The sequence below is a fragment of the Hydra vulgaris genome, chromosome 05 (genome assembly GCF_038396675.1).
Source record: "Hydra vulgaris chromosome 05, alternate assembly HydraT2T_AEP".
NCBI lineage: Eukaryota > Metazoa > Cnidaria > Hydrozoa > Anthoathecata > Hydridae > Hydra > Hydra vulgaris.
In genome coordinates this window covers 12,826,212-12,898,300 of record NC_088924.1, presented here as the reverse complement: position 1 = coordinate 12,898,300, position 72,089 = coordinate 12,826,212, and the positions used below count along the sequence as shown (strand labels likewise).

Genomic DNA, 72,089 nt, shown 5'->3' with positions numbered 1-72,089 from the left:
TGAAATTAAAGAAATTTAAATCCACGTTTTTAAAGTTTTATAAAGTTTGTTAAATAACTTTTTAGTATCGGCAACTATTTAACTAAAATTTATAATAAAAGTAAATATATCTTAATAAAAAGTGATTCTTTGGACATATAAAGGGTTTTAGTAAAAAAAAAAGATCAAAATAATTTTGTCCACCATATGTCTAATATCCGGCCCACTGTGCAGTGGCTGGTCAACTTCAATTCAGATAAAATTCAATTTTATTCAACCAATCGTTATCGCAATAATTTAGATCTTCCTATATTTATGAACGGTAATGTACTCAATGAGTCATATACTCTTCATCTTTTAGGATTATATATGATGCCCTTTCTCTTTTAGACAAGGTGCAGAAACGCCATGTAAACATAGTTGGACCTGCTCTTGCAGCTGGCCTGCAACCATTATCACATCGTCGTTATGTTGCTTCTCTTTCTCTTTTCTAAAAATACTATAATGGGCACTGCTCTAAAGAGCTAGCGTCTCTTGTACCATCTACTAAAGTTCATTCTCGTGTTACTCGTCATTCAATTAAGTCTCATCCTTTTTCTGTGACTGTTCCTAAGTGCTCCAAAAACTCTTATTCGTCTAGTTTTTTTCCTCAAACATCAGTTTTTTTGAATTCGCTTCCTTCATCTTGCTTTCCTAATTCATACAATTTGCAATCCTTTAAGTTGTCTGTCAATTGTTATCTTGCTCTACAATCTTCGTTTTTTCCCTTCCAGTAACTTCCAACTTTAACTAATCGTTGCTTGCAGCCTTGTTGGAAGCGATGTTTAAAAAAAAAATGATATCGAATGACTTTTATTATTTTGACATTATTTAGTGAGAAGCATAAAAACTACACCAAAAACATATTCAGAGATGCGGCTAATAATATTTGTACCTAAAAACCCTACGGCGGATCAATTGATGCACCCTATAGAAAACGTGCGTATGCATAAAAATTTTTGTTAAATAAATAAGGTTATTTGTAATGTTTATATATATTTGACAAGCAATTTCCACAAACATATTTCTTACAATTTGCACATTCTGTTGATGTCAGATTACGTTTGCAGTCTGTTTTTATCTGCCACCTCGGGTTGAAAATTGTGTATTACTGTTGGTAGCTAGTGTGGTAATACAGTTGGCAACAACTAGAGATTTTCGGTGAATATTTTTTGCTTCTGTTAACTGTTCAGATTAAGTGTAAAGAAACTTTCGTCTCGAAATTTTTTTTTGTGTAACTATTTTAAAAATTATCCCAACGTTTACACCGGTCAAGTCCAAAAATTGAAAAAAACAGCAAGCGGTCAGCTCTGCACCCAGATTTTGTTGACATTTGTCGTCACATTGAATCTAACATATCATCTCCACATTTATTTGCATTGTAATAAAGTGTTCCCTCTCGTTTTTTCTTCCCATCAATTTGCTTAGTTGCCCCTTCATGAAGGGTTGATAAAAAAATTACAATTTTCTTTTTCTTTGGAGAGGACTTCTTTTTCTTTGCCTTGGAGACAATCAAGTTCAATGGTCTGTTTATGTAGAAAGTTGAATCGTAAAGTGGTAGTGAATCAAATGCTGGAATTTTCTTTCTAATATTAACTATTTTCTTTCTATTATTAACTATTTTCTAATATTAACTATATTCTTTCTAATATTAACTGTTTAACTATTTCAACAGTTGACGTTTTCTTTTTCAAAAGTTTTTTTGCAAAATCAACACTTGTAAAAAAGTTATCTGTTACCCGCGGCCTAAATAAGGTTCCATTAGTGGCATGACCACATGAGTACTCAAATTTTCTTCTCGACTTTCATTTTTACCAAGATACGGTTTGATACTGAGACAAGATTTCGTCTTTAGATCACCTAAAATTCAGAATTTAATTCCAAACTTGTCCAGTTTATTGGGCATATACTGTGTAATGCAACACCGAGCTTAGTTGGGAACAAGTGCTGACCAGTTGTTAAAGATTCCTCAGGTATATTGCACTTTTGACTGTTTTCTACAAATCTTGTCAGCACCCATGACATAAGAGCAATTTTATCATTTTGAAGGAGCTCTCTACGTTCTGAATGCATATCAAGTCTAATTTTTTTCATGATGTCTTCAAATCGAGCATGCAACATCGTTTCTATAAAAGCTTTGTTTCCATATTTTACAGACAATAGGAATTTAACTGGAAAATTTTTTGCGTTCATTATCCGCAAAGATATATTAGGCCTATGAAAGCATCAAGTTCAATGTCGCTTATATTTTATCCTTCATTTGATAAATCGGCAGGTAAAACAGTACATTTTTTGATAAAGCGTGTGAATCTCTCATTAATAATTAGTCTACATGCATCAATAAGTGTCAAAATACTACAGCAATAAGAAGTTGTTAGTAAGTTGTTTGCAGTAAGTACATTCTGAGTTTGAAATCTTCTAGTAACCTCAACTTTTGACACAATAATCCATTTTACATAATTTCTACGAGTTTTAACAGTTAAATCATTACTCTCACCGCATGAATTTTCTTAAACGTCATCACCTTTCTGAATTGTAAATAAAAGCATTACTTTCATCGTCATCAGAAAGATTATCTTCAACAACATCTGCCTTGTCATTTTCTTTTGTTGATTCATCACCACTGTCAATTTCCGCGAGTTCTTGAAATATGAACAAACACTGTTGTGTTGACACTCGTTTTGGACGTTGATACATAACTGATTAGTCAATTGATAGAGGATGTGCTGAAACAGAGGTTTTTGTTGATGAAGCACCATCGGCGTCTGCTGAACTTAAGCGTTTCATTTTAATTTCAATTGCTGTTATGATATTTTTTCTACAGATTAATATAGTAGTAAGTTTCATACTGTAAAGCAGTAATATTAGTGTACTTGTGGTGGCAGCATATTTATTACAAATATGCGGAAACAATATTTTGTTTTATTCTCTAATATTTTTTTTTTATTTCATTTTTTATTTGGGTTTAAATAATCTGTATAATTATGCTAGTAATTCAGCTTTAGGCAAATCATGCCACTAAACTTTTACTTAGAGTAAAAAGCGCCGTAATTTGGGCATATATCATATGTATATATATGTAGGATAAAAAAAATTTATATTTTTTATATAATTTACATCAAAATTAACAGTTTTAACTGTTAGTTTCATAAATTTAAGCAAAAAAATAAGACTAAATGCATATAAATATTAAGTTGGATCAATTCCACTTTACTTCAAATATAGGTTGGATCAATTCAAATCCACTTTGGGGTTTCTAGGTATATAAAAAATCTGGGGGTTCTAGTGTTAACAAACGTGTACAAATACGGCGCATACAATTTAAAATTTTCTCCGATTTACAAACTCACGAGCGGAACTGTATTTTTAATTTTCGTTGGTGTTTTTGGACCCCTCCCTCCTTGCGTTGGTATTTTTTTAATAGGAGTTTAAATCCCAAAAAATTTTAACATAATTCCTTTGATCATTAAATGTTTAAAGGCAGGGCTATTCAACAAAATTTGATTGGGCCAAAAAGCTACAAAAAATGGGTTTTGGGGTCAGAGGGGTGGACAATCGATATCCATTATGGTGACAGCGTCATAAGTTCCCCTGCAGGATTTGTGACTGAGCCCCATTTGCCAATCCATTTTAGGCATTTAATATCAAATAGAGCTCACTTTAAATCTCTATAAAATGTTATTTATTAAACAATAAAAAAACAAATCAAACAAAAAATATGCTATTTTAAATTACTTAAACAAAAATTCTAAATGTTTTGTTATTGCAAATTAATTAGAAAAATAAAATTTAACTATAAATTAATTCGTGTTTCATTTAAAATAAATGTAATGTAAAATTTATAATCAAATCAATCAGAAAAATTTCTGTTTTTTGCAGCTACTTTATTAAAGTTTTCAATTAAAATATCAAAACAGTTCTCATGCAATCTTGCAACCTCTCTATGCGTAATGAACTTCGAGTGTTTGTCTTGATGGCATTCATGTGCAAAAAACCTTATATACAACTGTCGAACCAAACATTGTGAGTATATACATATATATATATATATATATATATATATATATATATATATATATATATATATATATATATATATATAAATATATATATATATATTTATTAAATATATATAAATATATACTCACAATATGTGTATATATATATATGTGTGTGTGTGTGTGTGTGTGTGTGTGTGTGTGTGTGTGTGTGTGTGTATATATATATACATATATATATATATATATATATATATATATACATATATATATATATATATATATATATATATACAGGGTCGGACTGGCGAGGAGAGATGGGGTTTCTCCCTCCCCCTCCCAGGCCCCTGCTATGTCTAATAGTCCTGGGCCCCTCTTAAAATTAAGATACACAAGTAATTATTATTTTTCGCTACATTTTAAGAAAAAACTATGTGGTTATATATAAATATATATATATATATATATATATATATATATATATATCAATATATCATTATATATGTATATATATATATATATATATATATATATATATATATATATATATATATATATATATATATATATATATATATGTAAATAAACACAGGGGCGGATCCAGCATTTTTTGATCTTTGGTAAAGCTAACTTTTTGACTTGGAGCAAACTCCAAACATTTATATATTTATACTTATGTCAAATAAAGATGCTTTGTAAAAATTGCAATATTGGAGCCTGGGAACTGAAAAAAACAAAACTTTTACCCCCTGCCCTTAGCGTGAAAGCATCAAGTTGATGAAATATATTTTGCACTATTTTCAATTGGATTTATATCCACCAATAAATTTTAAATTTCATTGAAGAATATTTTAGCGTTCAAAATTTATCGCTATATAAAGTTTAAACCCCCCTCAATATAAAATGATTGAAAATTTTATATGGTCATAATTTTTGAACGCTAAAAAATTACAGTATTGGACAAAACATTTGCAACCAACATCGAACAATGCTAAAAAGTGTTCCTAATTTTACATGTCTTAAAAACGAAACGAACTATACTACCACAGCAAACAGTTCAGGAGTCTGGAGTCATAGCATGCCGTGACATGAGCAATTAGCTGACAGGTGACAGCAGACAGGCAGAATTTCGTTGACAAGTGCCATTTTGCAGTGGACAAAACAAGTGCAACTTTTTTGGTTTGTTTCATTTTCTTAAGTCTGGTCCGTGTCAACGTCACGGAAGTTTTTTAATAATTAAAGGAAGTTTCCAGAAGTTTCCAGAAGCATGCAGAAGCTTCCAGAAGTTTCCAGAAGAAGCATCTGGAAGCATCCAGTAGCATCCAGAAATATCCAGAAACATTCAGAAGCATCCAGACGCATCCAGAAGCTTCCAGAAGCATCGAAAAGAAGCATCTAGAATCTTCCAGAACAGGTTCACACAGCTTCATTTTACTATATAAGAGACATGTAAATCGACATGTAATTCAGTCAGTATATGGAAGTCAATCAGTCAGTATTATCAAGACAGTTTATCGAAGTGAGTTTTATCAAAGTGTTTTATCGAAGAACATCAATACAAGAAGTGAAATACAACAAGTGTTTCATTACATCAATACAGTCCACATCCAATCAAGGCGTTGTGTTCCACAGAGCATTATTGTATCATCACAAAGTAAATGTAACACGGTAAGCCTTGAGAAGCGTGATTATTAATTTTTATTATTTTTATGACTTTAAGTGCAAAAATGGCTCCCGACAGTCTTGGATTGGAACTTAGAAAGAAAATTATTGGCGATTACGTAAGTGGAATGTCACAAAAAAGTATTTGTGATAAATATCGCGTGAAAAAATGGACCGTATCAAGACTATGTACCAAATATCGTTCTACGGGGAAGTTGGCAGCAGATAGCAAAGGTGGAAGACCGCGTTCCACCACTTCTAAAGAGGATTCTATGATCTTCAGATCCGTCAAGAAGGGTCCCTGGATATCATCAGTTGAGATACAAAAGATATTAGAGCTGCCTGTATCGGACCGAACAATCAGACGGCGTGCTCTTAAAGCCGGATTGTTTTCTTGACGCCCTGCAAAGAAACCGCTGATTTCACTAAAAAACCAGAAGAAAAGACTCCTGTTTGCTACATCTCATATTGACTGGAATGTGCAGAAATAGCGAACTGTCCTGTTTAGTGATGAATCGAAGTTCAACATCATTGGGAGCGATGGCATTTGCAGTGTAGTCAAGCAGTGGTTTCAAGACAACCACCTATCGATGATGGATTAGCCGCCTCAATCTCTGGATTTTAACCCTATTGAGAACCTGTGGGAGATCGTCAACCGCAGATTTAATCGTGAAGGTGTTCGTAATAAGGATCAACTGTTTGAACAAATCCAAAAGGCCTGGGCAACGATTCCACAAAGTTTCATTGATCACCTGATCGAATCTATGCCTCGAAGATGCAAGGCTGTGATCGGCAACAAAGGATTTGCCACGAAATATTGATAGCGAAATAGAGCTTGGTCAACATTATGTCGAGTTGTACTTGTTTCGTCCAGAAGGAAATCAACTTTTTTTTAATACTTTTGATTAATTTATTAATTTTCGTGTTCAAATAATGAACTTTGTGATGAATAAAACTTGAAGAACGTTGTCTCTAAACAGTTACATAGTTATTTCTCTAAATTGAAAAAATGCAGCCATTTTATATAAAGAAACTAAATTAGTATAATTTGGTTGCACTCGTTTTGTCCGATACTGTATATATATATTTATAAATATATATATATAAATATATATATATATATATATATATATATATATATATATATATAATATATATACATATATGTATATATATATATATATATATATTTATATATATATATATATATATATATATATATATATATATATATATATATATATATATATATATATGTTGATACAAATAGTTAAGAAGAAAATATAATATTAATAGATACTAATAGTCACAAAAGGTCATAAAAAGAAGATATTTAAATACAAATTTACAATTAAATATATGATATCATATTCAACAAATAATATATTAAGATTACATATAATATTTAAAAATACAAGCAGTTAAATAATCAGATATAATGCTTAAAAAGCAATTTTTGTAAACACAAATAAAAATTAATCCGTAAGATTTAAAACGTAAATTTTTGTTTGACACTGAAATGAATTTAAAGATTTTATCATATTTAAATTGCCTTTCAGAAAAGAGTTCCATAGCTTGGGACCTCTATAAGTTATACTATATTCTGTGTATTGGTTTACTTTTTTAGGTAATTTATATGTGTTACTTTGATTTATTCTTAAGAAATACTTCTCATTCAGATTTTCATTAAATTTACTTACAAAGATTTCAGACGTTAGATTATTGGTATATTTATATATAAAGATCAGGTAATGGTAAATATTTATCTGATATATGTTCATCATTTTCATATCCATCATTAAAGGTTTAGTGTGGTCCCCCCTTTTTTTGTTGTATATAATTCTACAAGCATGTTTTTGTAAGGAAAGAATTTTTTTAAGTTTTGTTGGTTGACAACTTGCCCACGTAATATTTGCATAAGCAATGTAACAATCGATTAAGTTGAAGTATATGAGCTTTAGACATGTGAATTTATGTATGGGCGAGTTCGATACATAATACTAATGGTTCTACTAACTTTTGACTGTATATATTTTACATGTGGGAGCCATGATAAATGATTATCCACCATAACTCCTAAAAACTTTATAGTTTCTTGTTTTTTAGTTTGTTTATAATTTATAATAAGTTTTGGCAGTTTTAGAGGAACGTTTTCTTCTTGTGTTTTTTATGAAACATGGTATGTTGTGTTTTTTCAACGTTAAGAGAAAGTTTATTTGACCTGAACCAATCATTTACTTTTTCTAATTCAATGTTCATGTCAGCATAAAGTTGATTAATATTGCAGTTAGATAAAAATAGATTTGTATCGTCTGCAAACATGATAGCATTTAGTTTTACTGATGCATTATTAAAATCATTAACATAAATTAAAAATAAGAGCGGTCCTAGAATCGATCCTTGAGGCACTCCACACAGAATATTCAGTATTCCGGATTTCTTGTTTTGAACATGTTGTTTTCTATTAGATAGATAACCTTTTATTTAATGATATAGTTTATTGTATACCCCGTACCATTTTAGTTTTTCTAACAGAATAAAGTGATCAGCGGTATCGAATGCCTTGGATAAATCTATGAATAGTCCGAGAGTGAACTTATCATTTTGAAAACCATCAGTTATTTTGTCGACTAATTCAATAATGGCATGTTCTGGTGAATGTTTTTTTTTTGAAATCCGAATTGTTTTGGATTAAAAAGATAATTTTTTGTAAAATAATCAAATATTCTATTATAAACTACACGTTCGAAGATTTTTGAGAAAACAGAAAGTACCGATATGGGTCTATAATTTGATACGTTGGCACGATCATTATTTTTATAAATTGGGTATACTCTTGCAAGCTTAAGTATATCAGGAAATACTCCTTGATCTAAAGATTGTTTGACTATGTGGAACAAAGGTTTTGTGACGCTTTTTTTTGTTAGATATAAGGATATTACTGGGAATTTCATCAAATCCTGGAGATTTATTTTTTTTAAAGAAAAATAAGCTGCGTCAAGTTCAAGAAAAGTTGAAGCACTATCATACATTGCTTCATCTGTTGATTTTTTTAGATATGTCTTAAATGACGAAGAAGTTGGTATAATTTTGTTTGCGAGACTAATCCCAACATTTGTAAAGTATTTATTAAACTCGTTAGATATTTTATAAGGACACAATATATCTGATTTAATAATATAAATTCTTTGAGGTAATACTGAACTTTTTGTTTGACTTCGGCCCATTATGTCGTTAATAAATGACCATGTTTTTTTAACATCAAACTTGGAATTGCTAATCTGTTTACTCTTATACATTTTTTTTTGTATTTTTAAGAAGATGTTCATAAAAACTCTTATAATTTTTTTATATTTTCTCATTCTCTGGACTTTTATTTTTTAAGAGTTTGTTCTATAGTTTTTTGTTTTTTTTAAAACACTTTAAAAGTGTTTTATTCATCGAAGGGTTATTAAGTGCTTTTGTTTTAATTTGTATTTCTTCATATGGACTTCGTCGAATATCGCTAAAAATTTAGCTAAAAAAATACTAAAAGCTTCGTTTGTATTATGATAATTATAGACATCATTTCAATTTTCTAAATTTAATTTATTCGATAGTTTATTTGTATTATTGATGGTTAAGTTACGTTTTTTTAAGTTTGTAAACTTTGTCTGAGTATCAATAAATTTTTTTTAATAATAATGTAGATCGAGAAATGATCGCTTATATCTGGTTTTAAAAATGCCTGACTGAAATGATGTTTCTAAGTAATTGTTAATAAATATATTATCAATTGCTGTTTTTGAGGTTTTATTCACTCGAGTAGGTTTATTGATTACTGGCAAGACATTGTATCTAAACAACATTTCAAAAAACGATTTTCTTTTTGGAAAGTTGTGGTAATTCAGAGCGTTTAAATTTATATCACCGGTTATACATAATTGTTTTTTTTCTTTATTTATTTTCAGAACACAATTTTCAATAAAATTTTGAAACAATCTGATTTCTCCACATGGTGGACGGTAAACACATCCAATTATAGTATTTTTATTTTTGTTATTAATTATTTCAATAAAAAGACTTTCATACTTTTCTTTTACTAAGCATAATTGTTTTTTTATCTTGAATATATATTTTTCAAGTATGTAAAATCCTAGTCCTCCACCTTTTTTATGATTTCCTCGTGGTTGGCTAATTAATTTGTAATTTGGCAATCTATAATTAAAATTTGATTCAATCGGGCTATCTGTTTCATACCATGTCTCTGACAGAGCTATGACGTCGAACGTGTAGTTTACAATATTTAAAAATTCTTTAAATTTTTGAAAGTTTTGACTCATGCTTTTTATGTTTAAATGTAATATAGAAAAAGAATTAATATCTTTTTTTATTTTAAAATTATAAGGATCAAAATATGAGGTATTCATTAAATTCATTTCAGTTTCTTCAATAATATTTCAATTATCTTCAGAAAAATAAGGACAATCCTCAAAAGCATCAAAATTAAATTTTTCAAAATCTTCATTAGAGATGATAAGCAAAATTTCATATTCTGAGAATAGCGGGCTTTGGCGTTAGAGAAAGCCTTTTTATAATGGTTTCTACCAATAGTAAACAGATGCCTGTTTTCTAGAGAGTTGTTTTTTTGATAGATATAAAAGTAATGGTTACGTCTTGCAGCAGCACAATGATAGGAAAACCATGGAAAAGAATGAAGCTTGACTTAGAGTTGTTGAGAGGGAATAAAAGATTCCATGCTGGCCTGACTCCATGAAGCTACGCAAGAAACACATTTGTCAGCAAGAAGATGGATTAAAAGAGAGGATTTGGTCAATTTGATCAGAAACAACATTAAAATCAGTGCAATCTTGTGATGAGGGAGAGCAATATAGAACAAAAAAAAGACAAAAGAGTGAAGTGGTGCTAAACGAAAGCATATAAAAGAATAGTCGGTGGATTCAAACAAATGGGTGAATTCTTACGAATGTATATGCCCTAGCCATGCATGTAACTTTTGGAGTCTTTACGAATTAAAGGAAGATAACCATCAACACTAAAATCACATGATAAGACAACCGAACACAAAATAGTCTCACAAAGAACAAGTAGGTCTGGTGAACTTTGCAAGAGATAAGACTCAACAGAAGAAAAGTTACTTTGAAGACCACGAATATTAGTGAATGATAGGTTTAGAGATTTTACAGAGAGAATTACAACTGATTACATTGAAACTACTATACCTTGTAAAAATAACTTTAAGAGGTTGTACAAATTTTAAACTTTGTAATAATGATACTGGTAATATTGATACAGCACGATTGTCTGCAGGAGCATCTCAGATGCAATCACAGCATCAGAAATGCAGATTCTTATACCATTCTTATATTATTCTACCCCAGAGGTGAGAACAACAAGTTGATAAATACTTTTTTGTACTATTTTCAACTAGACTTATATTCACCGAGAAATTTTAAGTTTCATAATATACAGTATCGGACAAAACGAGTGCAACCAAATTATACTAATTTAGTTTCTTTATATAAAATGGCTGCATTTTTTCAATTTAGAGAAATAACTATGTAACTGTTTAGAGACAACGTTCTTCAAGTTTTATTCATCACAAAGTTCATTATTTGAACACGAAAATTAATAAATTAATCAAAAGTATTAAAAAAAAGTTGATTTCCTTCTGGACAAAACAAGTACAACTCGACATAATGTTGACCAAGCTCTATTTCGCTATCAATATTTCGTGGCAAATCCTTTGTTGCCGATCACAGCCTTGCATCTTCGAGGCATAGATTCGATCAGGTGATCAATGAAACTTTGTGGAATCGCTGCCCAGGCCTTTTGGATTTGTTCAAACAGTTGATCCTTATTACGAACACCTTCACGATTAATTCTGCGGTTGACGATCTCCCACAGGTTCTCAATAGGGTTAAAATCCAGAGATTGAGGCGGCTAATCCATCATCGATAGGTGGTTGTCTTGAAACCACTGCTTGACTACTTTTGCAGTGTGTTTCGGATCGTTGTCTTGCTGAAAAACTCATTTTGTTGGCATATTCCATTCAGCATGAGGTAACATAACATCTTTCAGAATGTTTTTATACATGAAACGGTCCATTATTCCATCGTTTCGATGTATTGGACCTAGACCGTTAGCAGAAAAACACCCCCAGACCATTACATTGCCTCCACCATGCTTCGCGGTCTTATGGCAGTAACGTAAATCGAGGCGTTTTCCGGCCGGTCGACGTACACTGCAAATGCCATCGCTCCCAATGATGTTGAACTTCGATTCATCACTAAACAGGACAGTTCGCTATTTCTGCACATTCCAGTCAATATGAGATGTAGCAAACAGGAGTCTTTTCTTCTGGTTTTTTAGTGAAATCAGCGGTTTCTTTGCAGGGCGTCAAGAAAACAATCCGGCTTTAAGAGCACGCCGTCTGATTGTTCGGTCCGATACAGGCAGCTCTAATATCTTTTGTATCTCAACTGATGATATCCAGGGACCCTTCTTGACGGATCTGAAGATCATAGAATCCTCTTTAGAAGTGGTGGAACGCGGTCTTCCACCTTTGCTATCTGCTGCCAACTTCCCCGTAGAACGATATTTGGTACATAGTCTTGATACGGTCCATTTTTTCACGCGATATTTATCACAAATACTTTTTTGTGACATTCCACTTACGTAATCGCCAATAATTTTCTTTCTAAGTTCCAATCCAAGACTGTCGGGAGCCATTTTTGCACTTAAAGTCATAAAAATAATAAAAATTAATAATCACGCTTCTCAAGGCTTACCGTGTTACATTTACTTTGTGATGATACAATAATGCTCTGTGGAACACAACGCCTTGATTGGATGTGGACTGTATTGATGTAATGAAACACTTGTTGTATTTCACTTCTTGTATTGATGTTCTTCGATAAAACACTTTGATAAAACTCACTTCGATAAACTGTCTTGATAATACTGACTGATTGACTTCCATATACTGACTGAATTACATGTCGATTTACATGTCTCTTATATAGTAAAATGAAGCTGTGTGAACCTGTTCTGGAAGATTCTAGATGCTTCTTTTCGATGCTTCTGGAAGCTTCTGGATGCGTCTGGATGCTTCTGAATGTTTCTGGATATTTCTGGATGCTACTGGATGCTTCCAGATGCTTCTTCTGGAAACTTCTGGAAGCTTCTGCATGCTTCTGGAAACTTCTGGAAACTTCCTTTAATTATTAAAAAACTTCCGTGACGTTGACACGGACCAGACTTAAGAAAATGAAACAAACCAAAAAAGTTGCACTTGTTTTGTCCACTGCAAAATGGCACTTGTCAACGAAATTTTGCCTGTGTGCTGTCACCTGTCAGCTAATTGCTCATGTCATGGCATGCTATGACTCCAGACTCCTGAACTGTTTGCTGTGGTAGTATAGTTCGTTTCGTTTTTAAGACATGTAAAATTAGGAACACTTTTTAGGATTGTTCGATGTTGGTTGCAAATGTTTTGTCCAATACTGTATATATTAAATAAAAATTTTTCACTTTTTCAATATTATATCTTCTTTTTTGACTAATTGAGAGTGTTTGTACTTTTAATTGGTACATCTTCTTTTTTTCTATTTTTATTCTTAAATATTATATCTTCTTTTTTTTTATTTCCTTTTTTTTTTCTCCTAAAATTTCTACTTGACTTATTAAGCATATATTACTATTATTGTTATGATTTGTAAGGGCTCTATGAAAAGATTAGGTTGGTATCTTGCCATCCATATCTTCTTTGAGCCCCTGTCTGTTTATTATTTACACATTTGTAATTATATTTTTTTTTTTGTGAAAAGGAATTGTAATTTGTATAAACAGCAAAATAAAAGAAAATTAAAAATAAAATTAAAAAAAGTAAAAATTAAAAAAAATAAGGCTCTCGTTACTTCTGGAGAATCTTTAACAGTATCAATTATAAATACGAACCTGTTATTCCACCTATCCACCTATATTGTATTGTTCAGATTTTGTCACCTTTTTTCCTAAAGACAAAGGTGAGTTGTTTGCTAAGAACTTCTTATCAATATCGCGTTCTACCTGATATTGCTTCTATTGATCTATTATATTGATCTATTGCTTGACATTCGCATCACTCCAGCTTTTGTATCTAAAAGTAATTTCCTGCTTAGACTCTTCTACAGCTGGTGGTCCGGACAACATACCTGTTTTAGCCTTGGACAAGTAATTTCCGGCGCTGTCGTCTATACAAAACTATTTAACAAGTGCTTACCAGTCATATTTTCCAGCCTGCTGGAAAGCAGCATATCTTATCCCTATTTTCAAAAGTTCCGGAAAGCATTCTAATAATAGTTTTGAAAAAAAGTAATGTTCAAATTATTTAAACTTGTTTACATTACTGAATAATACAACTCAGCATGCTGTTAACAAAAAATCAGTAATATATCAAGTTGGCTGTGTCTTCAAAACTGTCAAGCCTTACTCTTATTATATTTGATCTGTGGCAAGTGGAAAAAGAATTTTGAAGCAAGATGAATATTTTTAAGGTTTGGAATATAGATTGTATGTTTTCTAGTGATACCAATACATAGTCCTGTTTTATGATAACAGTTTAGATTTTGGCGAAAATGATAAATTCGTTTCAAGTTTTTATAATTTTGTTTTGATAAATAAAGCGATACAATGGAAAACAGTTCATTATATTAAAAACGAGCAGTTTTTGTATATCATCATACTACATCATATTACAGTATAACAAATACATATTACATATACGAACATGAATCAAAATTAGGACCAGTACTGTTTCTGGTTTTCATTAACGATCTGTCGAATTAAGACATAAACTCTATTAAACTTTACATTAATGACAGTAAAGTAGTACATAAAAAATCCTAATGACTTAATAAACATTGCCAAAATGATATAAATAATATAAAGTCATGAGCATCTATTTCGTTCTCAAAAACTAATTATGAAAAATAAAAGATATGAATATTAAAAAAAAAATCTAAATACTACATTTTTGATGTCTGCAAGTATGATTATACATTCTGATGCTTAATGTGACTTGAAAATTATGGATCAATCGGATCTAATATGGTACCCACAGGTTGACTCTTTTATTTGTAAACTAAACAGTATCATAAAAAAAACAATTAAATTCCAAATTTAAACACAGTAGAAAAGTTCTATACAATGTTTATAAGTCTAAATATTGAATTTGTAGTTTAGCCATGATCAAAATTGAGAAGATCAAAATAAGGGCAACCAAACTAGCATCTATAATTCAAAAACTTTGTTATGAAGCAAGGTTGATATTATGAAACGAACAACAGTAGAAGAACATAGACTACATTTAGATTTTAATCAAAAATCAAAGTTAGTATAAAATAAATAAGTTGTTAGTATAAAATAAATAAAGAATAAAATAAATTGTATTAAAACTCGTCATCAAAATACATCAAAAAAGGCCCACAGTTACAACGACACAAACTCATTTGCAGAAATTTATTATAAGAAAAAGTGAAAGGTTCACTGAAGTTTATACAGATAAAATATTTTTTTATCTTTATAAAATATTTTTATCTCCTTTTTTTCAACAACCAAATATAGGCTCGTCAAGATATAAAGTTTATATAACAATTTTAATCAACGTTAATTAAACAGAAAACTGTTGAAAAAAATTATAAAATACTCACACATTTTTATAGTTGCGACAGCCAATGTAAGACGATTAATAATAAACGAAATTATATAAAACGTCTGTTTAAAGGGGTTAATTTATTTCGGTGAGGGTTTGAGTAATTTAAATCCCCGACTAATCCATTTCGCCATTTTTTTAAGAGCCATTTTCTGATAAAATCAGGCAAAAGTAGTGTCGGCTCAAAAGTGATATCTTTTAATCGCGCTCAATTTTATATACAGTAATGGTAATAGGGTAAAAAAGAAGCCTGTAAATTTTTTTTTTTTAAATATTTCTAGTTCCTGAGTTATGGTCGGTCAAACTTTTGCCCTTTTAATACTTGGAAAGTCACTTTTGGGGTTTTATGATTTTTAAACTAAGATTAAAAGCAATGAGACCACTGCACCCTAAGTTTCTTTTCATATTATGGAAGTATAGGTAGAACTTTAAAAAAAAAAATCAAAAAAACTGAGGACAATCCTTCCTTTGTCTAAAAATCATAAGCTGAAATCACACATTTTTGAATTTGGGGCCTACTTTAAATACATTTATCTCGGAGCGTAAAAAGTGCCCGCGACTTATCTCATTCTTTTTTGAAAGAGTATCTCATTTTTATTTGAATGGTCTAGAGAAACTGAGAGGATATTGTTTACAAAAAAACTTATGAGTCATCAAAGTGTCAAAAAATGTTTTAATTAGCGTTCAAATATCAGCCATTATGGGAAATGGGAAAGGTCCCAAGATTGAAGATACAGATTTTCTATTACTTCATATTACAATTTATTTAATGCGAAAAAAAAACTTAGGGGGTAATATTTCATTGTTATAATAACTCCATCACAAAAAGTTAAATTTTTTATATATTTAAAAAAAACAACCGAATGTAGCAGCGGAATTAATCAATATATTATATGATGTCCTTATCTTATTATGCCATTGTTTGCGTCATAAATCAGTTTTACATATCTATATCTTTGATTTTAATGCATTGTTGCTTGAAATGCTTTTTGGGCTTTTTCAAATTGATCATCCCTAAGCTTATAGTCTCCAGACTGTTTTAACGGTAAAGGTGGTAGAATTCCACAAATGATTTCACTGTCTTTGTACTTTATAACATCAGGAAAAGCTGGCCACTTAAAAAGGTTCTTGACTGCAGAAGCATACTTCATACAGCTCACATTGTAACCATCACTGAGAACCTAATATGAGTAATGATTTTTCTAATTTGAAAAATAGTTTGAAAAATCTGATTCTCATTTGACAAAAGTAAAACTTCGTTTAAATTTAGTGACACATTTAATATGATCAAATAATGTTAAAAAAAAATGTTTTTATTTAAATGAAAAACATTTTTTTAAACATTGAATGAAAATGAAGTACCTCATTTACAATCCCAGGATACCAATTGCCCATATAAATAACAACAATCCAATCGTTTTCATGCCATGCACTAGATAAATCAATGGCAATGCTTATAAATTCCTTTTCAAATTCTTCATTTTCTAATTCTTCTAGATCTAAGGAAAGAAAAATATAAATATTTATACAAACACTTGTACAAATATTTATATATTACAAAATAATATTAAAATATATATTCATGAGAGTAGATATAAAAATTATTACCTTGATCTGCTGTCTCTTCTTCTTCGTTATCCGCATTAGCACTACCAACATCAATTGGTTCATTTAATCTTTTGTCTTTTTTTAGCCTGCTCCAACGTGAAAATAGTGATCTTATTTGCTGAGTTGTTACGTATTCTGAGACTTGAAGCTCTTTTCTTATCAAAAGGTGCACCTGCTCTGGACTAAACTTTTTTCCAGATACTTCACCTTCCATAAAGAGTTTATATAATACATCTTTTTGTCTCATACTATACCGGAAGGTACTGCGTGTAGGTAAAGCCCAACCTTTAACATATTTGCTAATGTCAGAACATTCTTCTTCAATTACCTCCTGTTGTGAGTTTGGTTTATAACTATGTAAGTTTGACTGAACTTGCATCTTCATTATGAAACTCTGTCTCACGTTATCCATTCCTGATTTTAAAGTGCTAATAATGTGTCTTCCCAACATCATGTGTTCTTCTAGTTCTTCTGATGTATGGAATGATCCATTACAAAATGGCTCAGTGCAAAAGTGAAACAAATTTAGTAATCTATCTTCGCGAAACTTTTCTTTCATATTGCTTTTAAAAACTCTTGTTTTCTTTTCAGTATCACTATATGGGTGTGTTAAAAACATCTGCAGATCAAAATTGACATTGGAATATTCTTGTTTAACTCCATCGCCAACTGCATAGTATCGCCACATTGTCATATAATTATGAAAGAACTCAAACGAATGATACTGACTTATTTTAGCTATTTTTGTTCCGCTCAACTTGCTTTTTCCCTTTATAGTGGCAACACCAACAGCAGAATTTTTCAGCCCATGTCCGTAATGTAAAGCAGTATAAATGTCCTCTGCACACATCAAATCGTTACCAGCGTCAACAAAGCTACGAATCAATGACTTTGCTCCGGCAGCTTCTCTGTCGCACTGATCCTTGCCACGACAAGGTTCGTTGTAATCGTAGCGCTTAAGCTGTATTTGGTTATTTTTGCACAACATAAAAAGAGCTTCCATTATAAAGTTGCCATGGTACGATGAAGCATTGTCGGATTTTGCAAAGAGTTTATTAACACCAGAATGGTCATGCTTAAACTTCGGAAGAACTAATTGGGCAATTGATAGTGTTTCCGATAAACCTTGCTCACACCTATAAAGAGCTGTAAAATAGACCTTTTTATGTAAAATATTATTTTTCTTAGTGAAGAAAATGTCTACATGCAGTGACATCCCCTTTTTTCCAAAATATTCTTTTTGACCTTCCCTGAATTTGGATGGTAGAACTTTTTGGCAATAGTCTTTCAACCAAAATCCAGTTTCTTCATCAAGATTTTCAAAAGCAAAAACTTTGGCTTTTTTCTGTTGACAATCACGCATTAAATGTTTTTTATAATCAATGATGTCTTTTTCAGCAATTTCAATATCATAAATAATATCCTCGTCGGCTGAATTACTTGATGCTAATCTTTTTATCTCAACTAAGGATTTGTTTAAATTTTCACACTCATAACAAATCTTATCATTAGGTGCTATTGAAATCTGTTGCAATTGCTTGTCGGTTATATCACTCAAAGCAAATATTGGGCAGTGGGAGATAGAATTAGGGTAGGTCGCACTGCAGTTAAACTGGAAATTAGTTTTGTAATATCGTTTGCTGCGTTCAAATAAATTACTCAGCTCTCTATTCTGGTACTTTAAAGATAAATCTTGCAACATAGAGAAACCATTCATAGCTGCAGCAGTAATATCATCCAGTCCCGCTAAACATTTTTGTTGAGATGGTTTAACAGCATGAAGTATTCGCCACAAACTGCTTTCCGATAAAGGAGAGTAGTTCTCACTTCTGCAAACTTCATTATAAAATGCAATTGTATGACTCATTTTAGCTGTCAAAACTGCACGAGATATTTTACATACATCATTTGAGTCAAATTTAATTTTTGTGACTCCATATGCAACATCTTGAAGAAGGTTGCTGTTAAATATGAAATCGAGAAAATGTTCAGCTTTTTTCTGGTCTAGTCGATTTCGCGTAATTTCTTTTTCGACAGGAATAGTTATACCTATGCTAGCATTCTTCATTTTTCGTGCCTGGTCTATCTTGTATTTGGAGCACCCAAAAACTTTCATAAGTAACTTCTTAGTAAATTTTTCATGTTCAATTAAACACAGAACAATATGTTTACCCATAGAGTCACTTTCTTCATAAATTTTAACAAATTTTTTTAGATCATCAGGTACTGCATCATTGTCTGAAGTTTCCGAAGATCTATTTAAAACAATTGAGATAAAGTCTTCACTCTGATCTGGGGCAACAGCTTCAGCAAACCTCTTTGCAAGCTGTACCTTGGCTCTTTCAAATTTTCTTCGTAAATTATTTTTGGTTCCATTGCTGAGATCAGCTATCATTTTATTCTTTATCTGAAACTGAAAAGGGCTGATGTGGAGTGCTTCTGATAGGTTGTTACCAGTAGATGTAGCACCTTCAACCTTTTCTCCAGAAAGTAAAATTTCTTTAGGCTCAAAATCAAAATCAGTTGTGTCCTCAACCAACTCTTTGTTAGTGGCAGTACTTGTTTTAGTTTGAATAAGAATGCGCTCCGACTTAAGGTGATTGTGACAAAATACGGAACCTACAGGAACATTTTTGTTGTAATATTTTGAAACATTTATTGACATATTTATTGAAACACTTCTTACAGATGGTGATTTTTTACCAACACTTAGTTCATGCATTGGATGACAGCATCTTCTTGGAGGAACCCAGCCAATACCTTGAATTTTAACAAAAATCAAAATTTGAAATTTTTATTTAAATATTTCAAATTTATTATATATTATTTAGTAATTAAATTTTGTTATTGTTGAAATACGGTTGTAAGCAAATTCTTACCAAAGTTAAATCTATGGTAAGGACAAATATAGTCGTTATCAGAAAGTGATATGCACCCTCGGTTTTCTATAAGAGACTTTTCTGTCCATTCTGTCTCGTGGTGCGCCTTTAAAACCTAAAAACATAAAACTTAGATATTATGCAATGTAAACTGAGGGAATTAAACAACAATCATTTTACACTACTATATGATGCTAACAGGTTTTTTTTTTACTGCTAAGAGCATTTCTTACTTTAATTTTTACAAAGTGTGCTTTGACATCCAAAGTCAGATCTTGTATCTTGAATAACCTTTTTTTATTGAAACGAGGATATGGTCCACACTTGACATCATTAACTTTGCAAACATTTTCAATAACAACCTCTTGCTCTGACATATTTTTTGCAACTAAGTGTTTTTTTTTAAAGTACTTTAAGCATAAAATGCTCATTCTCTGTTCTGAATAATTCAGAAGGAAATGCTCAATAAACCATACTGAATAACTGTAAATTAAGAAATAATGTCTAACAGTAATTAATTATGTTCAATAAACATCAAGTTAAAAATGTTTACTGAAAAAAATTTATTTTCAAGTCCACAATCGTATAAATGAAAAAAAACAAAAAACAGATTTAGCATCATTTTGACGTAATATTATTTCAACAATGGAATATTACCCCCTAAGTTTTTTTTTTGCACTAACTAAATTGTAATATGGAGTAATAGAAAATTTATAAATTCAATCTTGGGACCTTTCCCATTTCCCATAATGGCTGATATTTGAACGCTAATTAAAACATTTTTTGACACTTTGATGACTCATAAGTTTTTTTGTAAACAATATCCTCTCAGTTTCTCTAGACCATTCAAATAAAAATGAGATACTCTTTCAAAAAAGAATAAGATAAATCACGGGCACTTTTTACGCTCCGAGATAAATGTATTTAAAGTAGGCCCCAAATTCAAAAATGTGTGATTTCAGCTTATGATTTTTAGACAAAGGAAGGATTGTCCTCAGTTTTTTTGATTTTTTTTTTTAAAGTTCTACCTATACTTCCATAATATGAAAAGAAACTTAGGGTGCAGTGGTCTCGTTGCTTTTAATCTTAGTTTAAAAATCATAAAACCCCAAAAGTGACTTTCCAAGTATTAAAAGGGCAAAAGTTTGACCGACCATAACTCAGGAACTAGAAATATTTAAAAAAAAAAACTTTACAGGCTTCTTTTTGATATTACAAACAACGCAATATGTAAAATTGAGAATGATTAAAAGATATCACTTTTGAGCATTGCCTGGTTTTCTCAGAAAATGGCTCTTAAATATTTTAACTCCCGGAGATAATTTGTTTCGAAATATATTAACTACTCGGTGTTATTCAGGGTTTATAAATTATTTAAATTCTTTTGTATAATGTTAAAAAAAACTTTTCTTGTTTTTATATAACTTTCAAACTTTTCTTATTTTCCTAATTGTGAATTTTTTTGAGTCTTTCAATCAATTCTTTTCAACAGCGTTAACTTAATTTTAATAATTTTTTTTTGAGAACCTAAATCTACTATAAATCCTTGCTCTAATTTATTCTAGTACATATTAATTGAACATAATTGTCGAAACACAACATTTCTATTAATTTACACAATAAGTATTAGAATTCTGCCCAAGAAAGGGCTTATAACTAGGAAAAAATGCCGATAAACAATCAGATCATATCATATTGTTAAACTCTGATGATAATTTTACCTAAAAACGTATATATTTAATCTTATTTAATCTTATTTAAATTTGGACAAGCAATCGTGATTTTATGGAATATTTAAAAAAAAAAAGCTGCTGTCTGGGTTTTTCGCTACAAATATTTTCATTTTACGTTACGGCATAATATAGCAATTTAACTGTTTACGTTTTTACACATTTCACAGACCTGATCATTTAACGGAAATATATCTTAGTCAGCAAAATGGCATATAGACGCTATAATATTTTAAAATCGCCTATAATATTTTAACTACACCGAGTAGGGAGTTTAAATGTTTCAAACAGGAGTAAATTTTTTAAGGAGTTAGTCCATTTCGTTACACCGGCCGAAATATAAATAAATTTAGTTTTGTTAAAAACGTGTGTTTTCTTCGTTTATCGATAAATTTATGACGCAGGTCTCTCTTCTTATAATGGCTCTTCTTCTTTTAAACAAGTATTGTGTTTGATTTTTTAAAAAAAACGTAACTGAGGGTGAAGCAAATATATAAACTAATGCATCAGTCCATAAAGACAGAAGGAAAAATAGGTTCGCGAATACATATAACTTAGGAACAGGCCTGTAGTAATCATAGGTCCATATTACGTCAGGTGTGCTTACCAAGAGTACAAATATTGTTAACAAAATACTTGTTATCAGCATTCCTTTGAATATACCTTTTCCTTTTTGGTTTGATCTGACACAAGTTTTTTGCTTTTGAAAAATTGTTAAGGCATATGTGTAGACAAAGGCGGAAAAGCAAATAATTATAAAATCGTAGCAAACATAATTAAGAGCAATGTTACGCAAAATTTTGCAATAAGACATAATGGAACTTAATAATGATACAATCCATACAAACGTAGCTGAAACAATCGTCTTTTTTTTGGACCAGAAGATTACGTATTTTATGTTCAGTTTTAAATGTAGGTATCTGTCGCATACCAACCAAAATGTAGCAAAATAAAATCCTGTATTAAAAGTTAATTCAAGCAAAATTAAAATCATATGATCTAAGTTTAAATTATACAGCCCATATACTAAGCTTAAGCATAAATCGATGAAGCAAAGTTGGATTAGTATGTACCGCTGTGTTAAGCTATAACCTTTTTTAAACTTTAGTAAAACAAACAATCCAAAACCATTTAGAACAAACCCTATGCAGCAAACAGTAAAATTTGCAGTGGAGACTATATCATTTTGCAGAACCATCTTTATAATAAAGCAAATTGCTAAAATTAAAGAAAAAAAATACTGTTCAAAGTTTACATAACTCGTATAACAAAATCTTCTATATATTAAGAGGAAAAATAATTCTTAAACTAAAATAATGATTTTTAAATTTAATTAAATTTAGCTGTAATTAAATATTTAAATATGTATTTAATGCTGTTTTATAATTCTTTTCTAATTTATAATACACTTTGTAACTCAGAAATGTATCTCAGAATTTTTTCACTACAATACAAGGAGTACCGGCAATAGCCTTCTGGCCGCCCTTAGCCAAAATATTTCGGCAGCCCTTGACAAATTTTTAAATTTGCTGGTAAATAGCATGAAAAATAATAATAAATCATATTAAAAAATAACAGATTGCAAAATAACAGATTTTATGTATTGTAATTAAATAAAACATAAAAAGGGTTTTCATAAAACATAAAAAAAAAACTCACATAAAACTTAAAAATAAATTTGTTGAAGTCTTTTTTTAAATAAATTGTTTTTTTATATTATCTATCTATGTTAGAAAATGAAAGTTCCTATAGAAAATCGAGTTTTCAATTGTTGGTATTGATTTGGTAACAGGGTTACTAAATCAATACAAGATTGCCATAAGCATGTTTTACCCAGAAGTAAGATTTTCAGATTTTAGACTTTATATTTTAGATCATAAGATTTCAAACTAAGAAACCAAAAGTTCATCGCGGTCACCAAGATAATTATACAAAGGATAATTCAAAAACTAGATGAAAATATTCAGATGATTATCTGTAAGTAACTTATTTTTTTATGTTGCAATTTGAGTTTAAATAAGTATTACGTAAAGGCTTTTTTTTTTTTTAAATAGGGTCATGAAGGAAAATGCCCATGCTGCTATATTGCCAATTTACCGGATAAGAAAGGAGATCTAAGCATATATGAATCAACATGCAGAGTTCCTCAAGAGTCTGGATCCTAGGACTTCTTTTATTTCTAATATACTTAAAAGATCTTAATGAAGCATCTAATTTAATGACATTTATAATAGTAAGTTACAATGAGACAAAAAAAAGAAATCGTGTCGTCAGCAAACGTAAATGTCATTTTATAAATTTATGTCATTGAACATAAATGTCTTTAAGCATAAATGTTATTAAATTTATTAATCAATATTAGGAGAAAATAGATTTAATTTAAACCATTCAGAAATTTAAATTAATTTTATGTTCTTACTATAAAGTAGTGTCGTTATGTTGCTATTTGTAAAACAGCGACACTAATTTATGAACATAGAATGATGACACTATTGTATGAACATAGAATTAATTAAAACTTCAGAATGGTTTAAACTAAATAAACTTTCTCAATATTGAAAAAAATATGGCCTCTTTTTCATCCAAACTACGAAAAACACCATTAAAAAGTAAATTTGCTTTATTTTATAGATGACATGTTAATTTAAAGTGCATTAGTTACAAACTTTTTGCGCGCTTTTATTTATGAAAATCTGACATAGAAAAGACACATTGAAAACAATCTACAAAAATTACCATAGGTATTGGAATACTATTTAAAAGCATGAGAAGCATGCTAAATAAACATTCTTTAATTTAGCTATACCACTCTTTTATTCATTGCCATCTAAACTATGCTAATCCGGCTTGACACAGTGTTAAGAAAAGTAAATTAAAACTACTTTATCGTCATCTTATCGCCACATTATCGCCAACAGAGACATATTGCACGACTTATTCATTTTTATCATCATTTTTGTCATGCTAAGCCTCTGTTAAATGAAATGATAATTCTTAATATATACAAACAATATTTTTAATGAATTGTTTTTATGTTTTAATGTAAAACCCACACATCTCTGATTTCTTTCCACAATTTATATTCTTTAAAAGTTAAAAATAAGTACAATTTTCGTAATGAAAATTTTATTTTTCAACCATTTTTCAAAATTAATTTTGATAAATTTTGTATTCATTTAGAGGAGAATTTTTACGGAACAAAATAGTTTTAAAATTTTTTGATTTTTCTTAAGAAAGGAACTTTTTTTTATAAAAAAATCATTTTCTCAATTAAAAACATTGTTATGAAATTTTAAGTTTGCTTTGTTTTATTATTAATACTCTTAATAAATCTTTTATCATAACTTCTACATACGAAACCTTTTATCCTAATTTATATATACCCTTACTTTCTTTACCTAACTTTTGTTTTGTAATACATGTTTGGTACGCATATGTATTATTTTAGGTACACCTTATATTTTATTCTGACGAGTTCTTATATTTAAACTATATAAATACTTACTTTGTGTATTTAATTTTTGTTAGTTAAATTTAAATTTGACTGGTTTATGTATTATTTTGTACGTATAACAAATATCTTGTATCTATCTCTTATATTCACGTAATTTATGCGTATAATAACGATAAATATATATTTGTATGCACTATTTATGTGTATTATTTATATATGTGCGCATTATATATATATATATATATATATATATATATATATATATATATATATATATATATATATATATAATGCACATACAAATAAATAGTAACCCCCTCAATTTAATAAATATAAAGAAGAAGAAGAAGAAGAAGAAGAAGAAGAAGAAGAAGAAGAAGAAGAAGAAGAAGAAGAAGAAGAAGAAGAAGAAGAAGAAGAAGAAGAAGAAGAAGAAGAAGAAGAAGAAGAAGAAGAAGAAGAAGTAGAAGAAGAACCCCCTCAAATAGTAACTCAATTTGAGGGGTAACAAACTTTATATGGTCATAGTTTTTGAACGCTGAGAGGTACTATGAAACTTAAAATCTATCGATGAATACAAGTCTAGTTGAGAATAGTACAAAAAATATTTTATAAACTTATTGCCCCTCACGTTTTTAGGAGGAGGGGGGGGGAATGAAGTCAATGGGCCTTTCCATTCATAGTCTCCAATCATGGCAATTTTTTGCAAAGCCTCATAATTTGACATTAGTATAAACATACAGAAGTTTGGGTTTTGCTTCATGTCTGGAAGTTAGCTTACCCAAATACCAAAAAATCCTGGGTCCGTCACTAATGGCCATCAGTGACGGATCTTCCAGGCTTTCAGACAGGCTTTCAGACATGGAGCAACACAACCATGGGTGTATATTTATATATGTATTGTTAAACGACTATTATTTATTTAAAATCTGTTAAGGCGGTTTCCGATGACAAGATCTTTATGATCTTTTGAGAGTATTCGCGTTCTTATTGTAAAGTTATCAAAATTTGTAATTATTATTACATATATTTTATTTATTTTATTCATTTTTTTATTCTAAAACTTATTTAAAAAAAAAAAGGAAGATGATGAATTTTGAATGTAACAGTTACTACTTTTGCTATAACAAACTTTATATGCAGGTGTATTATTAGAAAAATGTCACTAATCTATGACTGTATCAAATTTGACTGAGGAGATTATCAACTTAACTTCATAGTTATTTTTAATAAATTTAGTGATAAGCAAAACTATGTTAATTATGTCTCCCTCTGGCCCCTGCTATTTATATTATGTTTCACGGCTCAGAAAAAGTTATTCGGCGAGAAAAAAAACATAATTATAATAGGATGGTATATGGCTGTTGAGTATAGTTCAATAAGATTAAAGATTTTTACTGAAATGCAAAACTTTTTTTTTTAAACTATTATAACATTCATTTGTTTAAATTTTTTATTTCCATAGAAGCGGAACCTTTTTTTGTATTCAAAATATGTTTCTGTCAAGCCCAGGAGAAACTGCGATTTGTTTAAAAACGTGCAACTTGATGATATTGCATTGAAAAGAAATTACGGCAATTGGAGCACAGGAACAAAAAAACATGATAAAAAATTCCACTAATAATTCCCTTGTTGTTGTGGTTACTAGAAGACTCTAACTTTTGAAAAAAATATTCCTTTAATTATTTTATAAAATTGCTTTTATTGTTTTAAAATTTTTTATTAGATTTTAAATTACATTAAAATATTTTTAGCGCTCAGTTTAAAACCTCTTTCATTGTTTAAAAGTTTTTTATCTTTTCAAACAAAAAAGATGTGGTTTTTAATTCTTTTTTTAAAAAAACCAAAATTAAAAATCACTTTTACTGAAAATTTCTAAACCTAAACAATGTACCCAACTCAAGAGTGTATTCGGCTACTTAACTAAATATTCTTAAATACATCAAAAAAGTTTTATAGCCAGAAAAAAAAAATAGAAAAAAAAATGTTAAAACTTAACATGACGTCAACTACAACATTAATAAATTTTATTTTAGCGCCGATTTTCGATGAAAGTTAACTGGTTTAGCTCAAAATTTTTAGTTCTAGTTTTCCATTATTATACTCAATCAATTAGATTCACAAAAAAATCCCTAAAAAACTTTCATGCGAAACTCGTTCTAAGTTATGTAAATTTTTACAATCTGAACATGTGTTTTTGTGTGTTGGTAGTAAAAAATTATTTGGGTATAAATAATTTTCTCACGAACATCAGACTTTTTTAAAATTTAAATTGACTACAAAATAAATCTCAAAATTAGATCGGTCATAGTTAAAACAAAAATAGTCACTATTACAGAGCCCAAAAGTCATACTTATATAGTTACATAGTTACCTACTTTGACAAGTAATCTCAAACAACAAAATCAGAAAATTTGTTCATTTGTTTTACAACAGCGACAAAAATCACAAAGAATCTTAACTTAAAATCTTTAAATACGAACTGTAACAACTTATTTATAATTCTAAAACTATTTTTGAAAGCTTCAAAATAAATTTCAAAAAATTTGTTTAAATTATTAAAAATAAATTGCCTAATACATAAATAATCTAATCTTTAATAAATTATTTAATTTTTTTTTGGATCAACTTACTTAGTTTTATTGTGAAATATTACAGTTGTTAAGATGATTTAACATGACTAATGAATATTGGATCGGTAATGGTTTTGGTTATTTATAAATCTTTTTTGGTGTTATAAATATTATAGACTTATTGCCATATAGAGGCCACATACCAAGGTCTACAAAGACAAGTTCAGCTCAAGCCCAAGAGTAAGTGAGTTTAATAAAGAAAAATCGTAAATAAAAGGTAAAAGTCAGAAATAGTTGTTTTTGAAAGAAAGTAGAGAAAAAATATGACAGAAATTGAACAGGGTATTAGAATGGGACATTTACTGTGCAAGTTTAAGTATCAGTAGATAAATAATTATGATAAGATCACAAGGATCTTATCATCAGAACCCTAAAAAAATAAACAAAAAATTTTCTAAGTACTTTTTAATGTATAAGCAACAATAAAGTAAATTAAAAAAAATATATATATATATATTTGTATATATATATATATGTATATATATATATATATATGTATATATATATATATATATATGTATATATATATATATATATATGTATATATATATATATATATATATATATATATATATATATATATATATATATATATATATATATATATATATATATATATATGTATATATATATATATAACAACTTTAGAGAAAAACAATAATAGCAATAATAATAAAAATAATAAAAGTCCAAAAATAAAGTTAAATTGTAGATAAATAAGTTTGTAATAAAATGTTATTGAGGGAAGGAGTTATCTATTTTATTCTGCTTTTAAAATGAAGAATAGAATTTGGTTGATCGAAATCAAAATTTGGCAAAATAAGTTAATTCCATTGGTGCGGTGCACGATAGGCAAGGAAAAATTGATTAAAATTTGTGTCACAAAAAGGTTTGTTAACAAATTTATATTTTTAAGAGTGTATTTTTTGCAGAGTTTTAAATTAAAAAGTACTTTTAAGGCGGAGTATGTTTTTTTACACTTAAATAAAGTATAAAACTTTGAAACGTTGATTTAAAAAGTAGATAAAATTTTCTCTTTTTAAGTTTTACAATGAGAAAAACGATCAACTAATTTAATTATGCAAATTGCTAGTTGCTGAAAACGATGTAATTTTCTTTTTTTAGGACCTTTACGTCATAACACTCTCTTGCAAAAAGTTTTTTAAAAATTTTACTGTCTGTTATATAATAGGCGCGAAAAGATACGATATGGTTTTTCCAACTAGTATAACAAGAACATTGCTATTCTGCGATCGTTTTTGAAGAAACTAAAGATTAGAACGAAGAAATAGTGGTGCTTTATAACAGTTTAAAGTTGTATCATTGTGTTAAACTCAGTATTCTGATGGTCTAGCAATGGAATAGTGATAACCCATTTATAATAATTGGAAATGCAATTTTTAGGCTTTTTCAAAGGATATTTGAAAGTGTTGATCAACAATATTTTTAAGTGGAGATAACACCTTCTAATGCTTGAATAAGATTCAAGCTATAAAAAGAATCATCATTACTTGCTGCATAATCATGTAATTAAAAGAGTAAAATCACAAAAATTACTTTATATACACAGCGCAACAATAAAATCAAAACTTGTAATTAACTTCAGTAGAAATGAAGTAGTAGAAGAGGTTCCGCAATTAAATGTACTAACAATATTTAAAGACATTTGTCAAGACAAAAACCACAGAAATTAAAAAACTTTGTAAAGTATCCATGCCATGATTTCCCAAATCATAATATTTAAAGAAAAACCAATAATAGCTTTTTTAAATTACTGTGTAGAAAAGAACAGCAAAAATATTTAAAGTTCTTTATTAACTTAAGAAGAAGATAAGACCCTTTGAAAACAAAAGGGGTAATAATTCTCAGAAGTTTAAAATACAGGGATAAATAATTTGGCTAAATAATAATTTATACTTAATAAGTCCAAAATCTTGATATAGAAATTCCATTTTTTGCGAAAAATGCTTGATTATCCACTCCAAAAAACTAAAACTTGTTCTTATCGATGCAAAATTAAAAAGCTTCTTCTTGTATTGGCTCTCTGTCTTCTTGTATCCAAAAGATAATATGATTACGAAAATAATATGCGATTAATATAATATTTGGTTGCCTAACTTTAAAGAAAGTTATGCTTTTCTCAAATATTTCTCTCCAACGAAGTAACTTCAATTCGTATTTTCTATGGAGCGCGAAGAAAACCTGCAAGTTAAGCAACACATTAAACTAAGTAATAAATTAAATAATAAATTACGGAGTGTGTGAGCTGAATGAACAGTCCGAATTTCATTTTTCATATTTGAAACTTTTTCTTTCCTTAATGATAATAAAAAACGCAAGTTATTAAAAAGATACGCGGTCTTATGTAAGAAAACTGGGAATGTCCATTGATATATTTTAATGTATACTTGTTGTTACTAACTAATTTTGCCTCCTGACTATAGTGAAACATTAAATCTGATAAAAATTTTAATCAGGTTGTGTGTGAAAAGGAAAGTCCAAAATTTGTTCTAACTGAAATAATCAATTTGGTTTTTTTTTTAACTAATAAAAGAAAATATTTAAATAATAAAGTTCTAATCTAAATTTAAGTTTATAATTCAAGTGGCTGGTTAGCTCAGTTAGTTAAAGCTTCAAAGGAAAAGTTAAATCCCGGACTGTTGTGCGATATGAGTTCAACTCCTGTCACGGCGAATTCAGCGCTTGAGCAGTACGGTACAAAGCCTATCCACTCTGTGATGTCCTGCCGGACCTCAGAATTTTATAATATAAAGTAGCGAAACTTTTTTTTTTTATGTACCTAAAAGAATTTCGATCTAAGTTATAACGATGCCATCATTTTGTGCTGCTATAAACTGTGGTAATAAAAGTGGAAAAAACTGTAAAGATATTTCATTTTTTCGTTTTCTTAAAGACGAAAAAAGGCAAGCTAATTCATATATTATTTATAATAACTTTTTTTTTCATAAAAAGTTTATAAAATTATTATTGTAGTATTTTAAAATATATTCTTTTATTGTTTAATTTTTAGATGTAAACAGTGGGTCATCAACTGTCGTAGGAAAGATTTAGACGAAAAAGATTTTGTATTTTTAAACAAAAACTTTTATTTGTGCAGTAATCATTTTGAACATACAATGTATGGAGGAGGATTTGGGATGTTAAAAATAGTAGGAATTGCTGATTGTAACAAACGTTTTCCATTATTATTTGTAGAATAATACATTGTATGTATTATTCTACAAATCCTCCTCCACTTGTTGATTGCAAAAGGAAATCACCAGTTGAACGTCATTCGTTTCCAGCAAAAAAGCAAGGTGTTTGTTTACCTGTTAATTCAGATAGTAATTTAGAGAACAAAATTTCTACTAATGAAATAAATTTCAACAAACTTCAAAGGTTACTATTAACATTGCGAGTCAAAAATTCTAGACTACATAAACAAGTTCGACATTTAAAATCCAAACAAAAAATCCAAAAAAACTGTGATGGGTCTATAAAACATATTTTAAATTTATCCAGGAAATAGTCTTGTTATGGATGAAATGTCATTAAAGCAGCATTTAGAGTATGATAGAAATTCTGACAGGGTTTATGGTATGAAAAATGGAAAACTTTTAAATCAGGCTCTTGTAATTATGGTTAGAGGCTTGGCAACTAAATGGAAACAACCAATAGCTTATTTTTATAATAAGGGTAGTATTTGGATTTTATAACTTGAACTTAGACCATATAATTTTAAATTTGCTTGAGTTAACTGTTAATACGGGATTTTATTATGCAACATTTTGGTTGGTATGCGACAGATACTTACATATAAAATTGAATATAAAGTACATCATCTTGTGGTGCAAAAAAAAAAACAGTTATTTCAGCTACGATTGTATGGATTATATCTCTATTGAGTTCAGTTTTGTCTTGTTATGAAATTTTTCGCAACATTGCTCTTAATTATGTCTGCTACGATTTTATTATAATTTGTTTTTCCGCCTTTGTCTTCACATATGCTTTAATAATTTTTTATAAATATAAAACTAAAGTCCAATCAAACCAAAAAGGTAAAAGTATATTTAAAGGATTTATCATGATAAGTATTTTGTTAACAATATTTGTACTTTTGGTTAGCACACCTGACGTAATATGGGCTTATGATTACTACTGGTCTGTTCTTAAGTTACATGTATTTGTGAACCTATTTTAACTTCTGTCTTTATGGACTGATGCATTAGTTATATATTTGCATCACCCTAAGTTATGTTTTTTTTCAAAAATCAAATTCAATGTTTATTTGAAAACAGAGAAGTCACTACAAGTGGTGAGGTTTAGGTCATAAGTTTATTGACTAACGAAGTAAACACACATATTTAGCTAAAATAAATTTATCTATAGCTCTGCCTATAAAAAATACTTCATAACAGTTTTTGAAGAGAAAACCACGAAAAAATTTTTGAGCATTTTTTAACTCGTTTTTACTAAGAAGGTTTTATTAACTAATTAAGGCGTTCAACTGTAGTGGCTGTTCCAAGTCCATTTTTAGTTTATATTGTATCAAACTCTTTATTGTATTAAATTAATTTTTTAGTTAGATAAAAATTAATTAAAAAAACTCTTTTGGTATTGTATTAAAAACAATTGCAATTGCTTTTGTTCTAACAATACCAAAAAATCCAAAATAAATAAATAAAGTTACAATAGCTGTTATATTGTTTTGATGAAAATTACTTACAATTCCTATATCAGCATATTGTTGCAATTCCTATATCAACATATTGTTACAATTGTTACTAATTATTAAAGTTTAAAACTTGTTGTATTTTAATGTATTTACATTCTTGTTCCACGCATTACTTGGGTATTGTCTAAACTAGGATTCAGATAATTGTAGTTTTAATGAAAAAAATAATCAAAACAATAAGTATTGTTGTTGTATTAACATTTTTTAATACAGTAACAAAGTTGATACAAAAAGGGGTCAATCGCATCAAATAACCTCCTCCACGGTACATTGCCTGTACTCAGAAGCAATTCTACAAATAAACTGAGGGGGGTAAAACAAAACTTGAAAATCATTTTCTTTAGGGGGTGCAACACTCACTTAACTTTTTCCATGTTTTAAAATGCAAGAGCAAAATATGTTGCGTTAGCTTGCTAACGCACAAGCTAATCAAGCTTCTTGTGCATACCTTAGAAATTGCAGTATTTAAACAAATACGGCATGTGCTGAGCTCTCTTGCAGCTCCTGCGCTCTTACATTTTTGACTCTTATTCTCTTGAACTTTTGCACTCTTGTATTTTTATTTTAATCCAATATTCTTTTCACTAAAACATTTAAGAAGTAATACTCACATTGCAGTTTTATTCTAGAGATAATACCTACCTCACAAGTATAGCTCTTTAAAAAGTTTCTCTCGACTAATTAAATTAAGCAAGTGTTGCATCAACTAATTTTTACATCAATTATCCGGTTGTTCCATTCTAATTGGCACTGTTGCATTAGTATCATAGATATATAAATTACAATACTTGGGTTGAACACCTTTATCAGGTCTCAAATTTCCAACACGATGCAAAATTCGCCCGCAGATTTAAAACAGGATGGACCATGATTTGGCGTAGGATCAATTTTGGTTGTAAACGAAGCAAATGTGAGGCCTTATTTATATATTAGTGAGGCATTATAGCTTCATAATAGTCACTGAAACCGGGATTGTATTAAAAGTGCGAAGCAAAATGCAGATCGAAATATTGACTCAAGTCCTTTGTGGTAGAATCTGTTGAGCAACTTGATAGAAGAAAGAGATTTTATTTGTCCAAAAGTATTTGACTGCTTTAGAACATCTGTATGATGGGTTTCTTCAATCAACTCCTCTTCTTTTATATCATTTACGTAGAAATTTGCCAGGACTTCACTAGAAGGAGATGGAGAACACCATATGAACAAAAACATATCCGTCGTCTTTTGAGCTGTATCCATTCTGTTACTTATCTGCTTGAGCAGCTTGTCAAGAGCAACATTAATTACGCTCACCTCAAAACCCTTTGATTCTTCTTCGTGAAATGTGGGTTGTGTTCATAGACTGGCCGTAAAGTATTTTCCTTTTCCTTGTCCTCTTTTTAACAATATCATTTTGAAACCCAAACGAAACTAACTCAGATGCAACCAGTTTTCCTTCTTAGAGGATTTGGGGCTAAGAGGAACGTGGTTGATCATTGATTAGAGTCTCTAAAAACTTCATCCAAAGAAATGCTTTCTGATTGAAGGAGACAGACATCGTTGAAACATAGGAGAGCCTTAAACCAGAAAGAAGTCAAGATAATGAATTCAAATGATTGAACCCACTTTTTGAGTGCCTTAACTTAAGTCAGCTAATGATCTTCTTAGTCATGTTCTTCAAAAAGTTTCAAGGACTTCAGTGTTTCATTTGGTCGTTTCAACAATGGCCAGACAGCCTTTATGTGCGCACTCCACCTTGTTTGGGACGTTTGGTGAAGGGACTACCCAGTTGCCTCAGTCAAAGTTTTCCACCGCTTAAGGCTATAAAGTATATACAACGATTGGATGTTGCCAAAGTAGTTCTTGACTACAGTAGAGGGTTTTTCAGAATAAACGCCCGCTATATTGAGACTATGCGCACTGCAAGGTATGAACAAAGCTTCAGGATTTTTCTCGAGAATGATAACTTGCACTCTTTTGTATACACTGTACATAATAGCCCCGTTATCATAGCCCTAGCCCATACAGTTCTTTAAATCAATTTGGCTTTGATCCAAAATGTCGATAACCAACTTCACAATGTCAGAACCTTTTTTTTCCTCCAGACTTTTTACCTTCAGAAAACGCTCTTTTACTATCCATTGGTTGTCAGATACTAGGCGGACAAATCGAAGAACAAAAATGATTTGTTCAGTATGTCCGGAGTTCCATCAACAATAATGGAAAAATAAATGGCTGTGTGGACTTTGATAATAGCAGTGAAAAAAGTTTCAAAAAATGGCATAATGAACTCATTTTGAGCTCTCCAGCTCAAATAGTGCGCCTGCCTTCTTGTTCTTTGTTTTTGGTGTCGAGAAGTCAAGAAAATTCTTCTAGATGGAACTGAAGTGTCTTATTGTGTTCATACAAGTATAAAAATGTTTTGACTACCTCGATTAAAATACCTCACAGTGTGTTGTCGAAGCAGACGTCATATTACGCCGTAAAAAACCAATCGAAAATAATTACAAAAACATGGTTTATTTATTTACACAGTTTTGATAACTCATGCCTTTTAAATTATTATATATTCATAAATAAATTAACAAACTTTGCATGATTTTCGACAAGCTGTCAACATATAATCTTTATTTTTGGTGCATTCTCCCGATTTCGCCCAATCAGCGCATTTTAAATCATCATCAACACAACCTAAAATTAAAAATGAGATTAATAAAATTATTTGTTTATTATTTAATCGAGTTTCAAAATCAAGTTTTAATCAAAATTTTTCTAACCTTTAAACACTTATTTAATTTTACTTTATTTTTTAAAAGTTCTTGTTTATGTTAATTATAAAACTTTATTATATATTTTTTATGATAGATTATTTATTTTTGTTTTTTATTAATACATAGTTTACTTTATCTAAAAAATGATTTTTAGGTCCGTCAAATTACACTTCATACCTGCGCAAACATTGCAAGATTTTCGGCATGTTGATAACATGTAATCTGGATTTTTCTTACATTCTCCTGATGCAGCCCAAGCTGCACAATTCATTTCATTATCTTCACACGCAGCTTAAAGGAAATAAAAAATTATCGTTTGACAAAAATTTTTACTTGTAGTAAAAATCACAAAACTTTAATCCAATTTAAATTATCAAGTTTATTTCTAAGTAATCTGATTTAAAAATGATGTGATAATAACAATAATAACCAAATAATCTAGGATAATCAAATAATCCTCAACTCTATCTTCAACCTTTTCAACAGACGTATTAGTAATATTTTCTAAATTTAGTTTACTAACACTCTAAAAACAATCCGCTAGAAAAAGTAACGGATTGTAATTCTTTACCAAAAAACAAAAATAAATAACTATATATGGATTTCTTAAAATTCTATTAATTCAACTGGGTTATTATATGTTTCCATATGATTTTATTTTGCAGTTTTAAAAATGTTGTCAGTTTTTTCTTAGCTTTTAATTATATTATTACCGTGAAAAATGGTTTTATGGAATGTATAATGTTAAAATCTTATCTGTAATTGTCATTATGCAAATTAATCATGACATTACCACTCAAAGTATTCCATATCATATTATAATATAATAGAGAACATGTCAATATTCATTCGAGCGTGTTTGACACAATACTCTTGGCAGCCATTGCAACCAATGTAATAGCGTGAAAGTGTTTCAGCACTTATTTTTTATAAGAAAAATTATAGAAAGTGTATGCAAATATCTAACTTACGTAAACTTCAAATTATGTAATGTTAAAACATACTAAAACATATATCAAGTTTTACAGTTTTACTTTCACTTGAAAATTGCATTGCGGCATCCATCTCCTTAAGACCTTTGATCTGTTGCACTTATTTCCGTTTTATAAAGTTTTTTATTTTTTATATAGTTTAAAAACTTTCAATAGTTTATATGCCTGTGTGGCCGAGTAGTTAGCGAGTCGATCCACTAATTCTAAAGCTCTGGATCGATTCTTACCTCTGGCGTTTTTATTTTTGTTTTTTTTTAATTTAATCTTTTTCTATTTTTCTAAAATACAAAATAAAACACTTTTGAAGAAAGTTTGTTTTTAAAGAAAAAAAGTTGCTTTGTTGTGCATTTTAAATAACAAAAATTAAAAAAAAGTAAGCCGATGATATAAACTTGCCGCGCGGCGACCTCAACTTTTTTAAAACAGGAATGGGGTTTAAAAATATGTTTTTATTATTATATATAAATATTAATTTTATATTTAAAATAAACTATTTTATTAAATTTATAATTTTTAAAAATAATAAAAAGTTAAATATGCCTAATATTAAGGTAATAAGAAAGATTAAACTTTTACTACTATTTTGCTACGCCCCTGTTAAACGTTCGAAACCAAGAGAATAATTTTTTAATGTTTTACATTAAAACATTATACTTTAGTAGTTTTAAAAACAGATAAAAAAACAGAAACATGTTCTGTTTTATAAATGATGTATTGAAACTGTATTTTGACAGGATGTTATTTTTATAGAAGTTAAAGTTGACCTTAATTAGTATTTTTGTAGTTGGTTAATCTACCAATTGTTAATTGATGGTGCAGATGTACTTAAATTTTTTTTTGTAAATATTTTGCAAACTTTTTTTTAATTATTTTGCTTTGTTATTATGTACAAATAAATTGATTTCTAGTTAATACATGTGGTGTATTTTTTTCTTTTTTTAATTCGATTTTTTTTTCGATTATTTCGATTTTAAATTTTTTTAGATTAGGTAGATGACGTGTTTGTTCAATAAAGTCATACAATTAAAAACTATTGAAAACTGTTATGTCTTGTTAATTTGTTAATAAATGAGTAAATAAAAATATCTTTTGTTTTACAAAGCTATTAGGCATTTTTTTAAACCACAATCCGTAATGATTCGATGCGAACGTCAATGCAAATATCTAACATTTAAACCTAAGTTTTGTAAATTATTTAAAATATATTTACAGATTTACTTTTCCTTGAAAATTTCACTACGGCAAAATCTTCTTAATTTTGATTTATTGCATTTATATGCCGTTTTATAAAGTTTAATAAGTCTTTGTTTTATTAAACAGTTTTACAAGATGATAAAGCATGCCAAAATGGGTGAAGTGCTTCGTGTAGGTTAAAATCCTTTCGCTTACACTTTTAATTTTTTTTTTTAATCTTTTCTAATTTTCTAGAATACAAAGTAAAACCTTTTATAAGGCGTATGGATATTATATGGATAACATATATAAAGATATTACATACTATTACGAACGAAAGGAAGAGAAAAAGCTTTTTAAAATTTCTAAAAACATGAAAACACCGTTTGAAATTTTTTGCGCATATGTCTATACATATATATATATATATATATATATATATATATATATATATATATATATATATATATATATATATATATATATATATATATATATATATATATATATATATATATATATATATATATGTATATATATATATATATATATATATATATATATATATATATATATATATATATATATATATATATATATATATATATATATATATATATATATATATATATATATATATATATCAGTGGCAGATCCAGCATTTTTTGATCTTTGAGATTCCAGACATGGAGCTAACTTCAAACATTTATATGTTTATACTTATGTCAAATAATGAGGGTTTGCAAAAAGTTGCGATGATTGGAGGTTAGGAACAAAAAAGCCCCAAAATTTTTGCAACACCTGCCCCAAACGTGAGACAACTTTTATATGATCATAATTCTTGAACGCTGAGAGATAATGCTATGAAATTTAAAAACTATCGATGAATGTAAGTCTAGTAGAGAATAGCACAAACAAATTTTTATCGACTTGTTGCTCTCGCGTTTGAGGCAGGTGTTGCAAAAATTTTGGGGCTTTTTTGTTCCCAGCCTCCAATCATCGTAATTTTTTTGCAAACCCTCATTATTTGACATAAATATAAACATATAAATGTTTGGAGTTAGCTCCATGTCTAGAAGTTAGCTATCTCAAAGATTAAAAAATGCTGAATCCGCCACTGTATATATATATATATATATATATATATATATATATATATATATATATATATATATATATATATATATATATATATATATATATATATATTTATGTATAAATATATATATATATACATATATATTTTTATATATATATATATATATATATATATATATATATGTATATATATATATATATATATATATATATATATATATATATATATATATATATATATATATATATATATATATATATATATTAGAGTTATGACATTTTTTGAATCTGTTGTGGCCATACTTTTATAACCAGAGAAATTTTGGGTAATTGATAAAAAGCTGGTTTAATGGTAGTCTAGTTGCAAAAAAATATCCCCCCTCCCCCACCGTGATAATAACGTGATTTTTCATAGACTACATGAGGACACAAAAAGCTTATTTCCAACCCATTTATGAACAGCCACAAAGATATATAAAACTAATTGTAAATTATATTTAGTATATATAAACTACATATCATTGAAGTGGATCAATAAAAGTAATTATTTTAAGCAAGTTATTTTTAACGTTTTCACAGGTCATTCTTTCGAATAAATTTCACATTTGCATATTCCAATTTTTTTGAATTTTGAAAGAAACCTTCCATCAATTTAACGTCTTGTTCAGTAATGATGATTGCTCTTGGAATATGAACTACACTATCTTCTTTGCTCCAGTGTTTTATAAAGCACTTTAAAGCAGCTGTACACTTAGTTTCAGTCAACGCATCAAGCATATAGTCATATGATTTATCATCAAATAATTGTTTGCTGAACCAAAGTTTTTCTATTGATTTGCAATAAAAAATGCTGCACTTTCAAGTTCACACCTCCATGTTGGTATAAGAAAATAGGCAAGAAAAACATTGATGCTCTAGAGTTCCATCTAGCACTGCGCAATGGAGGAAGCTTGTGCCACTTAATTTTTAGTAATTTTTTATGATTCTTGTAGTAACTAAAAGCTTCACATAACTCATAAAGGAATTTGAAGTCATCTCGCCATCCCAAGTTTATGTAATGATTAGGCTCAGCTTCATATGTATAATTTTTTTGAAGATTTTCATAATTTTTGGTTAAGTCCTTCACAAATTTAGAATCAAAACCAGGACTTGTTGATTTACAATTTACAAAATGATTCAAAACGTGTTTTAAAAGGAGATCCAGTATATGATGCTGACATCCTAAATATTGTGGATTAGTAAAGCCTCTGGCTTCCATTTCATTTTGTATTTTTACAACTATACCATTTAATCTTCTGTTTACTGCTATTGTGTCACACATAATCATTGAAATACATTTCCATGCATCAAAATCATTTAGCAATTTTTTATAAGCTTCAAAAATATCATTGGATTTTCCACTTTCACATTTAACAATCCTTAAGTTAATTTTCCTTTTCTCATTTTATAGTATCACAACTTGGTATTCAGTCTAGTTTATTTTTTTCATCAAAATGTAGACAGAATTGTTCTTCTTGTACCATTTTAGCAACAGTTTTCTTCTTGCTTCCCCTTGCCTTATAGTTGATCTCCATATTCCTGTCTGACTTGGAGTTTCTATTTCAATACCTTTTTCAAATAACTTTTTACAGGTTCTAGCTGATTTATTTGTACTTAAAGATTCAGTTATCACAAGATTAGATGCTAACTTTGTTCTATTATGTACTCTCTTTCTTGATTTTTTTAATTCCACTCGTTCATAATTGTCTTGTGAATCTAAATCTGAACCACTTTCTTCTGATGCAGTTGAACTGCTAAAGAAGAAGTTGTATCTTTTGCACTACAAACTCTGACTTTTGAAAGATGTAATGACACTTGTGTGTTAGTACTGTGACCAACTTCTCCTGAAATTAATAATTATATGTTATAAAATTTTTTATCTTCCAGACTAAGCCATATGCCCTTAATATTGGTAATATCAAAAAGATCTCCAAAAACAGAGCATTCTTCCTTTTTGCCAGGCTTTTTAAGATACTTGTCATGTTTTTTCTATAACCTTTTCAATTTTTCTTCCAACTGATTTTTTAGAAATTCTTGGAAAGTTGAGTTTGTTTTACTTATTTTGACAGCAATTAACTTTACTCTTTCTTTTCTGCTTTTTTCAATTGATGCCAGGCAGTTGTAACGTCCAATAATAAAAGTTTTTTTTCGCATTCTATTAAATGAATCCAATGGTTTTTCAATAAAGGGTAGACCAATTCTTGATGTTATACGTTTTTCAAACAAAACTAAATTTTTTGTCCATACTCTTGGATATTTGTCAACAACAGCTTTGCTATATTTATTTGACATATTAGAAAAATCTAAAATGCATAGATAATATATGATAGTAATGTTCTATGTTTTAATATTATTTTAATAAAAATACTTTTCTTTAAAAATTTACTGTATAAATATAAAATTAATTAAAAAAGACATTGAAATGAGTAAAGACAAAAGAAATGAGTAAAACATAAAACGCATTAGTATTAACTACCTTCCGTATTTGTGTAATATTTCTATTCAGACCAACATATTACACAAGCACATAAAATAGTTTTTACTTAGGTGTGTTTTATGCTTTATAGCGAATTTAAAAATCAAATACTTTCATAATAGTGATAAAAACAACAATATTTTTATGGTATAACTTAATTGTGGGTGGGTGGGGGACATTTTCGAACTATTATTAATATTACTATGAGATTTTGATATTAACTATCAATTTCTCAGGTTTTAAAACTATGGCAAAATAAAACAGTGACAAAAGTTAAAAAAATCATAACCCTTATATTTATATATATATATATATATATATATATATATATATATATATATATATATATATATATATATATATATATATATATATATATATATTATATATATATATATATATATATATATATATATATATATATATATATATATATATATATATATATATGTATATATATATATATATATATATATATATATATTTATATATATATATATATATATATATATATATATATATATATATATATATATATATATATATATATATATATATATATATATATATCAAAGTAGTCTAATAAAAATCAAAATTGTCTTATAGATTATTTTGATATAGATAAAAACAAAATTTCAAAGCTATTTGTAAATTTGTCAAAGTAAAAATATCAAGAAGAGAAACATCTCGCAAAAATTTTTTACATTTTACATTACATTTTTATTTCTTAATTTTAAATCTACCTCTTTGTGAATTTTGGTCCATAAGTCATATAATTGCTTTTCTATATTATAAAAAGACGCTAAACGCAGATAGGTCCTGATAAAAAATGGTTCAAAATTTTTTTTTAAAGGTTTAGTGGTTGCAGATATGTCTGCATAATGACTTAGGCTTACTCATGCATTTCCGTTTATGAAATAATTATACTTTTTATACAATATAGAAACACAAAATTAAAAAACTGATTTTTTAAAACAATTGGCATCAGCCAATGGTTACCAAGACCGATGCCAATGCCGATGCCTCGGCTAAATGGTTAATGCATCGGCAGACTGACGCCAATGCTGATGCCGATGCATCGGTGCACCCCTACTTGAATCCCTTGAAATAATACTAATGAAAATGCACTAATCCAGTGAGCTATAAAAGTATGCGTTTAGGAGAAAAAGAAACATAATTATAAATCTCTTTTTTTTTTTGCCGTTTCATATATTTACAATAAAGACATATTACATGTGTAAATACTGACCGGAGCTAGAATAAGATATTGAGTGTCTTATTAGCGAGCCCCGTTTACATATTGTCCGTGTTTATCAACAAAAAATAAAATATACATAAAACGTTGAAAATACATAACTTTTGCCAAATAATAAAATGACTTTTATATAGATTTAAAAAACGAATTGGGTTGATAAACTTATTCTTATTTTAAATTTCGCTCTACTTTTTTGTAATTTCTGATATTATTATATTTATTTCAAATTTTTAAATAAAGCATTAAATACATTATTGAATTTTTTTTTCACACGATGAACTATTTAAAATAATATTAACAGTGTGTATAAAAAGGTAAGCTCCACAACAGAGTTTATGTATGGCTTGTTTATATTATTTTAAGTTTGTGACTCATTTTATTTCTGATAGGTGTCAAATTATGTAACCTTTTAAGCAGTGTTGTACCTAGTAGGTCAAAGCCCCCTTTTCCCCTTCGCCCCCTCCCCCCAAAAAAAAAACCCCTATCAATAGGGCCCCAAAACCTTGAAAATTTTTCCTCAACTTATTAAATAAAAAAGCTCCTTAAATTTGAAAATAGGCCCCATATTCGCTGTGCTTTTTCCCCAAATGGGATGCAAGAAGTAGCCTAGCCACGGTTCTGCTTTCAAGCATCAGATTAGGTAATATTAAAAAAAGATTATTTATATAATTTCGTTTTTTATTAAAAATATTATTTTCATCATGCATTGAAGTTCTGTCTTTAGAAAATATTACAAAGAAATAAAATAAAAAAACTTTTGTCACAAATAAAGAATTAACAAAAAAAGTATGTTTATAAGGTTATCATTAAAACTAGATTTTTGTTTTGATTTGATTTTTTCATTATTTTTACTTTATACTTTATGCTTCTTATTTTATCTTTAGAAAATTGACTGCAGATTCTTGGAATTGAAGGGTTAATATTTGTACAGCAGTATTATAAACGGTTGGTTTGAAAACCTGGTTTGATAGCTATGGTTTATTTTAAACCTTTAAAAGTTATTAAATCCCTATAAGTCTCATGTCATGATTATAAATCATCACATGAGAATTACGGGGATTAAATAAAGAAGTTGATACGCTTATTAACTTCTATATTTCAATGGATAGCTGTTTGCACTGATGTAACAAATCCTTGATTTTTATAGATTGATATCAACCAACTTTAATGCATTAAACTTTATTCCATTAATTTAACAGAATATCCGTTGGTTGATTTGTTCCGTTAACAATTGATTGAACTTTTATGTAATCCATTTTATACAGCAGATTTTTTTTAGAGTACAGATAATGCTTTCTTGCTTACGTTAAAACTTTTTTAATACAAGTAGTAAACATTAATGTATGGCTTAAAGGGCCACACTGAATCTTTCAGAATTAAACTTTATGGGATAATCTTGTTCCCAGGCTTCATTAACCCCTACTTTTTGTATAGCATCCATCTTTAACATAAGTAAAAAGATAAAAATGTTTGACGTTTTCTCCTCATTTAAAAAGTCTTTTTTATTTGATACTTATTTTTAATACCAGTTTAAAATATATATTAATTATAATTATTATTAAATGCGATACACATTTAAACAATTTTTTATTGCATAAATTTATTTTATCTCTTTTGTTGTATATTAAAGAAGACTTCAACAACCTTCTATAGAATTAATTGGAACCCATTAATTTAAAATTTAAGTAGGATTACAATACTACTTTTAATTTCCTTTTTTTTTTTTGCACTTATTTTTTTGGTTGTTAAAATGTATTATTATGGTAGGTTTTTAATAATTTAAATAATCAAAATGATAAGTATAATTAATAATTACCTGGACAAGAATTGCAAGATTTACGACAGTACATTAGCATCCAGTCTGGATTGTTTTTACATTCTCCTTTTAAGGCCCACGTGACACAATTTGCATCAGCATCAGTGCACGGTTCTGTGTATATATTATATAAGAAAAATCTTAATGGCTATTAACAAATATCCATCGTATCCGTATCCAATAGCAATGGATATTAACAAAAAAACAGTAAGGTTTTCAAACCAACTGCAGTTTTATATTTTATGTGTTTAAAATACCAACCAAATAAAAAGATTACCAGCACACACTTTACAGGATTTTCGGCAAGTTGTTAACATCCAGTCAGGATTTTTCTTGCATTCTCCAGTAATTGCCCATTCTTCGCAATTCACATCTTTGTCTTTACATTCTTCTAAAGAATTATATATATATACATATATATATATATATATATATATATATATATATATATATATATATATATATATATATATATATATATATATATATATATATATTTATATATATATTTATATTAGGGTGTTTCTTATTTTTGAAGATTCAATTTTAGCATGGGCCACCCTCCCATTTGGTTCATTATCATAAAAAAGAAATACCTTTTTTTTTTTTTTAAGAATGATTTTTACGGGTCGCTACCGACCCTACAGTATTGCGCAAATGTACCCTAAAAATGCTTATGTTGAGTATAATGTTATACGACAAAAGTGGTTGGTGCTTACCATACACACCTCTTTTAACTAGTAATTTTTTACTTTAAGTGTGCAGAATTGTGTCTATAATGCTTAATTGTTCCTTTTGCAGGTTAAACTAGTGTAACTACTGTAAAATAATGGCTTCATCAACCAGTGCAACGATAGCTACCAGAAAGAAAACGGAGTAATGGCTTATTGGACAGATGTCCACTTCTTTAGATAGTGTTATGCTCCCATCAAAAAGGGAAGTGTTGGCCCTTTTCTTCCATTACAAACAGATTGCCAAGCAAAGCATTAGGGAAGCATTACATCCCACAGCAAATGATGTTTTTGAAGTTTGATCAAAGGCCTAAATACCAGTGCAATTAAAGAAGCAGGTTGTCCTTAAATCGAAAACATTTACAAGGAATGGGAAAAGTTGAAGAAAAATAAAGAGAATAAAGCTAAGCGTTCAGATTATTTGAAACAAAAGGAAGACCAATGGAATGAAGGGTTATTCATCACCATTCAGTAGGATAAGGACTTTCTATTATGCCAAAGAGAGAAAATTCGGAGAGGCAAAATGGGTCCAGTTGATAAGAAATTGGCGAAGCAAGAAGAAGTATCAAGAAAAAGAAATGAACCGAAAAAGGGACCGAGAGGAGATGGCAAGAAAATCTCGATAAGAAATAGTTGTTTTTTCATCATCATCTGAAGGTGAAGATAACCCTAAAAAAGATAGCATAACTCAAGAAAATGCCTTGCCTGGTAACCAAGATGACCCTAAGCCATCAACTTCAGGTACACCGGCTCCAAAGCGTCCTAGACGTGGCAGGAAAAATATACTGAATGAGAAGTTAGCGGCAAACTGTGGCTAAATTGAGTGATCGTGGGGCGGCACTTGTGTTAACACCGGCATTACAACTTCTTGGTCATGATCCAACAGAATACAATGTTAATCCAGCTTCCATTCGAAGGGAACGAATAAAACACCGCAAGAAGATAGCAGAAGGTTTAAGGAAGGAATTCAAACCAGAACTTCCTTTATGTATTCATTGGGATGGAAAATTAATCGCTGACATCACCGGTAAAAAAACTGTTGATCGACGTCCAATTCTAGTATCTGGAGTAGGAGTGCAGCAGCTTCTTAGTGTCTCAAAACTACCATCAGGAACAGGTGAAAAGGCAGCATCTGCAGTGCATGACGTGTCAGTGGCATGGGGAATTAACGATCAAGTAAAGTGCATGTGCTTTGATACTACTGCAGTCAAAACTGGGCCAAAAAATGGTGCTTGCATTCTTCTAGAGCAGAAGTTTGGGAAAGATATGTTGTGGTTGGCATGTCGTCACGACATTCTGGAAATTATTTTGGAAGCAGTAGTTTTGCTGTGTCTCAGCCCTTCAAGTGGATCTCACATACCACTCTTTAAAAGATTTCAGAAAAGTTGGGTCTCATTTGATTCTACAAAGTACCGCACAGTACAGTCCAATAAGAACGCATCAAATGCTCTTACCGATATCACTGATGAAAGAATCGTCTTTTGCAAAGATCAACTACAAATCTTTCAACCTTGTGACGACTTCCAAGAATTTTCGGAGTTGTCTATTGTTTTTTGGGAGGAGTACCTTTGAGGGGCATTTCATTTAAAGCTCCTGCCGATCTACACCGTGCTCGCTGGATGGCGAAAGCTATTTATGCGTTGAAGATTTGGATGTTTAGAGACCAATTCAGGTTGACAAAAAGAGAGGAGAAGGGAATAAGGGATATTTGCCTTTTCACGGTTTGACTGTACATTCCAGCCTGGTACAGATCTCCTGAAGCAACCTCAGCTCCTAGACTTGATCTGCAGCTCTTGAAAGACTTGGATGCCTACAAGATCCAGCATCCGATCTCGAAAATTGCTGTAAAGAAGTTACAAGGGCATCTCTGGTACCTATCAGAGGAACATGTTGCTTTAGCTTTTTTTGATGATGAGGTTCGCCCTGAGACGAAGGTCAAGATGGTCCAAGAATTGAACAATGTTTCAGATCAGATACCTATGAAACGGGCTACTGTGGACTGCTCAGTTATCCAAGAAAAGAAACTGGAGGACTTTGTCACGTTTAATACACGAAGATTTTTCAGCATCACAGGACTTCCATCACACTTTCTTCAAAACAGTGTGAGCGAATGCAAATATGATGATGAGTTCAAGACTGTAAAATCCACTGTTTGAAGCATGAAGGTTGTCAACGACATTGCAGAGCGTGGCGTAGCACTAATGGATGAATATAATAGACTATACAATAATATTCAATATAATAGACATACAAATAACAAAGAGCAAAAGCAGTTCCTGTTGTTGGTAGTTCAAAAATATAGACAGAAATATCCTGACAGAAAAAAGACAACTCTCATGAACCGTTAATCTTAGTTCAGTAACTATTGTCTTAAATAAACCTACAATCAACGTAAAAAAGCATGTTTATTGCTGTCTTTTAATAAATAAGTAGAAATGCAATGACAGAAAATGGATGTTTTTAATGCATGTAATAAGTAAATATTACATGCATTAAAAATATAATGTGTTAATTTTCCCCTTGAAATTTTTACACATTCATTTTCTCACCAAAATGAACCATTTCAGTGGGTGGCCCACTGAAAAACAACAAAAAAATTTTTAACCCCAAACAAGAAACACACTAATATATATATACATATATATATATATATATATATATATATATATATATATATATATATATATATATATATATATATATATATATATATATATATATATATATATATAAGAAAAGTTTAAATAATATATTATTTTGGATAAATAAACAAAATTGATGAGAAAACATGAGGGATTTGTTTGTTTATTTATTAAAACAGTATGTCACAACAACTACATCCAAAACAGGATATTCGAAGAATGCTGTTACAGAAATCAGAGAAACTAGCTCCCTTGGAGATAGAAAAAAAAGTGGTAGACCTCCTAATCTAACAAAAGATGACAATAAATATTTTAAAACCCTATCTTTAAGAAATACAAAAAAAGCATCAACCGAGCGGGCAAAAGACATTAACACAGCAACTGGGAAAAATGTCAGCTCTTCTTTTATTCGACGGCACTTACATAAATCGGCCTTAAGAGAGTGTGTTGCAATTTGGAAACCATAATTACCGTGTGGCAATAAGTAAAAACAACTTAAATATGCAGAACAAAACAAAGAATAGGCCCAGGAAATGTTTAATCGGGTTCTGTACACCGATGAGTCCAAATTCGAAATTTTTGGAACGAAAGAACGCTAATATGTTTGAAGAAGAATCGAAAAAGTTTATCAGCCCGAGTTTAAACCCTACAATTAAACACAGAGGAGGCTCTTTACAAGTTTGGGGCTGTTTATTTTATCTGGAGTAGGTGATGTGATCAAAATAGGGGAACAACTCACCGGGGAACGTTATGTGGATATCCCAAAGCACCATGCTGTTTCATCCGGAATGAGACTAATAGGTCATAATTTTATTCTGCAGCAGGACTATGACCCAAAACATTGTTCCCGAGTGGCAAAAAATTATTTAAATGAAATGACAGAGGAAGGAGTACTGGAGTTAATGACCTGGCCTCCCCAGAGTCCGGTTTTGAATATAATTAAGCATATTTGAGATTACCTGGACAGAAACAAGGTCGAACATGCTCCCCGAAATGCTGAAGAATGTTTTGAAGTACTTCAAAGAGAATGGCACAACATACCCCAGGATTTTATAACTAACTTGTATCAATCTATTCCCCGACGAATATTGGCTGGGATTGTGGCAAAAGGAGGACATAGTGAATATTAAGAGTTTTTTATGAAGTTTGGCATTAAAAAGTTTTTATTGTTCCATATTTTGTGTGAAATACATGTGTTTTAATAATTTTATAATCTAGAACTACAAACTTAAATATTAGAAAAGAATTCTCCAGGAGTTTTTGAAAAAATGTAAGTGGTCAAAAACTTTTTCACAGTACTCTCTCTCTCTCTCTCTCTATATATATATATATATATATATATATAAATATATAAATATCTCTATATAATATAAATATATAAATATATAAATATCTCTCTATATAAATATATATATATAAATATATAAATATATAAATATATAAATATATATATATATTTATATATTTATTTATTTATTTATTTTTTTTAAACATCTTCACTTTCAACAAGGCTGCAAGCAATCACTACTAAAGTTGAAAGATACTGGATGAGAAAAGATTAAGCTTATAAAGCAAGATAACGATTAACAGACGACTTAAAAGATTGCAAATTGTATAATCAGGAAAATAAGATAAATGGAGCGAATTTCAAAGAACTGATGTTTGAGGAAAAAAACTGGATAAATTTGAATTTTTGGAGCACTTATATATATATATATATATATATATATATATATATATATATATATATATATATATATATATATATATATATATATATATGTATATATATATATATATATATATATATATATATATATATATATTTAATATTTATTTATATATATATATTTATATATATATATATTTATATATATATATATTTATATATATATATATTTATATATATATATATTTATATATATATGTATATATATATATATATATATATATATTTATATATATATATATATATATATATATATATTTATATATATATATATTTATATATATATATATATTTATATATATATATATATTTATATATATATATATATATTTATATATACATATTTATATATATATATATTTATTTGAACTTTTTCCAGATTAGAAACTCTGACGAAATCCTATTTATGTGTTACCTATTTTAAAAGTACAATCAATAAGAGTTATAACTAACGACTATTAACTTTTTATAAGAGTTTTTATGTTTTAATACAATTATCGTGAAAAGATATTTTGCTATTTTGTTGATATTTGCATATCTACTTTAGCTAAAGTGTTTAAAATTAATTTAATAAAGAAATTTTAAACCATAAGACTTTGAAGGTAAATATGCAAAATATGATCATCATATCTAAAAAAAAATGGCGAGTACTGTAATAACTTTAAATCCAGTTATTTTCAAATTGATTTACAGAGAGTTTTCTCAACCCAATAACCAAAGGAAATCCGTTGCAACTAGGGTGAGCATTTGAAAAAACTTTATTCCATAAAATAGCAACCTTTAAACCCATGAAGTTATCCTAATATAGAAATATCCCAGTTAGCACACTACGTTAGATCAATTGCGGAAGCGATGATTTCATTTCATTAGGACAATAAACAAATAAGCATTGCAGAGGCTTTCTTATTTATGCTAAAAATAGCCCACAATATTTTACCAGGTAGACATAAGCATCTCTTATTCCGGTAAAAAAGTTTGAATAATTGAAATTATAACTATTTAAACAAAAAACTAAATTTTTATTTATTTCAATGAAATTCAAAATTTTTATTTATTTTCATGAAATGATATTATTAAAAGAAAAATAATAACTATGAAAATAAGTATATCTACTTATTGGGTAATCTGAATTTCAATTGTTTTAATTCCACATCAATAACATTATTAAAAAGTTTTGTGGTGCGGTTGCTTTGATTAGCAAGTTAACTATAATAACTCAATCAAGTGTCTCTAATTTTAACTACTGATGCTTATAGAACCCTTAAAAAGGGGCAAAAGTAAGAATGTCATACCTGATCATTTTCATTTTTTTTTAATCAACTTAACAAACACTTTTTTACAAATGACAAATTTGAACCTTTTAGAGAGCAATTATTTCTAATTGATTGGAGCTTTGTTAACTCTTTAAGGAACAACCTTAGTTAACAACTCTTTTTAAAAAAACTTATAAGGCGTTTTTTTTAATTGTAACTTACATTACGTGTTTAGATGAGCAGTTTGACGTCTACTGCCAGGAGCTTCAGTACTTAAAAAGACTGAATAAATAAGGATTTTGTGCAAGGTGTGCCGCTACATCGAATAATAATGCTATAAAGATAAACAAAACTAGTAACCCAGCTTGTGCACATACGCTTGTAAAACGTTAGAACAATGTTGCGAGTTGTGTTGGCACAACATCGGTAGCCAATGTTATTTTTATACCATTTTGGTTACAAATACGACGTCGTCAACAGCAAAAAACCAATGTTGGCACAAAGTTATATTTTAAGTTAAGAAAGTATATTATTTTATGTCAATTCAACGTTACTTTTTTTAGTTGGCACGGCGTTGTATTTTAAGCTAGCTCAACGTTGCAATTATTGGAATTAAGTTTGTCGATAAAATGGCGTTCTTTTATATCTGTAAACGTATAGATAAATGTAAATATATAAATAATACTAATACTTATTTATATTATATATATATATGTATATATATATATATATATATATATATATATATATATATATATATATATACATATATATATATTTATATATATATATATATATATATATACATATATATATATTTATATAGATATATATATATATATATCTATATAAATATATATATATATACATATATATATATATATTTATATAGATATATATATATATATATATATATATATATATATATATATATATATATATATATATATAATATAAATAAGGCGAAAATAAAGCTCTTATTACACATAATAATTTTTATTAAACAACATTAAACAACATTAAACAACAACAGCTGCTCATTGTCACCTGGTTTGTTTAGCACTCAATGTTGATTTTTTTGCATCTGGTAAGACAGCCCTGTTTTCTGCAACTAAATTTAGCACATACTTTTGCTGCTCTTCATCTTTTATTAAGACAGCATTAAAGTCTTGTACTAACTTCACCCCTCTTTCGGCGCAATCATTAACAACTTTAAGAGACTTCACTACATCTTTAGAGTTGGCATACGACTCATTGTTTTTCCAGTTTGAAGGATCTTCTTTAAGAAAGGAAATGTCAATATTTAAGAAATTAAAAAATGAAAGTGATTTACACGTTACAAAGTCCTCAAGGGATTTACTCATTACATTTGTAATATCTGCTAATTTCTTTGATGGCCTATTATTGTCTAATTAAGTTTTGCCATCCACCGAGCATGATGGAAGGCTCCAGGTGCTTTAAACCTTATTCCACTAGGAGGTTGCTCTCCTAAATATATTAGACATAATTTCAAGAAGTTCTTTATAATCATCTCGTGGTTGTGAGTCTTGCAAACATTTTTTTAAGAAATTAATTATAGACGCTTTTTTTTCAATCGAGACGTTTGAAAGATATCTTTCAGCTTCTTCATCTTGCACTGTTGGGCTAAAATCATCTTTCTTGATATTCTTCCAGGCTTGTTTAAATCGTTTGAAAATAGCAACATCTGGTCCGGACGTTGTTGGAAAATAAATTTTAAACACAGATCCTGCAACAATTTCAGTAATGTGATGACGACAAGCTAAACTCAATAATTCTTTTCCTAATTTTTCTTCAAGTAAATTACAAGCACCTTTCTCAGATCCTGTATTGCTAGCTGTGGTATCAAACGACATGCCACACAGATTATTAATAAGATTTGAAGCGTTCCATTCATGGAGGGAGGCTACAACTGCAGTAGCAATGGCTTCTCCTTTTGAATCAGGAAGTTTTGGCACTCCCAGAAGTTTTTTAATACCACGCCCTGTTACTAAAACTGACAAACACTCAACTCATTTCCACTTCCATCGATGTCTGCCATCATTTTTCCATCCCAATGAACTACGAGAGGTACATCTGGTTTGAAATTTTCTTTCGTTTCATTGTAATGAGTTTCACGATAATTAGTTCTTGCCCTATGAAAAGTAGTAACAGATATAGAGAACCCTTCAATGGGAGCTCCTAAACTTTTTATTGTAGCTGCTACAGTTCGCATTGCCACACGATTGCTTACTTTTCCTCTATCTAAGGAAGCGACAACTTCAGGGGTAATAATTTTTTTATAGAACGCTTCCTTTTCAGACCGGAGCTTTCTGTAACATCATCTTTTCCTTTCAAAACTACGATATCATCATGATCGCTACTAGCAGAACTTGAAGGCGAAGTTGAATTCTCAAGAACAACTACTTCTTCAGAGCGTTATTTCCTTAACGCTTCTTTTTGCAAACGTTTATCCAAACTTATCTCTCTGCAAACTTTATTTTCTTCTTTCTCTGCATCATCTTTATCAATGGAACCCAAGACCATGTTTCCATCATCTCGTTGATCTATGAGGAAATCGCGATCTTCAGCAATTTTTATTAAATCAAAAACATTAGTTGGCGCAATATCAAAAAGTTTCATAATTCTCTTTTCAAAGTCTGTTACTTTGCTTCTAGCAACAGCTGATTTCTTATTTCTGTCTTTTAATAGATCCGTATATTCTTTATGAAATTTTTCAAACCTTGTAACTGCATTATCCTTTCGAATTGTAGGAATTTTAGCTTTTTCCCAAATTTCACAAGTTGATTTGATAACTGTTACCGAACTTTCATGTATACTCAATCCTTTCACCTCATGGTGGAAGAAAAAACATTTTAATACTTCCAAAATCGTTGGAAGCTTAAGATGGGAAAGCATTGATATTGGTTGACCAATTAACCATTTTGCTGTAGAAATGCGTGTTGACTTTGCGACTGCAGCCATTTTAAATTTTCTTTAATACAGTGTATGAATGAAAATATATTTTGTTGTCACCTATATTTCCAAACAAAATTAGTTTCGTTGAAACTCGCAATTATATCACTTTCTTAAAATACTGTAATTAATATTATTAGTCAAGCAAAATAGATAAACTATTGTAATTTTATTTCAGGAATCACAACACTCTTGATAAAGTCTCGAACTGAGCTAAACCATATAATAAACCAATATAATAAAGTATAATGAAATTTGGCTTAGTTTGCAACTTATTTTGCCGCTTTAATATGCATTTAAAAAGGAAATGCTGTTTAACAAAAATTATAATGCGTAATAAGAGCTTTATTTTCGTTTTTATTTTATTAAAATCGAACGGTAAATAACCGAAATGTGCACAGAAAACGAAGGTCAATATTTTATGATCCATTTTTGGATCACCCTAATATATATATATATATATATATATATATATATATATATATATATATATATATATATATATATATATATATATATATATATATATATATATATATATATATATATATACAAATATAATACTTTAAATTTATTTATTCTAAACGTGTAATAAATATAATTATATATATATATATATATATATATATATATATATATATATATATATATATATATATATATATATATATATATATATATATATATGTATATATATGTGTGTGTGTGTGAGAGAGAGATGTAGATAGTGTGTGTGTGCGTGTGTGTGTGCGTGCGTGTGTGCATACATTTATCATAGTAATGTAGTTTATTTCTTTCCTCCAGCCAATGCGTTGTAGAGATATAAAAACATATATCATATACTCCTAAATATTGAAAGTTAAATACATAATATAATATATAAAGTACATAAGCCAATAGCGATATTTATCCATCTATAAGCATTAATCATGTTTTCTTTGTTTGTGGTTTAATAATTTAAAGATTCACTTACTATTTTATTTAAGTTTTACAATTTTAAACTAGCAATGTTGGGTTGTATACATTATTTCAACGTTGATCTATATACATTGAACCAAAATTGGGTTATATACGTTAGATCAACGTTAATCCATATACATTGAATCAACATTGGATTATATACATTGGATAAACATTGGGTTTAGATCGTAAAATCAATCAACTTTTGAAATGTTTTTAACGTTGGACAAACGTTTCTGTGCAAGCTGTTTTTAATGCAGTAATATTTTCTATTGATATTATTGCTAAACACTTGACATTGAATCAACGTTGGATTTGCATCTGAAAAAATAACCGACGTTTGCGATGGTTTTACATACTAGATGTAAAACCTACGCGAACGTTGGTCTAAATAGATGCATGCTTTATATATATATATGTATATATATATATATATATATATATATATATATATATATATATATATATATATATATATATATATATATATATATATATATATATATATATATATATAAAACTTACCTGCACAAGATTTGCAGCATAGTCGCATCATCCCTTTAGAGAAATTAGGGTCCGTACAAAATCCTTTTTGAGCCCATCCAGGACATTCCTTGTCAATATCAACTCCATCAGTGCATTGAGGTAAAGCTGATGTTGCAGCTGGTTTAACTGTTGATAAGCCTAAAAAATAATATTTGATTAACTAATAAACTAGATTAAAAATTATTTTATAAAACTACTAAATAAATTTTTGTTATCGGTTTATATATGCGCTATATGCGAAATATTTGCGCTGTGTGCAAATAATTTTTTTCATACTTGCGCATGACTTGCAGCAGAACTGACTCATGCTTTGCCAAAAATTTGCTGATGTGCAATAGCCTGCTTTAGCCCATAAAGGGCAGTCAGTATGGATGTCTTGTCCTGGATTACAACGAGGCAGAGGTGTAGGTTTAGGTGTTACTGTGCCTAAAAATTATAGAATCAATATTAGTAATAAATAATGACAAAAACTAAAATTGTAAATAGAAATAATTAAAAATTATAATTACCTGGACAACCATACATTAACTTTAATTGTGCTATATCTCCTTGACTAAAACCATCTCTTTGTCCAATTAAATTTTGTTTGCTTTTGTCTAAGGTAACAATTGTGACACGACCTCCTCCAAAAGCTGTTTGATCATAATGCATCATAGACTCATAGTCATAGGGTGTTCCCAAACTGTTAATTTTATTTGTTGTGTGTACATTAAAATTGTGCCTCATATCTCTTCCATTAACTGAAAATGAATATAATGAAAATAAAATAAATAGTTAACAACTTCCAATCCAGTTTTTAAGTAAATATAGTTAACTGTGTTTTACCTGGTTGAATATTATTCCAAATTATGGTAACATACTTGTCACGATCTGGTCTACTTTGTTCATGGTAAAATCCTATATTAAAATTAAAAAAGTTTTCAGAAAAGTTTTTACAAAAAATGTTAATTATCTAATAGTTATTTTCATAATTATAAACTTTATAAATAGTGTTTTTATTAATTTAAAAAAGAAAATTTGTTTATAAATTTGTTTATCATTATTTCTTCCATTACTTCTTTCATTTTGTTTTAAACCAAAATAACAGTTATTACCTATTTTTTATTATTTCAATAAAATAAATATATTTGCATTAAAATGCAATAAATGTTAAGCAACATAATAAAATAACAAAATAAAAAACACAACATAACATAAAATTAAAATAACATAGCAAAAAAAAAAACACAACATAATACAAAATTAAAACGTGCTATTTTTATATTGATTAGAACATTTTTGTTTACATTTTTGCTACTTAAGTTTATTTTTCTATTGTACTTTATTTTTTTTTTCAAAAAAATTAGAGATATAAAAATAACTACTAAACAAGTTTGTTTTTTAAAACAATAAATATTTTTGCAAGCTTATTAATATTTTATTATTTATAATGCATTATCCTGTTGTATTTTAATAACTTTGCATTGATGTTTTTTTTTCTGTAATATATTCAACTCTGCATTCTTTATAGAAATAAAAATACCTTAAAACACATAAAAAAACTTTTCGTTTAAATAGTATAAAAAGACAAAGGAAAATATTTTCTGGGCATGGGATAATATTGACCACTCTAATGTAAGGTGACCAGACATTCCACATTGGTTGTGACTGTCCCACATTTAAGTTTCTTGTCCTTCATTCAAACTGTTCAACAAAATGTTTCACATTGTACAACGTTTTAGGATTTGTTATGATTTTTTAAAATACGAATACCTTGAGGAATCTCCTTGTAACAAACCCAGTGGGCACATGACGTGTTTTTGACATTTATAAAACGTATTAATATATTTTAATATTATTTTAGACGTTTTAGATACGTATTGTGTCTACTGGGAAGTTATTGCATATTTAAATTACATTTCATTTAAAGATTTGTTAATTGAATGTTGAGTACGATAAGAATGTTAAGTGAATATTTAGTATATCTTTAATATTTTTTCACATTTAGTGAATTAAAACATAAGTGGATGAAGGCTTTTTATCGCAAAATACAAATTTCCACTTATGATGAAAGTTTTATGTAATGCTCTTTCGCATAAATATAAAATCTCCGCACAAAAGCTTAAATACCATTTTCACTTCAATTCACCCATAACAATGCGTTATATGGATTTAGGTACTAAAGGACATTAATAAATTCATCTATTGAAAATACAATTTTGATTGCTATATTGTTCTAAAAGTATTTACCAGGGTCAGATTTACCTATAGGTTTCATAGGCTATAGCCTAGGGCGGCAAATTTTTTGGGGCGGCAAATTTTCAGAAGAAAGATTAAAACTATTTTGTTGATTGAATCTAACTACTGAATCAATATCATATGATGATATTATTCAACATTTGTAGAAACGAAATCAAAGCGTCAGGCTTTGTAAATACTCGTAATTATTTATTGGGATAAAAGAGTATGTCCTACTTTGATCTCTTCTCCACTATATCCAGCCTATATCCACACCAAGACGATCGTGTTTAGATTTTTACACCAACGAGTCGTTAAATTCTTAAGGATTATCTATCAAAAAATCTAAGCCCGATCAGCTTGGCTTAGATTTTTTGAATACGAATACGATTTGAGTAGGTTTATGATTTATGTTCATATTTAAGTTATAGTCGGGTCTTGAAAAGTCATTTTTACCGCTCTTTATTCTCAAACATTAAATTTAAAAATGATATAGTTTTTATTTAAATGTTTAAAAATCAAAGCATTGAGGTTTAAATTTTTATATAAGTATTTTTTAACTATTTCTTAATTTAAACAATTTAAGTAAAACAAACTCATATAATCAAACACTTTACAAATTAAACATTAGCATTATCCAATCAGCTTATAGTTATAAGGTAATAACAATCTAGGTGCCACTTGTAATAAAAGTTCGAAAACTAAACATTTTGTGCAGATATTCTAAGTTATGTTCAGTTTTTTTTTCATATATCTTGGGTGAATGACTCTCTCTAATGCTGTTAATGGGTTTGGATTTTGCTACTATTGACCCAAGGCCTGACCCGTTTGATCCGTTACCCAAATGGGTCAGGTATGCAGTCCCAAATGGGTCAAGTATGTTTACCCGACTCATAAACAGCCCTATTTTAGACAGCTAACCCTTTGGTTAGTTATCTAAAACCAATAAGCAGCTAGTTGATAAAGATTCAAGCAGTTTTATCAATAGAAAAAATATTCTTGGAGTGATCTCGGGATGAAGATGACTAGCTAGAGATTAAGATTTGCAAATGTACTCTTATGAGTATAAAACATTCTCTTATGAGTATAAAACATTAGATTTTTCAAGATAAATTCTCTTTGCAATGATGTAATTTATAACGTTAAAAACAGCTCTTTTTGATAAATGATTAACCTGGTTGTTGTTTTATTATATGCAAGTTCCTTTTCCTGTATTTCTTAAATATAATTATCATTCATGATATAACTTCATGGAATTAACACCTGATGCCTAGTGAAAACAAAGTAAACCCTCTTTGTAGACTATTGTACTTATAGTAATTAAAATTTTATAATTTAATTTGAAAAATAAAACACGTTAACTGAAATCTATAAAAAATATACAGTCATTAAAATTTATTTAAATAATTTTTTTATTGAATAGTTTCCATAAAAAACAGATAAGACAATAATCGAAGCCAATCTCTTTACAAACAATAAATGTGTTTTATTAGGGGTCGCCCATAAATTACGTCACACTCGAGGGGAAGAGGGAAGATTGTATTTTGTGAGGACTTGTTACTAAAGAGTTACAAAGTTGTGACGAGGGAGGTGGGGGAGGTGATTAAAAACTGTCGAAAATTGCGTTTATTATAAAAATTAATTAATCGAAGAATTTTTATATATAACTACCTATTTTTGGAAGAAATAAATTTTAAAAATTCAGATAATAAATAAAGTAGTAAATTACATAAATATTTTATTAAACTTTTATAAATTACATTAAATAGTTTATTTGTTTATTTAAATGGAGAGGGGAGGTTTTATTACCCTATTTATTTTAAATAAATAGCGTAGCGTTTTCGAGATTAACTGAATATATAAAAAAAAAACTTTAAAATATAATCTTTATTAAGTTGAAGAACTCATCAAGCCATCGATTATATTAAGACAATTAAGACAAATAAGCAGATAATGAAAATAATTTAAAAACTGTTTTTACTTGAGTTAACTCAAACAGTAAATCTAATTCTTACTTAATTTAATCTTAAACCTAAATTTTATTAATCTAACACTTACCCATACTATGTCCAATTTCGTGCATTACAGTTCCTAGCTTAAAGCAACCACTCGCCAATGAAATTTCATTAACTCTATATTGCTGGTATCCGACAGGTGACGAACAACTAAATAATTTATTTTGATATTTAAATGTAAGTTAATGTATCATTAAAATATGGTTTTAACTTTATATGAAAAAGATTTTTCTCATTTGACTTTTTATGATTTATTGTTATTCCAGTTGTTTATTTTATTTGTCATATATAAACTATTTGGTGAATAGTTTTATTCAAAAATAAAAAATAAATTATTAGAGTACTTTTAAATACTTCAACAAATTTTTCATAAATCAAATAAGGTTATGACGCCTAAACAATAGCCTTAAATTATGTATTTGATTTTGATTCCCGTTTCTGATTCCTTGAAGTAGTAATAGATGTGACTTGGTACGTCCAAGTCCCAAATTGGTACGCCAAAGTCCACTTAAATTACAATCTATTTGATTGTAAATCAAATAGGTTGTAGTTTAAGTGGCTTTTTAATTGATGATTATTGTAAATGTTTTTGTACGGTTTAAGTGTATACATTTAAATTACAATCTTATACAAAGATTTTTTTAATTACTTTAAAAAAGTTTTATTTTTTATTTTTTAATTAATTCACCTCCCCAAGGCCAAGAAGGCCACTACAGACGAGGAGGCTACTTAATTGTGGTTGAAACCCTTTCTCAACTCTATAACTCCGAAACACAAACTTTGACGAACGAGGCTGCTGTGTGCTGAAACAAGTTGAGCGTGGTACTACCAGAGATGTGGTGGGGATCGAACTCCAAACTTTTGATTCTGATGACCTTCAGAATCACCAGAATCAGAAATTTCTTCATCTCCTCAAAAACCGAAATTTTTTTTTGCCAATTTTCCATTAAAGAGCAAAGTGTCTCTTGATGAAATACTTGTAGGATCTTTCATTGATCTTAATACGTTCTTCGCATCGTTATTCCATTTTTCACTCGTTCGCTTCTTGAGATTTTCATGTAACTCCTTCCCAATGTTGTTAATTAAATTCGAAAGTTTTTCCAGCATAAAGCCAATAACAGTATCAGCTGTCAAAAGCGTTGAACTTTCACGACTCAGTGTCTCAACAGCAATTTAGTTTGGCTCCATAGCAGTTTGCAACATTGACAAAGCGTTAAAACTCATTAATCAGATCCTAGAGATCTACCTCATTAATCAGATCAAGCATATTTAATTCAGTTAAAGTCTCAAACAGGTAAAGTTTTGTTTTAATCAGTGGATCAATCATTGTGGAGAAAAAATTCAACTTCTTTAACGTCCAACGATGTTGAACGTTAAAGAAGTTGAACTTACTTTTGACTGAATATTTGATTTCTAGTGATCGAATTTCTTATATATTTGACAACTTCTCGTGCATTTTTAAAAACAGAATGGAAATCGACTTTTGAATAATCTACTTGCACAACCTCCATGTCATTATTTTCAAAATTGTCAACCTGATCTTCATCATCAGAGTCCGCATTTAACTCACTTGAAAGTCACTAAACCATTTTTCTTATACAAAGTGTCAGTTTACTCCCAAGTGAATGCCATGGTTAATGCAATACTGGCCAATAATCTAGACAATTTTTATATATTTCTTGTTCATTGCTGTCAACACTTATACTGAATTTTGTTCTCTTCCCAATTTTTTTAACAATTTCTGAAACCATTTGATTTTCCTTGTAATGAAAATCAGCGTTGATAAGCTTTGTTACCCCACTCTCATTTTTCGGAAGTTGATATCCTTCTTTTTTGATTGCATCGCAAATGAACTGATTTGTGGTGATAGCCGTAATGGATATTCCATCTGTGGCCATGTCAGAAACTATTTCATTTAAGCTCTTAGGTTGAACAAAATCAAGCATTGTTTTAGGTTTTTTTTCTGCTACAACTTGTTCAGGAGGAATTTTTTCAGTATGAGACCAATCAATTCCATGCTTCAATTTTAAGTGAGCCTTTAGGCCGTGGATCCTCAAGAGCACTTAATGACATAATTGCAGCGATTGCAAACTTCTTCTATTTCCTTAGTCACTAGATTTTTTCTTTTTGTTGCAAACTCTCAAACAGATGACATCTCTATTGAATTAAAGTGTACATATATATACATATATAATAAATATTCTTCATAACAAGAATAATATCTACTTACTAGCGAAATATTGAAATAATTAATCAATAATATCAACCAATAATATAAGCCAATAATATCAACAACTCAACCTCACTGTTATAGTTTGTATTCTTATTTATAGGAAAGAGAATCAGTATTATGTTTTGTTTAACATTTGTTTCTATATTAAGTTAAACTATTAAAAGTAGTTATATTATGTAAAAGTGTGTAGTTTTTCGTATCGTTATTCTAACTCTGTTATATTTAGCGCTATGGCTTTTATTCCATTCGTGTGAGAATTCTTTGTGCGGAATGAATCTCTTAAGGGATTAGTTTTGCAACCATTAAAGAGTTTTTCATATAATTCTCTAAAGGAAACTGCTTGTGTTGCAATCTTTAATGATTATTTTAAACGAGTATTAGAAATGATTAGGGAATTGGTTTCGTAACAATCATTACACTCGCTTCACAAAACAAATATTTTTAAGTTTAATTCATAGAAAAATCCAGAAATCGTTCAAAAATCAAACTGTTCTTTTAAATTTTTTTTTAAATTTTTGGTTAGAAAAAAATATTAAGATAAAAATCAAAAACAGGAAAACAGGTAGCTAAAAAACAGCTGTTTCCTGTTTTCCTATTTCGGCTAAAAAACAACTGTTTTACGGTTTCTGTTAATAGCTGTTAGAAACCCTAGGTATTAATCAACATGACACCAATCTAATCCAATGACTAAAAGAAGTTTTCAGCAGGTGAAAAACTTGCAGTAAAAAATTCATAATTCATAGAATTACTTGTTGTATAAACAAAATATTTAATAAAACAAAGTTTGTGGCGCTGTATTCAGGAAAAAACAGTGCATAAAAATATGAATTATGAAATATAGAGTAATATATAAACAGTCTTACCCACTTCCGTGGTAAAAGCTTAAGTATTCACGTTGGTTAGTTCTTTGAACAAACTTCAAACAAGTGTGTTTGTGGTATTCTTCTATTGCTTTAACTACCATTGGTTGACTTTGTTTATCTGAAATAAAACAAAATATTTACTTAATTGAGAGTAACAATAATATAACAGTAAAACATATATTTTGACATATTTGTATTTTCGTTTCCTACTGAGTCTGCTCATTTCGTATGGTACGATATTATTTGGCCAACGCCCTCCAATGATACTTCCAAAACCGTTAAGAACTGCTGTTTTTTGATCGGGATCCAAGATCATGTCTCCTTCAAAAAGGTCTTTGTCTGAAAAGAAAAAGTCATTTTAGATTATCAATATCAGTAATTTACGTATGGTTTTAAGTTTAAACATCTACTATACACACACATACAAACATATATATATATATATATATATATATATATATATATATATATATATATATATATATATATATATATATATATTTATATATATATATATATATATTTATATTAAAGTCGACTAAAAGACGACTAATTAGTCGACTTTGAAAAATCGAATAGTCAATTTAATCGACTATGGACATCCTACTAATCGACTGAAAGTCAATTTAGTCGAGTAAAAATCTTAATATCCTTATATCTTTTCATTCAATTTAACTTTTCAATCTTAAACTTTTGTCTGTTCGTTTTATAACAATAGTATGTAACTATTTACAATAGTATTATAACTATTACCTAGTTTTTTGTTCACTCTCTTAAAGTTTTATCTAATTTATAGCATTATTTTTACCTAAGTAAACTTTCGATTATTTATTTCAATAATTTTTTATTTTTTCTTACTCGATGGTTATGATTTTCATAAAAAATTTCATACAGGGCCGCTCCAAGCTAGCTCGGAGAGCTGGGGGAAAACTAAATTGTGAAGCATCAAAATTTAAATGTCATTTATATAATCACATAGTAAATATGATTGTAATGACTTTTTGATGTATAGCAAGTATTTAAGACGGTCTTTAAATCATTAGGGTTAATAAGAATAGATTGTTCCGTTGTCGGAGAATAGATTGAAAGAAAGAATAGATTGTTCCGTTGTCGGAGCAGCCCTTTTCTTATATTTTTTTTTTGCTCCATTATTATTTAAATAGCAAGTAAAAATTACTTTAATATTTTTATTACTATTTATTTCAAAAAAACAAATTCTTCCCATCATTCGACTGCATCAACTTTTAGTCGACTTCAAAAATGTCTTCGTCGATTTTAGTCGACTTAGGAAATTTATAACTCGATTTAGTCGACAGTCGAATTATTTAATTGCCGTAACAACACTAATATATATATATATATATATATATATATATATATATATATATATATATATATATATATATATATATATATATATATATATATATATATATATATATATATATATATATATATATATATATATATATATATATATATATATATATATATATATATATATATATATATATATATATATATATTTGCGAGAAAAATCTTTTTTAAACAAATCTTGGATCTTGGATAGCATACTAAAACATATAGTTATCAAACATAAAGACAAAAAATATCAATAAAAAACTATAATAATTAAGACATTGATGCAACAAAAATGACATCGAAGCTAGTATTTAGGACGTCCCCACGAGCTTTTTTGCAAGCATAATTTTTTTTTGCATTGATTTTACAAGATTGTTGCAGATTTCGTTTGGAACTCTTCTCCATATGGTACCTAATTCTTGCTTTAGGCTATTTATGGATCGTATTCGTATCTTGACTAATTCTTTGTCCATCTCATTCCAAATAGATTCGATTGGCTTCATCTGGTGGTCAAGCTGGCTAGGGCATTAAATCTACTCTATTTTCTTTCATCCATGCTTTTACTGTACGAGCTGTGTGAGCAGGCGCAAAATTTTGTTGAAATTGCCACCATTCGTTTCGATCAATTAGCATGTTGACTGATATAACCATGCAGTTCTTTAGCATCTCTATATTTGTATATTGTTTGATTCAACCTGTATAAATGTTACACACTCTTACTCCGTAAAAATTAAAGGACCTCGGTACAACAAAGCGGTTACTATACTTTTCCGATTTAAATCTTTTAACAAAAACTTTGCTTTTTCTATTTATTACTTTAAAGTTACTTTCATTATTAAAAATTACTTCCTTCCACTTCTCCAAAGACCACCCAATTCTATCCTTACATCACCTTAATCTTATAAGCCGATGTTTTCTAACAGCTCCATAGACACCAACTTTTTTCCTTAGTAAAATGTTTTTAACTGTATTTGATGAAATATGTTTTCACGGTTTTTGTTGAACGCGTCGGTGAGTTCACGATAACTTAACATCGGATTGGTTCTTACTTGACGAAATATAAGACTAATTTCGCGTTCAGCAGTTTTTTTTAACCTTCCTGATCCTGCAATGCGTTTGATGTCACCTTTTGTTTTAAATGTCTTTAAAGTATATCTGATGAAATTTTGTGAAAATATTAATTTTCTTTCTATTTCTCTATTACTGATCGTTAGCTATCTTTCATGCCTATTATTTGTCCCTTTGTTGCTTCGCTTACTACTTTTCGACTCATTTCTATGTACATTTACTTTTAGGTCTTATCAAATTATTTAAAAAGGCTTTAAACGTGACTAAACTGTTTATCACAGGCAATTTTAATATTTTATGAGAAACTGTCTAACTAACGTATGAAATAATAAAATAATTATGAATAACAGTTGGGTTGACAAGAAAGTAGAACAAAAGACAATTAAAAAGTTTGTGCGCCTATTTTTTTTACAAAAATCCGGTATGTTTTTTGTATTCCTTTGAAAAAAGCAAATTATTAAAAAAAAAGTAACTATATATGAACTTGTTATTGACATGTTGGTTTCAGAGAGAAATAGTTTTCCTATCGTTCAAAAAAAAATTAAGTCTTAAGGAAAAATGAATGGGATTGTACGATGTTTTGAAAAAGAAAATGTGTTTAACTTTTTACTGTGCCAATTACATACATAGAGTTAGATTTAAGTGAGGGACTGAGACTATATACGTTACCCAATAGGCTCGGGGCGTAAAAAAAGACGTTTTTTAAACGTCTCATGAACATTTTAAACATCTTTTGAACGTTTTGGACGTTTTTTGAACGTTCAAAAGACGTCTTTTTAGGTCCCGTGCCCACTCTGTATTATTATATATGTTAATTAAGTAAAAATCTACCTTCCATTTCTGGAACCCAGTGAGATGTGACATAACTTATGCAACACAATAAACCTAAATTTGATAACGACAACATAGTGAGTTCTATTTTATAAAATTAAAATGGTGGAGAGGAACTTTATAGAAATTTATGTAGTAACCAAATACAGTTGAATAAATATTTTTATTATTAGGAAAGCTAATTTAACAAAAAATGCTAGAAATACTTCTTATCCAATAGTTTTGAAAAAATATCAGTAAATAGATATATTTAATATGTTTTTGTAAATAATAATGCCGAAATATTGGCAAATATATATGTTGGTCTTAATTTGAAAAAAGTTCTTAGCAAAAGTATAATTTAATTAGTATAACTTGATAATAATAGTATAATTTAAGTATAACTAGTAGTGTAATTTAAGTACAATAATGGTTATTAGTATAATTTAATAATAATAATTTTATTTAATAAAGTTTTTTTACCACATAAATTTAAACGCAACGACATCAGTTTATATTTCATTTATTGATGTTCAAATTTTGAATTATGAAACCATTTATACCTAATTTATTTATACCTTATTTTAAGTGTAAATGCTGTAAAGATGAAACGATAGTACGAACTCTTTTTTCACCCCTTAAAACAATCACTTACACCCCTTGAGACAGCTTTTGCATACTTGAACCATTCCTTGGACAATCTAAACTTTTTAAAAATACATCCGAGGTATGATTTTTTATCAGAACTTGTTAAATATGAAGATAAAGTCGTGTGTCTTTTTAGCATATATATAATATAATCGTATAGATTTTTGGCATACACAGTGCAGTTCAAATTTATAACCTTACCAAAAATTCAAGATCACACAAATAATGAAATAGTTATTTTTAAATTATTCAATTTCTTAATATCTTACTTGATTAATATTTTATTTGTAATAGAGTCTGGTTTCATTTCGTTAATTGACTTAAAAATTTTAGAAAAATGATGGTTCAAAATTATATTTTGTTTTGCAATTTGAATTTATAATTAATACTTTGTTTTATTGTTGCCCTTCTGAATAACTTATTCAGAAGGGCAGCAATAAAACAAAGCCTCCCATAACAATTCTTTTTGAAAATATTTTCTCTTCTCTAATGTCATACTAGTAGTAATTGAAGTCATCTCGACCATTAAAATTAAATTTTTTTCATCGAACCACACAATTTTTTGCCATTCTTTTTTCCAAGTCATGTGGTTTTTGGCCCATTGATGACGAATGCGCTTGTGCGCTTCAGCTAGTGCTGGAGATGTTCATTTTTTTGCTTATCTAAGAACACCTGACTTGTTAATTGCACGATTTACTGTGCATCTTGAGCATTTCAATCCCAAACCAGCGCCTATTTGTTACGCAGAGATTGTACGGTTACTAGGGGCATGCACAATTCGTCGCTGTTGGTGATCTGTAAGTATAGGTTTTCTACCTCTTCGATGCTTTGTGCAATAATTTGTTGGATCATTTATGAAATTATTGATCAAACGTAGTGAGCGTCTCAGTTTGCAAGCAATTTCCTGTTTGATAAATGCAAAGACTTGTAGGTTTGGATCTTGCCTTTTTCTTCATTGGAGAGTGTAATTCCTACTATTTTTTGATGGCTTTTGATGCAATTTAGATAACGAGGTTATTATTTAAACGGTTTAGTAACTTGACTAAATTAAAGTATAAATAGATTCATGTAAACTATTTTGTTTATTTTAAAAATTGATCTACAAATAGAATTTGATCAACAAACCTTGATAGATAGTTTTAAGGTTTCTATACAGATAAGGTTATAATTCTGCATCCCACTGTAAATAATGTAAAGGTATTATCATAACAATTGTTTAACTCAGAAGAAACTCTGCATGGAGGTAGAACTATTTTGTTTTAGAGCAAGTTGATAGGAGTGACTTTCTGTTGGTTTCAAATATATATCTATGATCAGATATTCAAAAAGTTCAGCAAAAATAGATAGAATTTTGGTAAAAAAAGTTATATGGATTGTTTAGTAATACTTTATAAGGCTTAGCAAGTGGAACAGTTGTGACGGTTGATAAACATTATGGAAGCGTTTCAACTTATTAATATAGGTTTATAAAAGAAAAGAAAAGAAGATAACAACATAAGAAGATAGTTGCTGCAAAAGATATTTAGATGCCGCGCACATATTTTTGTTACAATTTTAAGATTTTATGTTTCTAAGTATTAAAATATGTTTTTTGTATTAAAATATATGTCAAAAGTTGAGATCAACCCTGAAAATAAAGTTTTAAATCTTTCAAAAGATAAAGATTTTATAAAGACAAATAAACTGTGTATTTAATTGCACATATAGTTACTGAAACACTATTTAGATTACTCTGGATTGCATTTTAAATAATTTATAGAGTTCCTTAGTTTATCATTTGCATCTTTTTTTAATTAAGCTCTTTTTATTGCCAACATATACTAGGTGCCAAATTTAAAGGCCATTGTTGAGTTTCCTTTTTTTAATGTATATCTTTCTCTAGTATGAAATTTGTTGATGAGTCTCCTTATGATTTAATGCATAAGTGTTTGGGCCTTTGAAAAAATTCCCATAATCCCTTTTAAAACTTTAAAAGGGATTATGGGAATAGTCCCTTTAAAAGTTTTAAAATAACAATTTCTCATAGCTATGCTCAGATCGTGTTTTTAAACTAAATTAATTTTAAATTTGTAAAACAAATTAACATTAAATTTATAGCATCGTGTTTGTAACAATAATAAGTTTTTGTAATTATCGTAAGTTTTTGTAACCTAAATCCTAAATTCCTAAATTTTGGTTTTATTATATTACATCGAACGTAAAAAAATTCAGTGAAGTGAAGTGCAAAGTTAAAATCTGTTCACATTAAGTTTTTTTGTCTATTACCTGACACATAATTAGATTCTGAACTTTGAAAGCTTTGAAAAATTCTGAGATTTTGAAGTTGAGATTTGAAAATATAAAGGAATATATTACAAGAAGTATGCGTTACAGAATTTATTTGAAACCGACCCGGAAATGAAATACCATTTATGAAGTAAATTAAGTTTGTCTGAAATTAAATTAAAATTTTGAAAGGCTTATTTAAGGAAAGTTACAAATAAACTAGAATAAATAAACTGAATGTAAGCCGATAAAAGGTAGTTTTAGTTAAAATTTATTTTAACTAAAACTACCTTTTATCGGCTTTTATTAATTAAAACTTTGGAATGATCAATGATGAAATAAATAGCAGTGCCTAAATTTCTGCTTTTTGTGCTAAAGCTATTAACTTGTGACTGAGTGCGAGTTAAAATTAAAAGAAGTAAAAAGTGAAACAGTTTTCATTTGGAATAAATAGAAATCAAAGATAATTCAAAAAGACCTAATTGAGTTTTAAACTGTTTTATTTATAAAATATAATTTACTAACTTCGTGGTTGAGCATTGAGTTAATTTCTTTTCTTTAAATAGATGCAACTTCAATTTTCGTTTAAAAGAAAAAGTGATTTTCAAATTTTTTATCCTTTTATTTTTCAATTGATTAAGGTAAAGTGGTGTAACATTGATACATTTTTTTTTTTTTTTTTTTTTTGCCGTTTAAAAATATACATTCCGTAATTTACTAACAAAATATAAATATAGCAGGGGCGAGAAGAAGACTAATATGTCTTATCACCAAGCCCCTTTATAAATTCCGTAAATATAAAGTTTAATTTTAAAATAAGAAACTTCGTTATATTTATAAAATAAACAAATGTACAAAAGTGGTAAAATAATAAATAAAACATCTATTAATAAAAAAATAAAATAAAAAAAAAAGTGAAAAATTAGCTAGAAGCGCTATAGGCTTAGCAAAAAACAAAAACAATAAAAATATATATATTAGGATATAAATAAATTTAACTCAGTCTTTTTCTAAAATTAATATACTTTTCATGTATTTGATAGATAAATCATAATGTAATTTCAGAAATAGTTTTGTGGTAAATCATTCTTTATTAATAGCTGTTTTAGTTTTGTCTTAAACTCATTAAGCATTGTTAGAGTTTTAAGTTCAGTTGAAAGTATTTTATTCCATGCCTTGGGTCCTCTTATTGAAATTGAAAAATCAGTTGCTGCATAATAACTTTTGGGCTGTATATATCTGTTATTTGAATATCTAGTTAGATATTTGTTTTCCTTTATTTTGAATAACGGGTTAAATATTTTTGGAATGATACTTTTATTAATTTTGAACATAAAAATTAGGAGATTATAAATATTTATTTGGTAGATATTTAGTATATTTAAGTTAATAAATAAGGGTCGAGAGGGTGTATAGCGGCTTTTATTGGATATAATTCTGATAGCATGTTTTTGCATATTTTTTCAATTTATTTTTATTGGTACTACACCATGCAATGCTAGCGTAATTAAGATAGGAATGAATAAAGGAGATCTTTCGAAAAAAAAAATTTTCTAGCATGCAACAAAAAAATTTGATATCCAATATTTCTAAGTGTTTACCAATAATATTGCTGCTATAAACTGTTAAAAATTTTAGTTTTTTGTGTAATAGTGTTGAAATATACTATCTTTCTTGCTGTAGTGCCACTGTCAATGTTACCCTCTATTCGGGGTAACTTTGACAGTAGAATGTTTTATGCTTTAACTGTTAAAAATACTTTAAAAGGGTAATATAATGATTGGGTAAGATAATAGTTGGAATTTTGGCAAATAAAATTGAGAAAACATTTGAAATATATACTAGCACCAACCTACTGTTTCTTGTTAAAAATTACTACTTTTTTGTTGCTTTTCACAGGTTGCGTGTGTCGAAGATGTTTCAAAATTACCGCTTTTAGTTGTTTTCTTGGATCTTATGCAATCTTATTTTGATTTCCGTTATTACTTGGGCTAATAATTACACCCGATATCAGAGGTTCACCCGTTGACTATTTCTCACTGGTTATTATACTTCGTTATAGTGGAAAAATTCCACAAGTTTCAAAAGCCATAATAGAATTGCTTTAACTGAATGCCCCACTGTCTGTTACCAATTTCAACAATTGTGGAAAACTTGCTTTATCAACATTTTTGATCGTGTTAAATCATAAAAGGTTTTCAAACAATTCCTCCAAGATGCTTTGACTGTCTTGAAAACACCATCTAAAGGCTGTAAATACTACTTGTATGGACAGGTAAACAAAGTAACTCAATGTTGTTTGCAATAGCTAAGTGTACAATAGTTTTCTGATATCAAAGAAGAAAAAATTAAAAAAAACTTCTGTTGTTAGTTGCAACAAAAGTTTTGTTTACCATTTCAACCCTTTACGATCTAGATTAAATAGGTGTTCATAAGCTGAACCAATATCAAGTTCTAACATATGTTCTGGTAAAAGTACAATATAAATACAAATTTTTTTCTATATATTAGCTTAAAAGCAACATAACCATCAATCTACACAAGAGAATTGCTTTCAAAAGAAGAAACATGTACATTATCTGATTGTCTCTAGTTTAGAAATATCATCAATAAAAACATCTTCAGAATTGTCTGTAGACACAATTGTATTGACGCAATTTCTTTCAGAAATAAATTCTTTCTGATTCTTGAACTGATAAATGATAATATCCGCTCAAAAACTGTCAATAAGAACTAAATTTTGCTTTCCAAATAGCCAAGTCATTGATAGGATGACAATTATTATCTCGCTGACAGATTCCTTTTCTACACCTTTTTAAGATGTAGTTTAGAACTTGAAAGTTGTAATTAAGAAACGTAAGATGTAATTTAGAACATGAAAGTTGTAAATAAGAAATCGTAAAATGTAATTGAGAAGATAAAAGTTGTAATTGAGAAAAGTATAAAGAATACAAAGTTCTTTGTATTTTGAATTTTGTAGTCCTAATATACTTTGTAATTTAAGGCTGGAAATAATAATATAATATCAATAAAATATAAATAGTCATGAAAAAGGCATTTGAGGTTTAGGCGGTAACTGGTAAAATCCTATTGCGTGTCAGTTAAAACTTTCTTTTATTTTTGTTTGTGAAAAATTTAATTGAGATTTCAGATAAATAATAAATAAAACACAAATAATTTATTTACATAAAAATTTAAAATTTATGTTTAAATAACGTCATTAAAAATCATTGCAATATTCAGTTAAGCTCCAACTTGGACGTCTTCCATATTTAAAATCGTTGCCTAATGCGTGGTCGTATGTTGTACAGCGCGTGTACAATTACCTCCCATTAATGTATTTTTTACTCCAGTAACAGTTCTTTCTAAATACTGCATACTGTGGAATGCGAATAACATTTTTAACGTTTATTTTTATTTTGAATCAGATAGCTTCCAATTGGTTTAACATTGGGCTGTAGGGTCCTAATCGTAAAAACTAAGCCGGTAAATTTTCAAACACCCTTTCCAAATGAGTGTAACATGGAGCATTGTCTGTTACGACGACCAAATCCTCTAAACGATTCCCGGATGAAACCCACTGGTTAAACAAAGCCAACATCCACTCGTTACAAGAATCTGCTTTAAATGATCCTCTGCGAGTTTCCATCATGAAGACATTTGTTGTTGATATAGCTGCAATCAAATGTATGTTTGCACCTTTTGAAGAATTTATTTTCATTATTGCTCTTTTCCCCTGTTTGGCACGTCCTTGCGTTTTTCTA

General features: G+C 28.6%; 2 protein-coding genes across 2 annotated transcripts; both read right to left on the bottom strand.

Annotated features, from left to right (window-relative positions):
• Positions 1–16,238: 16,238 nt before the first annotated feature.
• Positions 16,239–21,947, bottom strand: LOC136080586 (uncharacterized). Its single transcript, XM_065797412.1, has 5 exons — positions 20,093–21,947; positions 19,860–19,974; positions 16,981–19,740; positions 16,735–16,871; positions 16,239–16,553 (listed from the first exon to the last, which is right to left on the bottom strand). The coding sequence occupies exons 1-5, from the start codon at positions 20,288–20,290 to the stop codon at positions 16,335–16,337; spliced, it is 3,429 nt and encodes a 1,142-aa protein (XP_065653484.1). The 5' UTR covers positions 20,291–21,947; the 3' UTR covers positions 16,239–16,334.
• A 12,944-nt stretch (positions 21,948–34,891) lies between these two features.
• On the bottom strand, positions 34,892–65,537 carry LOC136080585 (zinc metalloproteinase nas-13-like). The gene is made up of 12 exons (XM_065797411.1): positions 65,434–65,537; positions 62,383–62,511; positions 62,173–62,290; positions 59,120–59,226; positions 55,670–55,741; positions 55,354–55,584; positions 55,121–55,270; positions 54,824–54,982; positions 44,288–44,401; positions 44,011–44,124; positions 35,339–35,452; positions 34,892–35,081 (listed from the first exon to the last, which is right to left on the bottom strand). Exons 1-12 carry the CDS (start codon positions 65,507–65,509, stop codon positions 34,972–34,974), a joined length of 1,494 nt encoding a protein of 497 aa, XP_065653483.1. The 5' UTR covers positions 65,510–65,537; the 3' UTR covers positions 34,892–34,971.
• Between the last annotated feature and the right edge of the window lie 6,552 nt (positions 65,538–72,089).

Coding starts and splice junctions, on each gene's coding strand:
- LOC136080586 (XM_065797412.1), bottom strand. CDS start 20,290: ATGAGCATTTTATGCTTAAAGTACTTTAAAAAAAAACACTTAGTTGCA. Junction 19,975..20,092: donor CACACTTTGTAAAAATTAAA/GTAAGAAATGCT, acceptor TTATGTTTTTAG/GTTTTAAAGGCGCACCACGA. Junction 16,872..16,980: donor AGAAGAGACAGCAGATCAAG/GTAATAATTTTT, acceptor TTCTTTCCTTAG/ATCTAGAAGAATTAGAAAAT.
- LOC136080585 (XM_065797411.1), bottom strand. CDS start 65,509: ATGTTGTCGTTATCAAATTTAGGTTTATTGTGTTGCATAAGTTATGTC. Junction 55,742..59,119: donor CGAAATTGGACATAGTATGG/GTAAGTGTTAGA, acceptor ATTTTAATATAG/GATTTTACCATGAACAAAGT. Junction 54,983..55,120: donor CTGCTGCAAGTCATGCGCAA/GTATGAAAAAAA, acceptor ATTATTTTTTAG/GCTTATCAACAGTTAAACCA.